The sequence below is a fragment of the Nicotiana tabacum genome, unplaced genomic scaffold (assembly GCF_000715075.1).
Source record: "Nicotiana tabacum cultivar K326 unplaced genomic scaffold, ASM71507v2 Un00006, whole genome shotgun sequence".
Lineage (NCBI taxonomy): Eukaryota > Viridiplantae > Streptophyta > Magnoliopsida > Solanales > Solanaceae > Nicotiana > Nicotiana tabacum.
The window spans coordinates 1,191,001-1,263,089 of record NW_027438244.1 but is presented as its reverse complement, the minus strand read 5'-3'; the positions used below and the strand labels follow the sequence as shown (position 1 = coordinate 1,263,089).

At 39.0% G+C, this 72,089-nt stretch overlaps 1 protein-coding gene and 1 pseudogene across 1 annotated transcript; both read left to right on the top strand.

Annotated features, from left to right (window-relative positions):
• The first annotated feature begins 27,108 nt into the window (after positions 1 to 27,108).
• Positions 27,109 to 29,116, top strand: LOC142178858 (uncharacterized; annotated as a pseudogene).
• A 34,087-nt stretch (positions 29,117 to 63,203) lies between these two features.
• Positions 63,204 to 64,603, top strand: LOC107830133 (uncharacterized). The gene has a single exon (XM_016657614.2). The coding sequence runs from the start codon at positions 63,605 to 63,607 to the stop codon at positions 64,427 to 64,429; it is 825 nt and encodes a 274-aa protein (XP_016513100.1). The 5' UTR covers positions 63,204 to 63,604; the 3' UTR covers positions 64,430 to 64,603.
• The last annotated feature ends 7,486 nt before the right edge of the window (positions 64,604 to 72,089 follow it).

The following is a 72,089-nucleotide window of genomic DNA, read 5'->3' as shown; positions in this document are numbered from 1 at the left end:
TTGCCTTTTCACTCTTCGGCCTCGGCCTTGACCACGTCCATCTCAGCTCGAAGTTGGTCGATCCGGTCAAGCTTATGCTGGACCTACGGGTTTTGACCGTTAGTTGCTATGTCTAACTCATCATCACTAACTTCAAATATCTTTACCTGTTCCACCAGGTCGATATTTTCTTTTTGAGCCGCTTCCAACTCAGCCCGGAGATTCTTGACTTCTCCTTCACGTTGCTCGCTGAGAAGCTTATACATGTCCCTCTTCTCAGCAAGTTCTTTGACCTCGGTCTCAAGTTGACTAAGCTCATCTTGGTATCGGAGAAAGGTTTCATGGTGGAGCACCGAGGCTTGCAAAGTGTGAAAAAGAAAAGGCATTAGAGTCATCAAAAACTGAATACGAAGATAAAAGAGTATGATAACACATTATCCGGTTCAGTGCCTGTTGTGCTTCATTGGACAAGCATGGAGCATCCACCCCGTTCATTTTTGCCTGGTCTTCTTCGGTTACCAGGTACCAAAGGTAGCTAGCTACCCCGACAGGGGCAGAAAAAATCTGAGCATCCTCCGGGACGGTGATAACAACTGATCGCTTCAGGCAAGGATCCTTGTTTGGAGCGGGAAACCGGTTGATCAACCTAGGGCTCAAGTTCGGCCCACCGACCTCTGAGGATGAACTCTTCCTCGGTACCTCTGAGTCACCCAACCTAGAGAAGTCTTCCGGGGTGGTTGAGTCTACACCATCAAAGAAGCCTCGGAGGGGATCGTCAGCTCCATGAACCCTTTCATTGGATCGCCCCTTCATCGCTAGGGCTTTATCGAACATGGACTCTATGAACGAGGGTGATCTCAAAATTTCTATAACACCGGGCGGGGCGGAGCGGGCGTATCGAGTGGCCTTGACCCCCACCCTTGTGCCAGCCTCTTGGACTTGAGGAGGATTGGCCTCCGTCGTTTCTTCCACGGTTGCCACCCTTTCCTCTGGGAGAGATGGCTCACAGGCCACAAAAATTTCGTCCTCCTCGGGATAATCCCTGATCTGGTAAAGCAAGTTTGAATCAGGCACCCAAGAGCTGGAGCTTTCCTTTGGCTTACGAGCCAAATTTCTCGTGGACTTCATTTTTTCCGAGCTCGGGGAACTCGGAGCCCTCTTTCTTTTCTTCTCCCCTGTTGCTCCGGGCTTCCCCGAAGCAGAAGAATCGGCGGGTAAGTCTTCACCCCCTACTAAGGGCCTAAGCTCGATGATTCTAGGCAAACCTGGAAAACTGAGAAGAGAAGGAATGAAAACATGGTGTTGTAGAGGAAAGCTTAGTGCTACTTATATAAGGAAAGGACTCTTATCGTGAGAACGAGCCTTTCAGCGACCCTTCAAAAACTCGCTCCACGAGCGCTCGGCATAAGACATCTGCGAACAAATGCCTCTGATCCACTCCTTGAGCCGAGGGATGGCGTTTGGGACTCGAGCAAGAGCTGCACCATAGCAGACACTGATGAGAAAAAAGAAAATAAAATATAAAATCGACGTTCAAAAGGGAGTTATACTTACGTGATACGTTCCACTTCTCGGGGAACGGCCTCCACTCGGTAGGTATCAGGTCGGCGGTCCTCACCGGACAAAGCGTCATTGCCAACCCCGATTCCTGTCCTCGTCGATACTAGAAAATGGGGCTTTGTTGGCCCAGCGTACAAGCTTTATCAGCCCCCCTCCCCTCCCCGAAAGATTTGGGGACTGTAAAAGCGGAGTAGATGATCGTTGGTGAACGTGCATGAATCAATTTTGTTCACAAAAAATCGGAGGAGGATTACGATCCTCCACAATGATGGGTGGATTTGGCCTAGGAATACGTTGTACCTCCTACAGAAGTCCAAGATGACCGAGTCCACCAGGCCCAATGTAAAAGAATAAGTGTAAACACTCAGATATCCCTCAACATGGGTGGTAATGTCGTCGTCGGGCCCGGGAATCACTACGTTCTTATCCATTCAGCGGCAATCCTTTCGAACCACAGGAAGAACAGCCTCAGTAATGGAACAGATGTACCGTGACACCGCCTCGCATCGGCCTTGAACCGAAGAGGGATTTTTGACTTTGAAGTCTTCATTAACCGAACACCCTGGCCACGCCCGGAGCAGACCTCTCGAGGACAACCATATCGGAAGCGGTCTCCTTGACCTCAGTGGTGGGCTGCGAAGAAGGAGCACTTTTTTGGGAACGGTCTTGGAAGTCTTCGCTATTTTTATCTAAGAAAGGCTTGGAAAAAGATGACGAAAAATGAAGGGTCAAGTGCGGAGATTTGGGTAGAAGATGAGTAAAAGTTTGAAACTCACTTAAATTTCTTAAAAACGAAAGTAAAAATGCTAGAGTATGAAGAAGGATAGAAGACTCGAAGGTAGAAGCTTGAACATAAAGTGAAAAATGAACGAAGGAAAGGGATATATAGAGGCCTTACAACATTTCGCGCCCAAAGGTAGCCAATCGGTAGTTGACACGCATTTGGGGTCATAATGACCTGACTGACTAGACGTTTCAGGTCCTTTGTCGTTTCTGTCACGATGTATTGAAGAAGGAATCGAGGAGCTCATGTTGTTTCTCGTCAACATACTCTCTGAGAAACGAGGGGACTATTTGTATACGGGTGAAATCGGACCCGTAAGACGGTCCAGTCTCCGATAAAATAAATTGAGTAACAGACGTGATGGCACAGAGCCGAAATCGAGGTAAGGGAGTCATCGAGACAGGTTCCGGGGGTACGACGTCCGCCCCCGAGAATATCGGGGCCATGACACCGGATTGGTCCAAATCCCAAAAGCCTTCAGAGAGCGTTATCGAGTAATCGAACACGATTGACAGAAGGCCGTAATATCTGTGACCGACCGGATATCACGGCGTGGATCTCAACACATATCGATAGAAAACTGGTGATTAGTTAAATAGAAGATGTTATATCTGTTATAGAATTGCACTTAGGATAAAACTCCCCTACTATATAAATGGGAGTCTGATTATTCATTTAAAACATGTGACGCACGCATACCAAGGCAATATACTGTTATTTTCTCTGTTATTGAAAGTTCTTATTCTTGCTCATCAATGATGGCCATTGTGAGTCGGGATCGAGGGTGGATATTTCATTGAGGCTGGAATCATCCTCCTCACGTGGTTTGAATTTACTATACCTTTATTTGTTTAATCTAACGCAATTTATCATTTGTATCAAATCAATCCGCGTATTTCTAAAACCATTTACAAATTTAATTGTTATCCGTTTTTAGGGTAAACACCTATAATCACGTAGATGTCTATAACTTGCTTTAGACCACAAATTTCAAAAGTCATTCATTTTTTTATACTCCATATCCAGTTAAATACCTTCACGTAACATGACACGAAGGGAGTAAATAATTAAACATTATATTCAAAAAATAATAGGAAATATATTAATTTTCATGATTTTGTAATACAGTTTGTTTAATAAAATATACTTTAAAAGTTAATAGTCATGCACGACAGCTGATGGGGGTGGTGATCAAGGATGAAGGTTTGTGAAATATTGGCTGTAGAATCACTACCAGTGAAGTTATGATAGATTTTAGGGATATGAAAAGTTGTAGATTTTAAAATGAATTCTATTTTATATAATTTTCTCAAAGTAGTTGTAACTTATTTAATTAAGTTCTAAATAAGTTGTATTACATGTAAAATTTTTTTCAAGAATATATGAATCTTTCAGATCTCACTCCATCGAATGCATGTGCATTTTCTCTTATGATTAACCACTTATTTTCTATGAAAAAGTTAGATTCATTTGATCTAGTATAGGTTTTTAAAATAATTAAGATATTGGTCATTCAAAGGTTTCGTGTTGTAAGTTATAACGTTACTTATTTATTATTTATCCGAAATATTCAACCTAAACTTGCTTTTCCTAAGTTCAATCTATATAACCCTATTCTACCTGTGTTCAAGTTGCTGCACATGTTTCTTGTGATCGGTTATTAATGCTTGCAGCCCAACTTCTTTATTCTAACTTTTTCCTTTCTTCGTTTTCCTGCTTTACCTAACTTTTGCTTCGTTCTTTCTTTTGCAGCTAGCCTAGGATGGCTGTTAATTTCTACATGTGCGGCTTGCTCTTAATTCCATCTGGGCACCTGGCCCTAGTTACGTACTAGGGGTCAGGAGCGGAAGGAGAGTGCTACCTACGGTTAGGATGAATTTGTTAAACTTTGGATTTGTTATAGAAAATTCATTAAATATTGCCATACATCCTTTTAAGGGGGAAATGAGTTTTTCCACTTAAACTAATATTATTGGAAAGAGATTATTTTATTTAATTTTTGAGAGTCATCACTTGAATAATTATTTAAGGTGTCCCAAGTCACTGTTATTTTAAATCCAAAATCAAGAAATTTTTTTACTCTGTTAAAGTCTGTGAAACACAAAAGATCGGGTAAGGAATTTTGTCAACTCGGGAGAATGTGTTAGGCACTTTCGGATTCCGCGGTTTTAGCACAGTCACTTTGCAATTCAAACTCGGCTTAATTAACTGATTATTATAATATTTTAAACCTATATGTATTTTACCTCTTATATCGTTTTTATTCATATATTTAAACCTTTTTTAGTATTTGTGGAGTTACTTTAAACAAGTTACGATGTTGTACATCTGTTGTTTCACACGCATCGCAATTGCGTCACGTGAAACGCACTCGCAATTTATAACATATTCATGTTTATTATTACTTTGAAGTGGAGTCCACTCACAAAAGCGTGCACTCAAATTTGAGATTACGTGTCATGACTATATCACGGGAATCGTACTCATAGCCACAACAATTTATTATTGGTCGCGCCTAAAATAAACTTTCAAATGTTGTTACTCTAGACTAACTTTTGAGATTATGTAAAGTCATAATTTATAGGTAAGCATTGTGAAATTGTGCGAATGATTTCAATTGTCTAGATCCTTAACAAACGTGGTCCCATACTTGCATTGTTTCGAGCCAAAGACAAACAGTTCTTTATTGAGCTTAAAACTTTCGTGAAATTAGTTACTGATGAGCTTTTGAGATTCAACAATTGAGGATGGATTTAAGCTAATTTTAATCATGTTGTTAGTGGACCTTTTCCAGAATAAACTGTACAAAGAAGGCAGACCCATACATATCGTGAACGGCATGCGAATGGAAAAATTGGACGGGAGTCCGTGGGAATCAACCAGATAGCATGACGGGCCAACTCAAAGAACCACATCGCATACTGCGTCACATACATATCACCCTGGCGAAGCCGCTCAAACTGTCTGCGCAGTTCCTCTCTACGGGATCGAGACACGAACTTCTCCAAAAAGACCACGGAGAACTGCTGCCAAGTAAGGAGTGCTACGCCAACAGGCCTATGCCTCTCGTAAGTCTCCCACCATCTGAGTGCAGCCCCAGAAAACTGAAAAGTAGTGAAGGAGACCCCACAAGTCTCCAGAATACCAGCAGTATGGAGTATCCTCTGACACCTGTCCAAAAAGTCCTGAGCATCATCTCTCTTTGTGCCACTGAAAGGTGGTGGCTGGAGTCTCCCAAACCTTTCCAACCTACGCTGATCATCCTCAGGCATAGCAGGAACCACATAAAACTGAGCAACTACAACCGGCTAGGCTGGTGGTGCCCCCGGTGTCTGGAGTCCCTGAACAACCTGCTCGGGTGTGCGAGCGACGGGAGTTTGAGTGCCTGTGCCTCCCCCGGCCTGAGAAGTGGTTGCGGCCATCGAGATAGAGACCGCCTGAGCAAGGCCAGTACACGCTGTCAAAATCTGAGCTATGGCCTCCTAAAGGTCTGGAATCACAATAGACACAGGTGGTGCCTGAGCTAGTGCATCAACAACTGAAATCCGGTCCTGATTTGGGACAACTGGTAGATCTGTAGGGACTGCCCCAACTGTGGTACGGGCTGCACCTCTGCCCCTACCATGGCCTCTACCGCGGCCTCGGCCTCTCGCGGCCCTGGTTGGTGGCTGGTTGGTGGTACTGGTGGCTGGCCCTCCTGACCGGTAATACGAGTCCTTACCATCTGTGAGAGAATGAACAACAAATGTTTAGCTACTAGAATCAACAGATTCGTACGACAAGAATTCAAGAATGTGGAATCTTCCTAAAGGTTCTGCAGCCTCTCGAAGATAAGTACAGACGTCTCTGTACTGATCCACAAGACTCTACTAAACCCGCTCATGACTCGTGAGACCTTTGTAACCTAGGCTTTGATACCAATCTGTCACGACCCAACCTAACCCTATCGTGATGGCGCCTATCGTGGAACAAGGCAAGCCAACTCATTTCCAAAACGAACCGATATTTTAATTTCAAGGATAAATTTCAAGGCCATTTTACATAAAAACCTTCGTAAATGAGTTCAAATCGAAGCAAAAGTGCGGAAAGAAAAAGCCCGACATCGGAGTGTCACTAGTCATGTGCATCTACTATAATCTGTCTAATATTATCAAGGCTAACTCAGCCTGGAAAATAGCTAAATACAACTAGAGGAAGATAAGAGGGAGAAGGGCAGGGGCTGCGATCACCAAACAATTACCTTGCTATCTCCGGAAAAATCTGCAACCAGAATAATCAACAACCGCTACCGTGTCCAGCTACACCTGGATCTGCATATAAGGTGCAGGGAGTAACGTGAGTATGTCAACTCAGTAAGTAACAACAATAAATAAAGACTGAGCAGTTGTGATGAGCAATAAAGCACATAACGTTCATATCATGAAATCTCAATAAAATACCCATGCTTTTAAAATAAGGATTTGAATCAAAATATCTCGTTTAAACCCAGTTCTAGTTAAAAAAATTATTTAAGGATATTTTTTAACAGTTTTCAAACAGAGAAAAAATGCAAAATAGAATAAAAACAGGGCATTCGGCCCAAAACAACATTTATATGCATCAAAATAGAGTAATAAAACTGAGTTATGCAGTAAACAAGTATAACCATGACTGAGTATAGATTTTCAATAAAAAAAACAATGATAGGATAGTAAGAAAAGGCCCATAAGGATCCAAACAGCACTGGCACAAGGCCCAAACATGACATTCAGCCCAATTTACAGAAACTCTTTCTAAAACATATAAGTATCATATAGTTTCAACAAAATATGCAATTTTATAGTTGCGGGACGGACCAAGTCACAAATTTCCAACGGTGCACGCCCACACGCCCGTCACCTAGCATGTGCGTCATCTCAAAATAGTATAATGATACGAAATACAGGGTTTCATACCCTTAGGACTAGATTTACAATCGTTACTTACCTCAACCCGGTCAAATCTCTACCCCGCAATGTTCTTGCCTCTGGACTCGGCCTGCAAATGCTCCAAATCTATTAATGCAAGATGGAAGGGTGATTGCATATGCATCGCAGAAGTTGAAAGTTCACGAGAAGAATTATCATGTTCATGACTTAGAATTGGCAGCCATTGTTCATGCGCTGAAGATTTGGAGGCATTGACTCTACGGTGTCTCGTGTGAGGTATTTACTAATCATCGAAGCCTTCAGTATCTGTTCAAACAAAAAGATCTTAATTTGAGGCAGAGAAGATGGTTGGAATTGTTGAAAGACTATGATATCACCATTTTGTATCACCCGAAAAAATCCAATGTGGTGGTCGATGCTTTGAGTAGAAAGGTTGTGAGTATGGGTAGTCTTGCGTATATTCCGGTTGGTGAGAGGTCGTTAGTTGCAGATGTTCAGACTTTGGCTAATCAATTCGTGAGGTTAGATGTTTCATAAACTAGTCGGGTTCTAGCTGGCACAACTGCTCGGTCTTCTTTATATGAGCGTATCAGAGAGCGGAAGTACGATGATCCTCATTTACTTGTCCTTAAGGATACAGTGCAGCACAGTGATGCCAAACAGGTTTCTGTGGGGGAAGATGGAGTTCTACCAATGCAAGGTCGTATTTGTGTGTCTAACGTGGATGGGCTTCATGAATTAATTCTTGAAGAGGCACACAGTTCCAGGTATTCTATTCATCCAGGTGCCGCCAAAATGTATCAAGATTTGCGGCAACATTATTGGTGGAGGAGAATGAAGAAGGATATAGTTGCATATGTAGTTCGGTGTCTGAATTGTCAGCAAGTTAAGTACGAGCATCGGAGACCTGGTGGTTTGCTTCAGAAGTTAGAAATTCCCGAGTGGAAGTGGGAGCGTATCACTATGGATTTTGTAGTTGGACTCCCCCAGAATCAGAGAAAATTTGACGCAGTATGGGTCATTCTGGACAGGTTGACCAAGTCAGCACATTTCATTCCAGTGGCAGTTACTTATACTGCAGAGAGGTTAGCTGAAATTTATATTCGTGAGATCGTCCGCCTTCACGGTGTGCCCGTGTCTATTATTTCAGATCGAGGTACGCAGTTTACCTCACACTTCTGGAGGGTTGTACAGCGTTTGTTAGGCACGTGGGTTGAGTTGAGTACAACATTTCATCCACAGACAGACGGACAGTCAAAGCGCACCATTCAAATATTGGAAGATATGCTTTGCGCTTGTGTTATAGACTTTGGAGGTTCTTGGGATCAGTTCTTGCCACTTACGGAGTTTACTTATAATAATATCTACCAGTCGAGTATTCAAATGGCTCCATATGAGGCATTGTACGGAAGGTGAAGTCGTTTGCCAGTTGGCTGGTTTGAACCGAGAGAGGCTCGGTTGTTGGGTACCGATTTAGTACAGGATACCTTGGATAAGGTCAAGCTTATTCAAGATCGACTTCGCACAGCTCAGTCTAGGCAAAAGAGTTATGCCGCCCGTAAAGTTCGTGATATTGCATTCATGGTTGGAGAAAGAATATTGCTCCAGGTTTTACCTATGAAAGGTGTAATGACGTTCGGAAAGAAGGGCAAGTTGAGCCTTAGGTATATCAGACCCTTTGAAATTCTTAAAAGGGTGGTTGAAGTAGCCTACAGGCTTGCATTACCACCTAGTTTATCATCGGTTCATCCGGTGTTCCATGTGTCTATGTTGCGTAAATATCATGGTGATCCGTCCCATGTGTTAGATTTCAGCTCAGTCTAATTGGACAAAGATTTGACTTACGAGGAGGAGCCAGTGGCTCTTCTAGCCCGGCAGGTCCGACAGTTGAGGTCTAAGAGTTATCCTTCAGTTCGAGTGCAATGGAGAAGTCAGCCGGTAGAGGCATCTACCTGGGAGTCCGAGTCGGACATGCGGAGTAAATATCCACACTTATTCACCAGCTCAAGTACTTTTTCTAACTTCATTCGTGGACGAACGTTTATTTTAGAGGTGGAGAATGTGATGCCCCAAAATGTCATCTTTAAATTTAAAAATTAATTCTGTGTTCTAAGACCTCAAAAAGCACTATTTATCACTCCTCGACTTGCGTGCGCAATCCGTAAATTTTTTCGGAAAGTTTTTATGTGAAAAATAGATTAAAATATAAAGAAATAGAGCCTTAAAACTCAACTGAGTTGACTTTGGTCAACATATTAAGCAATAGACCCGGATCAGTGTGTTGACAGTTCCGGTAGGTCCGTATCATGATTTGGGACTTGGGCGTATGCCATGCCCGAAATTTAATTCTGAGGTCCCTAGCTCAAGTTATGCCCGTTTAACATAAACTAGTAATTTAAAGGCTAAAGATTTCCAAGTTTGACCACGAGGTTGACTTTTTGATATCTGAGCCGGAATCCGATTTTGAAATTTTGAATAGCTATGTTATGTTATTTAGGACTTGTGTGCCATATTCGAAGTCATTCCGGATTTATTTAATATGTTTTGGCACGAGATTTTCAAATTGAAAAGTTTAAAACTCAAAGTTCGAATCGAGGTGTGAATTATAATTCCAGCGTTGTTTGACGTGATATGAGACCCCGAGTAAGTCTGTATTATGTTACAAGACTTGTTGGTATATTCGTACGGGGTCCCGAGTACCCCGAGAGTGATACAGATTAAAATCGGATTAAGAATTGGACTTAAGGAAAAATTTGAAGTTTGGCCTTCTAGTGTAATCGCACCTGTGGATATATGACCGCTGGTGCGAGCTCGCAGAAGCGAGCAATCCATCGCAGAAGCGGCCTGGGCAAGCTGAGCAAAGGTCCGCAGGTGCGGAAACTTGCACGCACCCGCGCGTCCGCAAAAGTGGACTCAACGATCGCAGAACCGGAAGTTAGCGCAGGTGCGCAGTTTTCCTCCGCAGATGCTAGGCCTCGCCTGGCAGCCCCATTTCGCAGATGCGAGATTTTTCTCGCAAGTGCGAGCCCAGGCACCGTAGGTGCAAAAATGCCTGGGCAATGTATAAATCGAAGAGCCCAAGATATTTACTCATTTTTGGTCATTTTGAGCTCGGTAAGGCGAATATTTGGGAGATTTTTACGGAGAAAAAATTGGGGTAAGTGTTCATTATCCTATATTGATTAAAGGATAAGATTCCATACTCATTTACATCATGAATCCGTGAATTTATGGAAGAAAAATCAGATTTTTATAAAATCTTCCAAAAAAGTAAAATGAGGATTTGAAAGCCAATCCAACATCGGAATTTAATAATTTTGGTATGGTTAGACTCGTCTCGGAATGGGTGTTCGGATTTCGTGAGTTTTTCCGGGATGTGAGACCTGGGTCCCACTGACAAATATTTAAATGAATTTTGGATTATTATTCGAAAAATTAGTAAATTCATATGGAATTAATTCCTATAATTCGTATTTAGTATATCAAATTATTTGTGAATAGATATGACGCTTTGGGAGACAAATTCAAAAGGAAAAGTTGTGGTCGAATAATTTATGTGAATTTGGAAAGTGAGGTAAGTGTCGTGGTTAATCTTGACTTGAGGGAATAGAACCCTTAAATTATTTGTTATGTGAAATGCATGTGAACGACGTATAGACGAGGTGACGAGTGTCTCTATGTCGTCAAATTAATTATTTGTATAATTATTTGAAAATTCTAAATTTATTTTAATACACGAATTAATTGTTATAATAATTATTTCTCTCATATTATTTATCAAATATTAATTCTTGAATTACTGCAATAATTGCTACATGCTTATTTAATTTATGTTCATTAATTGCTACTTGACATTTAGCATATTAAATATTAAACTTCCTATTTTCTCCCTGATTTATAAAATAAATTGCTATTTGTCATTGTTTGTTTTATAATGAAATCATAATTATTGTATGCTTGTTGTATTATAATTTTATATTAATTATTGCATTTATTGGGCAATTTCTTCTATAAGAATTGGTAAATAAAAATATTGGAGGAGCGGGTTGCACGCCACAATAAAATTGATTGAAATAAATATATTGGGGATCGGGTTGTATGTCGCAACAGACTTATTAAAAGTCTATATTGGTGGATTGGGTTGCACGCCACAACAAACTTGTTTAAAAGTCTATATTGGGGGATCGGATTGCACGCCACAACAGACTTATTTAAAAGTCTATATATACTTGACTAAAATAAATATATTGGAGGATTGAACATGAATATATTGTGGGAGCGTTTGCACGCTACAACGAAAATTGATGGAAATAAAAATGGAATATGACTGCTGAGTTGGTTTCAACTGTTAAAATAAATCACCTGAATTATTTCTATTATTGTTGTTGTTATTATTATTATTATTATTATTATTATTATTATTATTATTATTATTATTATTATTATTAAGTGACATGCCTTAGCCTCGTCACTACTTCGTCGAGGTTAGGCTTAGCACTTATCAGTACATGGGGTCGGTTGTACTAATACTACACTCTGCACTTCTTGTGCAGATTTCAAAGTTGGTCCCACCGGCGTACCATAGACTTGCTCGGATTTCAACTACCAGAGGAGACTTGAGGTATAACTGCACGGCGTCCGCAGTTCTGAAGTACTCGTCTACTTTATTTTAGTTGTGTGTTTGTTTTCAGACAGCTTTATTTTATTCAGACCTTTATTTGTATTATTCTAGAATCTCGTGCACTTGTGACACCAATTCTGGGATGGTATTTAAACATCGTTATTTTATGGATTATTCACTAAATTTCAGACTTTACTTTCGCACTTGTTCTTTGTTATTAATAAATTTAAAAATTATTTTAAAATGGATAATATTATTCTAACATTGTCTTGCCTAGCAAGTGAAATGTTAAGCGTCATCACGATCCCGAAGATGGGAATTTCGGGTTGTGACAGCAGTTAAGACACGTAGACATGTTGTATTAGACTAAACAGGATAGCTACACATATTGGAATAACTCAATTAAGAATGAAAATAGATTAATACTCATTAAAATGGTATAACTCAAAATAAAAGGAAAACAGGTTGCTGCTCAGTAAGAAAATCGGGTTTTGTTTTTCCATAACTAGCCCGTGTACGTACTCGTCACCTCACGTACACAGCACTCACATATCACAATAGTTCCAAATCTTAATGAGATTTCCCCCACACAAAGTTAGGCAAGCCACTTACCTCGAACCAAACTCAATTAATCGGTCACAATGCCTTTCCCACGAATATCCGACTCTGAATGGCCCAAATCTAGCCAAAAGCAATTACATATCATAAATACAACCATAATAGACTCATCTAATTAATGAAATCAATGCTCTAACAAAAATTCCGAAATTCGTCCTAAAAAGTTGACCCGGGCCCATATCTCGGAATCGGGTAAAAGTCACAAAATCCAAAAGCTCATTCACTAACGAGTCTAACTATATCAAATTTACTAAAATCCGACACCAAATGGTCCTTCAAATCCACAAATCAAACTTTCCAAATCCCTAGCCTCAAACTCCCAAATTCCACATTAAATACACACTAACTAGGTGAAAAAATAAATGGGGAAGCAAGATTATTGATAAAAAATAAGCACAAGGGACTTACCTCAAGAAATGCCTCAAAAATGCTCTAAAAAATCGCCTTAAACCGAGTTTGCAAAGTCAAAAATGACAAAAATCACGAAGCCCTTCGGTGTTAAACACTGCCCAGGCATTTCCGCACATGCGGAGCCTCGGCTCGCACCTGCACGCCCGCTGTTGCGAAAATGTGGGCGCACTTGCGAAAACGACTAACCTTAGCTGCCTCCGCTTGTGCGATCACTGGTCCACATCTGCGCTATCGCAGGTGCGGAGAAACCATCGCACATGCGACCTTTGTTGATCTCCATCCCTTCCTCATCTGCGCTCAAGCTTCCGCACATGCGGCCTCGCACCCGCGGCTAATACCCTCGTAGGTGCGATCATACCAGCAAAAGATCAAACTTCAGAAATTTCTCAACTTCCATTCCAAGTCCATTAACCACCCGAAACTCACCTGAGGCCCCCGGGACCTTAACCAAACATACTAACCAATCCTAAAACACCATACGAACTTAGTCGAACCCTCAAACCACATCAAACAACGCTAAAATCACAAATCATCCTCCGATTCAAACTTAAAGAACTTGTTCTAAATTCGAAAATCGATGCCGAAACCAACCAAATCATGTCCGATTGACCCCAAATTTTGCACACAAGTCATATTCAATATTACGGACCTACTCCAACTTCCGGAATCGGAATCCGACCCAGATATCAAAAAGTCCACTACCGGTCAAAATCTCCAAAAATTTGACTTTCGTCATTTCAAGCCTAAATAAGCTACGGACCTCCAAAACACAATCCGGACACGCCCCTAAGTCCAAAATCACCTAACAAAGCTAACGAAGCCGACGGAATTTTATTCCGGGGTCGTCTTCACACAGTTTTAACTACGGTCTAAATCCTAAGGCTTAAACCTCCGTTTAGGGACTAAGTGTTCCAAAACACTCCAAAAACCAAAACGAAATCTCCCGGCAAGTCACAATAGCAGAAATAGATATGGGAGAAGCAGTAAATAGGAGATCGGGGTTATTACTCTCAAAATAACCGGCCAGGTCGTTCAATATAGTATACGGGATATATAATAATCTATATCATATATACAGTATAAACATTAATTAACACATTGCAAAAATCCAGCGTAGAACAAATTTCATTATAGTCTACCTTTACCATATACTGTATATACATACTAGAAAGAAAGAAACACCATTAACAAATATATTGTACTCAATATAATATATACAAATAATGTATATTTTGTATCAATTACAAAAATAAAAGAAAAAGTATAGTATAATGTATAATCAACTCTCTTGTCCTTTCCATTGTTTTTGTTCTCAGCAACAGTTGACTGCATTTTATACCCATTTTTTCCTCGTTTGTAGTTATCAAATTCACACAAATAAAAAAACCTACAATCTATTGGAATCAAAATATGAAGAAGTTTTGGGATGATAAAGGGAATTAATAATGTCAGAAAATGGGAAGAAAAAAAAAGTTAGTCAATTTTCATGAAGAAAACGATTTAGTGGAAAGGGAAAACAATTTTACGCCTTCAAGTGGAAGAGTGATAGTAATGGTTTCTGAATTTGGGCATTGCAAGATCATCGAATATTGAAAAGAGGGAACATTGATAAGTTTGAAGTAGGTTGAATAGAAAACTGATTTAGTTTCCCTATTTTAACGCGCTAACTTGAGGAAAGAGAGATCTTTTAAGTGAGAAAAATCTCAAAGAATAGATTTTAGGATATAAAAAGTTTTACATAATTTAATTAAAAATATAAGATTTTAAAATAAGTTGTACTAAAAGTAATTGTGTAAAAGCGGTTGTATGGAATATAAATAAGTTTTTAAAGGGTTGTATTCTATGTAAATTCCTCAATTTTTTTTAAACTTTAAACCTGATAAGTCTGAAGTTGATCGTAAAGTGGGTAGACTTACAAACGTTTTTGCAAAATAAGTATAAGTTCAATTGTGATCCCAATACCGGGTATAGATGCAAAAGCCCCCATGCGAATTTGTGAATTGGGTTCCGACATGAGCCTCATTCGCGACGGGCCTTGTTAGGTTGGCCGAAGACAATTTCAAACAAACTCTTAATAATGGGCATGTTTGGTGTTTGGCCCTATGTAGTTCAAATTATACAGACGAATGTAAATACCTACAAATTTCAAAGTTAGACATATAATTACACAAATTTAATCATAATAACAAATGAGAAATTTAAATCTGTTTTAATTTGAACTCAATACATTACAATGACTATTCCTAACAAATACAACCTCGAATGCTAGGAATTTTGAGAATCCATGCGTTTTGGTTTCCAGATTCATCCGTCACTGCTTGCAGAGATGCATGGTTATCATTCTACTTACTTAAACACTGCCTGAACTTTTCAGTTAATGAATTTGACCAACTAGTGATCAAATTCATGGACTAAACACTTTAAACTTCAGCAAATGCCTCGTAGGCCATGATTAGGTCATTGTTCAACTAAACAACACTACCAGGAATCCCAGATCAGGTGATACTAGTTTCAGTTCTAGTGTAAGAGATTCCACACAATCATTTATCAATTTGAATAAGCAGAATTTTAATTCTCCTTTCACTTTTTCACTACCGACAAGAATAATATCTTAAGTACAACCTAATTTTGTATTAGAAAAAGTTTATGTTATTCCAAGCATGTATTCTGTACTTTAACCGGTATATATTTGAACTTCACTATCCATTTTCAGAATATTTATATGACATGTTCCACTTGGTAATCAAGGTTTATCATAAAACACAATATCTCAATTTTGTGGGTTAACCAAGAAAATGAGGGATTTTTAGCCCTGATTGTTACTCTTTTTCTTTAAAAACTACAGCTTAATTTGTTCCAAATACTAAATGTTATTTTTCCGCTTTCATTTTTTTCACCTTGCATTTATTAGCAAGTCTAGAGACAAAAGGAGTTCAAATTTAAAATAAAAAGAATTTATTTCAAAGTATTGATGGTTGTTTACCCGAAAATCGGATAACGTTGAATTTGTATATGGTTCTAAGGATAGGTAGATTCCTTTGACCTGAACATAACAATACACGTATTTGTTATGCGAAATAGAAATGATGAAAGAAGATACTTAGTGAGCTTAGAAAGATAAACACAATGAATTCTTAATATGCCAGAGCCTGTTTTTCTATTACAATCTATCTTCCTTTTATAGCCAAAGATCACTACTTTATCTATAACAACATAATAGAATAATATTACTAGTGGAGGACCCATGATGGTGTGTCTCCTCCTTAATTCCTGCCAAGATTCTCTCCCTTGGTGCGGTTGTAACAGTTTTCTGTCTGTGAGCTCGATACTGACTAGAGCTCGGTGTCGGATCGGAAACTCGGCCTTGGTTTCGAGCTTGGTGATCACTTTCGGGCATCGATGTTCGGGACCTGTGTTGGTCGATGTTTGCCCCGACGCTCGACGCCCCCATCTCGGAATTCGTTCGAGCCCTCCATGTAGATACCCTTTGACTGAGATGCCATCGTCGATCGATCTTCATGATCGAGGACTGGTTCTAACCGTATACAGATAGCCCTCTCGTTTCTTGAAAAGGTGATGACGAGAAACGATATGATTTTCCTAAGGATCGACTGAATCAATGCTGACGTTTCTATCGACTTCGACTATGATGTATGTGATAGCTGTCCCATCAGTTTGGTTTTATCGAGGCATTTAATGTGTGTCAGTCGGTGGTCGGCCACCGCTAAAAACGAATCGCCATGCCTTATAAATAGTTTTCCCATATAATGTTTTCCATTTTTGCGCTTCCTCTTTTCCCAAATTCTCTTTGATTATATTCTCTATTTCGTTGCTTTAGTGCTGCTTATACCAGAGTTTTGGTGTTGTCCCCTCTTTCACCTTCCTTTGTGACTTTTTCTTCTTATATCGATGACGAAAACTTCAAAAATCATACCTCAGAAGGAGAAAGCTTCCTCCTCACGGCCGTTTGACGATAAGGCGCCGATGGAGTCGTCCGTTCATGATTATGTTCCCGGCCCGTGTATTTTAAAAACTGATTTTAGGGTGGAGAACCCTTCTTCCGTTCCGGGTCGGTGTGAGCACATATCGATGTATACATGCTCTATAATGGAGGGTCACCTCGATGCCGTCAGAAAAAACTGTAGCTGGGGTTCTGAGGTTGTGTTACAAATTCCATCCTCCGATGAGAGCGTCACTACCTACGTGGAGGGATTTTTGAGCGTTTACACCTATCCCTTCACGTTGGGAGCTGTCGATCCCGTGATTTTTGATTTCTGCAAAAGATATCAGGTCACCCTCGGCCAAATTCAACCTTCCTTATGACGTATAGTCATCTTATTGCATTTCTTCTCTATCAAAGCCAGTGGGTTGGATTTTTCTCTGAACCACCTTATATGACTGTATCGGCCTCAGATTTTTCGTGGGCTAATTAGGCTACAACGTCGAGCATCGAAGGCTTTGATGTCGAGCATCAATGAAGATAAGAATCGAGGTTGGATGAGTCGATATATTCGAGTGAGGACTCGTGATCTTATCCCGGAGGAGAAGATGTCATTCCCTGAAAAATGGAATTTTGACCGTAAGTGATTCATGTTTGCTTTTCGTGTCCTTTTCCGCTTTTTTCTGATATTATTTTCTGATGTCTAGCTGCCCCTTGGATGCCACATGCGGTACCCGACCTCGAGGATTGGGTCCGAAAGTTAGCCTCGACTTCATCATATGCGGAGTGCGCTTGGCGTGATTTGGCAAAAGGTAGATGGGAGGCCAAGAATCGTGGTGAGGTTTGGTTCCTGTTTCCCTCGAGGTATATTCTGCGCTCTTTTCGTTATCGATTTTTCCTTTGTATATAGGTGTAACTAGGGATGCCGTTTTGAGGCCTTCGAGCGATGATGAAGGAAACAAGTCCCTGGTCCTAGAACAGGGAAAAGAAAAGAAGCGGAGGGCTTCTTCTCGGCCGGAGGACCCCAAGCCCAAAACTCGAAAGATGAGGAGAAAAATCATTGCCCTTTCGATCAACTCAGTCCAACGCCTGAGGGAGGAAGAAGAAGAAGATAGCTCCTCGGCTTTGGTAGTCCGACCTACGGAAGCAGTCGAGGTTGCTAGGGCTGGTGAGCCGATGGCGGTCGTGCCCGTCGGGGTTGGTTCCGAAGACCTAAGTCTCGATCGAAATACTCCGAGTGATTTGCTCGGGGTAATGGCAATGGTTCATTCGCCTTCTCTCCGTCTTTTTCTGAGGAGGCGTTGAAGGAAGATCGAGAGCAGAAAACTCCCGATATTGGTGCTGGTTCAGGTGCAACGGATCCTTTTAAGGATTGTTTTACTGGTGTTGATGACAGTTCTGATATCGGTGATGCTTCTCTTTTGTTAGAGGAGGCTCAGCGTTTTATTACTCGGGTAATGATTCTTCCATACTTGGTTTCTTTGTTCTTTTCCAAACATGACTCATGTTTCTAACTGTGCAGGCCATCGGTAGGTTTCGAGTTGATCTTAGCCAGTGTGAGGCCGAACTCCGGAAGGTCCTAGGTGAAAGAGATGCCCTTCGGCTTCTTTGCAGCAAAAAGGACGAGGCTATAAAGGATGTTCAAGCGAATTTGGCTAAGGTCCGTGAAGAAGAGGTCGAGCTCGATCAGCAGGTGAGCCTCGTTCTGTTAAAGTATGGATTCGACTCGACCGTGGAAGTTAACCCTTCGTTGTCTCAGTTGCAGCAAAAAATCGAGAAGATCGGGTTACTTCGAGAGGAGGTCGATCAAATCCGAGCCGAATGCAACCAGTGGAAGGAGACCATTGACCGCCTGGCCGCGGAGAAAGAAACCATCTTAACAAAGCTATTATCAGCCGACGTTCAACTTCAAAACGTCAAGCAAAAGGTGTCGGTTCAGGCTAAAAAAATCGATGAGCTTGAGACACGACTTGCTGAGGCTAAGGCGGAGGTCGAGTCATCGAAAGTTTTGGCAGATAAGTCTATTACTATATATCGAACTGATGCTGAGGCCGCTCAGGTGGAGGCCCGGGAAGCGGCAAAGACTGTCGATGCTCGAGCTCATTGGGTTGCCGAACTTGCTAAGTGTAGATCTCGGAGGGAGACCCTCGAAGAGATACACGCTCGAGGTTTCGACCTTACCGAGGAGGTAAGAAAGGCAAAAGAGCTTGAAGCGAAAGCTGAAGCTTTGGCTTCTGATGATGATGACGATGATAATGATGATAACGATGATGGTAGCAAAAGCGGGTCCGAGGATGGGGAAGACCCCAACCCAGAAGCTTAGAATTTAATTCTTCATATCTGTAAATTAATTACGTAGGCAATTTTTGTATATATATAACAAGGTCGATTTTGATCGATCAGATTTGGAGTGACGTTTTGCTTGTTGAGTTGATGATAATGTGATGGTTAACGTAAACTCTGAGTAAACGTAGCTTTTTCAACGTTTCAAACTCGATTGGGTCCTTGTTCGAACTCGGCAGCCCGTAGGCTTAATATTCGAGTGTTTATTTCGAACTCGAGATAATGTGGCCCGTAGGCTCAATGGTCGAGTGAGTGTTTCGAACTCGGCATAGAGGTAGCCCATAGGCTAAATATTCGAGTGTTTATTTTGAACTCGAGATGATGTGGCCCGTAGGCTCAATGGTCGAGTGAGTGTTTCGAACTCGGCATAGAGGTATCCCGTAGGCTTAATATTCGAGTGGTTATTTCGAACTCGAGATAATGTGGCCCGTAGGCTCAATGGTCGAGTGAGTGTTTCGAACTCGGCATAGAGGTAGCCCGTAGGCTTAATATTCGAGTGATTATTTCGAACTCAAGATAATGTGGCCCGTAGGCTCAATGGTCGAGTGAGTGTTTCGAACTCGACATAGAGGTAGCCCGTAGGCTTAATATTCGAGTGTTTATTTCGAACTCGAGATGATGTGGCCCGTAGGCTCAATGGTCGAGTGAGTGTTTCGAACTCAGCATAGAGGTAGCCCGTAGGCTTAATATTCGAGTGATTATTTCGAACTCGAGATAATGTGGCCCGTAGGCTCAATGGTCGAATGAGTGTTTCGAACTCGGCATAGAGGTAGCCCGTAGGCTTAATATTCGAGTGATTATTTCGAACTCGAGATAATGTGGCCCGTAGGCTCAATGGTCGAATGAGTGTTTCGAACTCGGCATAGAGGTATCCCGTAGGCTTAATATTCGAGTGGTTATTTCGAACTCGAGATAATGTGGCCCGTAGGCTCAATGGTCGAGTGAGTGTTTCGAACTCGACATAGAGGTAGCCCGTAGGCTTAATATTCAAGTGATTATTTCGAACTCAAGATAATGTGGCCCGTAGGCTCAATGGTCGAGTGACTGTTAATCCTGGTTGCATAATAAATCTCAAGTCATTGTACATATGTTTTGGGCCAATCTATATGAGCGTGGTTCATTTTGACCATTTTGGCTCTTACAATTTTTCCTCTATTGTTGTGAGAAGATTTTCATGCATCTGAACTCGATGTATTTCCCCCCCCCCCCGATATTCGAGGCCGATTGGGCTAAGGGTCGAAAGCCTCGGATACTGTTTAAAAGCGCAGCACGATCGATGGTTTCCTCATTAAAAACCTTGCCACAAACACCCATTTGGGAAAAAACCGGTCTAAGGAAAAAAGAGTGCAACACGTGCTTAAAAAGATCTACTTCTGTTCTTTGTTCGAACTTCTGTACGGGACAGTTGAATAAATATGGGAAGGTCTGACCTTAGCAGTAGTACCGTTTTAGATGTGATACATTCCAACTGCTTGATAGTTGTTTGCCGTTTATGATGCCGAGCCTGTACGATCCTTTCCCAAAGTTCTCGAGCACCTAGTACGGTCCTTCCCAATTTGGTCCTAGTTTTCCTTCGTTTGGATTCCGAGTATTGATGGTGGCTTTCCTTAACACCAAGTCCCCTGGCTTGAAGCGGCGAAGTTTAGTTCTTCGATTATAATACCTTTCGATTCGTTGCTTTTGTGCAGCCAACCGGATGAGGGCGGCTTCTCGTCCTTCGTCCGATAATTCAAGGCGGGTGTTCATAGCCTCGTTATTTGATTCTTCCATCATGAATAGAAATTTAGGACTAGGCTCTCCGACTTCGACTGGTATCAATGCCTCGGAACCATACACTAAGGAGAATGGGGTCGCCCTTGTACTGGATTTTGATGTTGTTCGGTATGCCCAAAGGACTTCGGGCAAGATTTCTCTCCATTTTCCCTTAGCGTCGTCCAATCTCTTCTTCGGGTTTTGAAGAATAGTTTTGTTTGTCGATTCGGCTTGTCCGTTTTCGCTGGGGTGGTACGGGGTTGATAGTATCCTTCTTATTTTGTGGTCTTCGAAGAATTTTGTGATTTTGTTGCCAATGAATTGCTTCCCATTATCACATACTATTTCGGATGGTATCCCGAATCGGCATATGATATGATCCCACACAAAGTCAATAACCTCTTTTTCTCTTACTTTCTCGAACGCCTGCGCTTCAACCCATTTAGAAAAATAGTTAGTCATAAACAAAATAAATCTGGCTTTACCTGGGGTCGATGGTAGGGGGCCGACGATGTCCATTCCCCATTTCATGAATGGCCATGGGGATAGGACCGAGTGAAGTTGCTCTTCGAGTTGATGGATCATTGGCGCAAACCTTTGACATTTATCACATTTACGAACAAATTCTTTTGCGTCTTTGCCCATATCGATCCAATAATACCCTGCTCTGATCACTTTTCGAACTAACATGTCGGCACCGGAGTGATTGCCACAAGTGCCCTCGTGTACTTTCCGGAGGATGTAATTGGTATCTCCTGGACCTATGCATACCGCCATCGGTCCATCGAATGTTCTTTGATATAACGTTCCGTCCGCAGTCAAAGTAAATCGAGCAGCTTTAGTCCGAAGGGTCCTGGACTCTTTGTGGTCTGAAGAGAGCTTTCCGTTTTTTAAGTATTCAATATACTTGTTTCTCTAATCCCAGGTTAAGCTAGTAGAATTTATTTCAGCGTGCCCTTCTTCGATTACAGATCTTGAAAGTTGAACCACAGTCTCCGAGTTCAAATCATTCACCTCGACTGATGATCCCAAATTAGCAAGCGCATCGGCCTCATTATTCTATTCTCGTGGAACATGTCGTAGACTCCATTGTTTGAAATGGTGAAAAGTGATAAGCAGTTTGTCCAAATACCTTTGCATTCTGCCTTCTCGGACTTCGAAGGTTTTGTTTACTTGACTCACCACCAGCAAAGAGTCGCAATTGGCCTCAACGACCTCCGCTCCCAAATTTCTAGCTAGCTCGAGACCTGCAATTATGGCTTCATACTCGGCCTCGTTGTTAGTTAACCTGATAGTTTTAATAGCTTGCCTAATAATGTTACCCGTGAGAGATTTCAAAACTATGCCTAGCCCGGACCCCTTTATGTTCGAAGCTCCATCCGTAAAGAGGATCCATGCCCTCGTCGATATATTTGATTTTAACAGTAGTTCTTTTTCGACTTCGGGTACGAGGGTAGGCGTGAAATCGGCCACGAAGTCTGCTAAAATTTGAGACTTGATGGTCGTTCGAGTTCGATATTCGATATCATACCCACTGAGTTCGATGGCCCATTTGGCCAATCAGCCTGATAGTTCGGGCATATGTAAAATATTACGAAGTGGGCAGGTGGTTAATACGCTTATGAGGTGGCATTGAAAGTATGGTCGTAACTTTCTGGAGGCGCTAATCAGCGCAAGTGCCAATTTTTCCAAGTGCGGATATCTAGTTTCCGCTTCCCTTAAGGTCCGACTTACGTAGTAAACAAGAAATTGCGTACCTTCCTCTTCTCGAACCAGGACACTGCTTATGGCGACTTCTGATACTGCCAAGTACAGGTAAAGTTTTTCGTCGGTTTTTGGAGTGTGCAGCAGTGGTGGGTTCGATAGATATCATTTGAGTTCTTGTAACGCTAGTTGGCATTCTGGTGTCCAAGCAAAGTCATTCTTCTTTTTGAGTAGAGAGAAAAATTTGTGGCTTCGATCTGATGATCTTGAAATGAATTAGCCTAAGGCTGCTATTCTTCCTGTTAACCTTTGTACAGCTTTCACGCTGTCCACGATGGTGATGTCTTCAATGGCCTTGATTTTGTCAGGGTTAATCTCGATTCCCCGATTTGATACCATGAAGCCGAGGAACTTACCTGAGCTGACTCTGAAAGCACATTTTTCGGGGTTGAGCCTCATGTTGTATTTCCTCAGAATATCGAATGTTTCCTGCAAATGGGTCAAATGGTCCTCTGCGTGCAGGGACTTAACTAGCATGTCATCAATATAGACTTCCATTAATTTACATATTTGTTCTTCGAACATTCCATTTACTAGGCGTTGATAAGTAGAGCTCCTGCATTTTTTAGCCCGAAGGGCATTACATTATAACAATATGTTCCATATTTGGTCACAAACGAAGTCTTTTCCCGGTCTTCCGGGTTCATCTGGATTTGATTATACCCGGAATAGGCATCGAGAAAAGTAAGGATCTCGTGGCCGGTCATGGCATCGATCAAGTGATTGATGTTGGGCCGTGGATAAGAATCTTTGGGGCATGCTTTGTTCAAGTCCTTGTAGTCTATACACATTCTAAGTTTGTTTCCCTTTTTAGGCACTACGACCACATTGGACAACCATTCTGGGTATTTCACCTCTCGAATGGATCCTATTTTGAGCAGTTTAGTTACCTCATCCTTTATGAATGCGTGCTTCACCTCCGATTGGGGTCTTCTTTTTTGCTTCACCGGTCTGAATCTAGGGGACACACTTAGTCGATGTGTTGTTATATCCGGCGGGATTCCTGTTATATCTAAATGGGACCAGGCAAAGCAGTCGATGTTATCGATAAGAAATTAAATGAGTTTCTTCCTGAGTTCGGGGCTCAAACTCCTTCCCAGGTATACCTTTCGTTCGGGCCAGTGTTCGATCAAAATGATTTGCTCCAATTCCTCAATCGTTCACTTGGTGGCATCGGAGGCATCGGGGGTCACGAAGGATCGAGGGATCCGCTGATCATTGTCTTCTTCGATGTTCTGCTTACCTGGCTGGGTCGAGGCTGATGTCTTTGATTGCTATTTGGCGTTCCGATCTTCGACTGTGCCTCCTTTTGAACCCGATCCTTTCACCGGTGAAGACGAAGATGTTGGTTTTGCTTCCTCGACGGAGAACATTTCCTTTGCGACTGGTTGTTCTCCGTACACTACTTTGACACCTGTTGGTGTTGGGAATTTGAGGACCTGGTGTAGGGTCGAAGGTACAGCTCTTATGTTGTGTATCCACGGCCTTCCGAAGAGAGCGTTATATCTCATATCACCTTCGATCACGTGAAACTTTGTTTCCTGAATTGTTCCGGCAACGTTTATCGGTAGGGTTATCTCGCCTTTGGTGGTTTCGCATGCCATATTGAATCCGTTTAAAACTAAAGTTGCGGGTACGATCCGGTTTTGTAGGCCGAGCTATTTTATGACCTTCGATCTGATGATATTGGCCGAGCTACCTGGATCAATTAACAGACACTTAATTTTAATTTTATTCATGAGTACGGATATTACCAGTGCATCATTATAGGGTTGGATGATTCCCTCTACATCTTCATCATTGAACGATAAAGTCTCTGAGGGAGTGTAATCTTGAATTCGAGATCGCTTTTCCCTCACAATCGACGTTTTAGTGCGTTTAAGCATAGGTCCGTGAGGGGTATCGACACCGCCGATGATCATGTGAATGATGTGCTGTGGTTCTTCTACTTCGTTTTACTTGCCGAAGTCCTTGTTTTTAAAATAGTTCTTCGCCCTATCACCCAAAAATTCCCTAAGGTGTCCTTTGTTAAACAAGCGGGCCACTTCCTTTCTTAATTGTTTGCATTCTTCCATTTTGTGACCATGGGTGCCATGATATTCGCATATTTGATTGGGATTCCTTTGGGCCGGATCGGTCTGCATGGGTCGAGGCCATCTGGTATCTTTGATGCATCCGATAGCCGATACGATGGCAGATGCATCGATGTTGAAGTTATATTCCGATAATCGAGAAACTTCTATAGGATCGGCATATTTATCAAAGCCTCTCTTGCTCATAAGTCCCCGAGAATTTTGCCCCCGATCATACCTTCGGTTATTCCGAACTGTCTCATGTGCCGAACCGCGGTTCATCCGATCTGTGACGTACGGCTAGTGTCGGTCTCTGTTTGGCCTTTGTTCTCTATTGGTTTCCTTCAGAATTTTAGTGGTTGCGCGGTTCTGACGCGTGGGTTCATACGGAGATCCCAATTGATCATCTTCGACCATGATTTTCGATTGATACCGATTGTGTACATCCACCCAAGTTATTGCAGGGTATTCAATCAAGCTTTGTTTCAGCCGACGTGATGCTGTCGAACTCAGTCCGTCCAACCCTTAGGTAAAAGCTTGTACGGCCTAGTCGTCTGTGACTGGTGGCAAATCCATGCGTTCCATTTGAAAACGGGATACGAATTCCCTCAGTATTTCGTCACCCCTTTGTTTTACTTTGAATAGATCTGATTTCCTCGTTGCGACCTTTATGGCACCAGCATGTGCTTTTACGAACGAATCTGCTAACATGGCAAAAGAATCGATAGAATTTGGTGGCAAGTTGTGATACCAGATCATCGCTCCTTTTGCGAGGGTCTCTCCGAACTTTTTAAACAATACGGACTCGATCTCATCGTCTTCCAAATCGTTGCCTTTGATGGCACATGTATAGGAGGTGAGATGTTCGTTAGGATCGGTCGTACCATTATATTTGGGAAATATGGGCATACGGAATTTTTTGGGATTGGTTTCGGGGCCGCGCTCGATGGAAAAGGCTTTTGTATGAATTTCTTCGAATCCAGCCCTTTCATCATTGGCGGAGCCCCCGGGATCTGATCGATCCTAGCATCATATGTTTTGAATTTTTTGTCGTTGGCTTCGACTCGTTTTGTTAGTTCCTCGAGCAGTTTAGCAATTTCAGGAGCGGTTCCTGATTCTTCGCTCGTTCGATTTCACTGTGTCGGGCTCCGTTCTGGGGGTTACTTCTCGAAGAAGTGGATTGGAGTTTGGCTTACTTTGCATGTGAGTTTGGCTCTGCAACTGAGCTATCGTTACTTGTTGGGCTTGTAGCATTTCGAAAATCATACGCAAGCTGACCCCGATTTTCCCCGTGCTGTGGGTGTCTCGGGCTATGGGTCGAGCGCCGCCCTGAACGCTTCTCTCCTGCTCAGAACGCTGATTCGCTTCTAGAGCTATTCGTGAATTGATATCTACTGGTACTTTGGCTCGAATTTCGGGTTCCTCGATTCGAGCCTCGTTGCCGTTGTTGGGTAGCCTTTCGGCCCCGGACACCAAGTTGTTGGTTTCATCCTGAAGGCCGGCTTCGAGGTCGATTGGCTGAGCCATTGCTGGTATGAAGTTGTAAGCTGGAGTGTACTGTATATTTGTATCAAATAATCACTTGTTATCCTTAGCCCCACGGTGGGCGCCAAACTGTTTACCCGAAAATCGGATAACGTTGAATTTGTGTATGGTTATAAGGATAGGTAGATTCCTTTGACCTGAAGATAACAATACACGTATTTGTTATGCAAAATAGAAATGATGAACGAAGATACTTAGTGAGCTTAGAAAGATAAACACAATGAATTCTTAATATGCCAGAGCCTGTTTTTCTATTACAATCTATCTTCCTTTTATAGCCAAAGATCAACACTTTATCTATAACAACATAATAGAATAATATTACTAGTGGAGGACCCATGATGGTGTGTCTCCTCCTTAATTCCTGCCAAGATTCTCTCCCTTGGTGCGGTTGTAACAGTTTTCTGTCTGTGAGCTCGATACTGACTCGAGCTCGGTGTCGGATCGGAAACTCGGCCTTGGTTTCGAGCTTGGTGATCACTTTCGGGCATCAATGTTTGGGACCTGTGTTGGTCGATGTTCGCCCTGACGCTCGACGCCCCCATCTCGGAATTCGTTCGAGCCCTCCATGTAGATACCCTTTGACTGAGATGCCATCGTCGATCGATCTTCATGATCGAGGACCGGTTCTAACCGTATACAATGGTGTAAAAGAGCTTACTCTATCAAGTTATCTAAAAATAACTACAAATAATTATTAATAATAAATAGAATTGGTAATGTAAAAATTAGACAGGTAACTATTAGACAAGTTAAATTACACCGATATACAAATATTTTTCAGACTATTATGTGAAATTAAATTCATTTCAAAAATCTATTCACATCACAAACACAAAGAATCGCATGTAAAATAAAAATCCATTTATGCAAAAATTACATAAAAATACTACAGGATGCAATACTTACTTTGATAACCATAAGGTAAGAAATGGTAACATTGTTGATCAATTTGGCGAACTGGTATTCAACGCCAAAATAAGGCAATCAGATGTCTACTACTTCACCTCTCCCCCGTCTCCTCGCCGGAAACCACAATGCACCCTCCAAAATTATAGATATCACAACAACAAAAGTCACCATAACTTCTTCAAGACCCACCTGCCGCACATCCCAAGCAATTGTAGATGATTTTAAAAGATCATCGGAATCCCCCAAATTCCGATGCCAACGCTTCCATTATGAAATCACAGTTCGCCAACTTGCCCACGCCAACCATTTCTCCGGCATTGAAGATATTATCGAGCATAAAAAACAAAACCCAGATATTCGTAATGAGTACTTTGTCGCCCATCTTATTCTTCTTAATAGCAAAGCCAAAATGTATAATAATGCCCGTAAGCTCTTTGACGAAATGCCTCAACTAAATTGTCCGCGCACTGTCTTTTCCTTCAATGCCCTTTTGGAAGCATGTCTTAAGTCAGAGAGATATGATAAAATTGGCGGGTTATTTCGCGAATTGCCCCAGAAATTGTCAATTGAGCCTGATCTAGTGTCGTATAACATTGCCATTAAGGCATTATGTAAGGCTGGTTCATTGGATTCTGCCGTGTATTTTATGGATGAGATGGAAAAGCATGAGATCAAGCCAAATATTGTGACTTGTAATACGTTACTAAACGCATTTCATAAAAGTAAAAGGTTTTCTGCAGCTGCAAATTTGTGGGCTGTGATGGAAAAGAGACATATAGTCCCTGACCTTTACATACAGTTATAATATTAAATTAATTGGTTTGGTTAAAGCTAATGAGGTTTCAGAAGCGATTCAGTTCTTCGAGGAGATTGTTAACAAGGGTTTCAAACCGGACACATTCAGTTACAATGCTATGATAAAAATGTGTTGCTGAGAGGAATCTAGAGGAAGCTAAAATGTGGTATGAGAAGATGATGCAAAATGGATGCCTTCCAGATTATGCAACATTTACGATGCTTATTGCTTTGGCTTGTGATGCCAAAAATTTTGACGTTGCACAGCACTTGTGCAAGAAAGCAATCAAATCATTCAAAGCTATTTATAATAGTTTAATGCAGAGGGTTGTCGATGGCTTGGTTGAGCATTCTAAGATTGAAAATGCAAAAGAGCTGGTTAAGTTGGCCAAATCTTGTAAGAGCTTCTAGTATGAGCTTTCCTTGCCTTTGCATAACTAGTTGTTTCAACTATGTTTTAAATAGCTTGGATATTTTATTGGTTCCAGTGTGTGAAAGGAAACTATACTTACAACACGGAAAGAAGCATGTTTGCTATGTTCTGCTTGTTATTGATGATGCTCTTTCAGTCAGGTGCGAAGCTGTCTACGTATCCAATAACTGAGGACTTCATACATGCTGATTCGTTTTTGACTCTCTACCAGAACATGTAATTAACCGTTGGAAGGTTCGTATTCCTCGAGTTGTCATCTTTCTCGAAGGTGACTCGTAGATTTACGTTTATGTATGCATATGTGAAATAGAAGATTTATTATTGGAAAAAGGACAGAATTTTATGGCCACAAGGCAGTGTGATTTTCCCAGACAATGTAGATGTAATGGTAAATGTGAAGAGCACAATAGATGGACTTCAATGGGATAGCAGGATGGTTGATCACGAAGGTGGTCTTCATGTTAGGGAAAAGTTTCTAATTGCAACTAAGCAGTATTGGACAGCACCAGCCCCTGGCCAAGATAAACAACCTTTATAGCTTGTTCATGTGGCAAATGAATCTTCTATAATTTTGCAATCTGGCCAATTCTTTGCTTCCTTTGTTGATCTTATGATTTTTCATTGACCTCTCTATTTTTTGGCTTCAAAATAAACAAGAGGATATTGTGGTTTTTCCCTGAGATCATTCTTTTACCATTTGGCGTTCTAACCCGCATGTAAAAAAATTGAGTAATTTATACAAAATACAACTTATTTAATACTTATTTAAATATGTTACAACTGTTTTAGAAAATTGCATGAATATATCTTTTTTTAAATTTACAACATTTCATATCCCTAATATATCTCTCTTAATTGAATTAATAATATTGAATCCTTAATTTTCTCCTTCATTAACTAGATCGTGCAATATTAATCCTATTTCAAACCTATCACAACACACTCGTTCTCTTTAATATCTTATTATCTCATCTCAACATACCATATTGAGAAATCAACAGACATTCTCTTCTACAATTTCATGGGAGTAAAATTGTCTTTTTCAATATTTTTTTTTTAAAGAAGTTTTCTTCAATCTATTCGAACCTAAAATTTTGCTAACATTTCTAATATACGATGATGAGTAAGTAAGTACAAAATTATAAAGGTATAAATTTTTACAAGACAATATGTCAATATTACGTAAAACTTCATAATATTCAAGAAAATCGACTTTATTTGCAAATAGAAGGGGTTTAGTTGTTTATAAAACTTTAAAATTGTCAGTTAAATTCCAAGAAATTACCAATCAATAATCAAAATAAATGAAAAGACACTTCACTAATAGGAGCCCTAACCCAAACAACGGATAGATGCAAATCAACATATACTTACACAATACTCAAATACATATAGAATATAGTTAACATGAAAAAAAATAAACTGAAGGGCAATAAACCAACACGAACCGAATTCTTCTATTTGGTTGTAATTAACCGTTGGAAGGTTCGTATTCCTCGAGTTGTCATCGAATAAGGCATCTTTCTCGAAGGTGACTCGTAGATTTACGTTTATGCATGCATACGTGAAATAGAAGATTTATTATTGGAAAAGGACAGAATGTTATGACCACAAGGCAGTGTGATTTTCCCATAAAACCTATATATATAGGGTAAAATATGATATGACACGTGACTGACTAAAAATAGGACACGTATAATTCAAGATGAGATGGTTGAGGAACGAACACAGTCACTACGCTTGTCACCGGAACGGATAACGTTCATAAAAGTATATTAAAAGCTCTGCGCCCGGTAGCATTTGCTAAGGAATATTCTACAGCATTAACAATTGAAGTTGACACATGTTGTATTCGTTGTGTGTTTGAATAGAAGTGATATTAAGGCTTTGGGCAGTGAGGCCATTGCCTTAGGCCCCCAAATTTTGAAGGCCCCCAAATTTATTTTAAATTCTTATTATTATTGTTACTATTATATATTATATAATTTATATAAATAATTAGAATAAAAAAAGTGTTACAGTATATTTTTTGTTACTTAATTGAGGTTATTTTATACAATAAATTTATAAATTATGATAATTTTCTTCCCTCATTAATTAGTATATTTGACAAGAGTGGGTTGCTCTAGTGGTGAACACCCTCCACTTCCAATCAAGAGGTTGTGAGTGCTCATGCTTCACCTTCTGACAATTTAGGCACCGAGCTACATACTCCACTATGTCCGTTTTTATTCTCCTTCACCAACAGTGTTACCTCAAGTCCTGATATATCTTGGCGGCACCCGGATGAATGGAGTACAACGAACTTTCGAGTCACCCCAAGAGCAAGGTGGGGAGTTCTTGGAGGGAGAGTACCGAGGGTCTATCGGAAACAACCTCTCTACTCCAGGGTAGGGGTAAGGTCTGCGTATAAACTACCCTCCCCAGATCCCACTAGTGGGATTATACTGGGATTAAGGGCCTCTGAATATTGTTTCGCCTTAGGCCCCGAGATCTGTTGAGCCGCCCCTGCGTTACATCTCAATCAATGACCCTCATAATTGGCATTAAAGTAGGGCATGATCCTAGGACCTTTTTTCCTAGGCATAGCTATAAATAGTAAGCTCAGTTACCATTGTAAGGGACACGAATTTTCTGGCTAACTCACATGACTACATTCTATACATAATTTTAATACAACTTTGCTTTCTCGCTCTTTGATCTCAATCTTATTGCGTCCGGAAACCATGTTCCCGGACTCGTCAGTTCTGTCATTTACATTCTAAGGCTAAGTATTTTATATTTCATCAGTTATTTCGTTACTTTTTGGATCAAATTAATTCACTTGTCTAGAAATCACGAACAAATTCAACTGTATCGTTTTACGGGTAAACAATATATGTTTTGGTAAATGTGAAAGAGCACAATAGATGGACTCACGAAGGTGGTCTTCATGTTAGGGAAAAGCTTCTAATTGCAACTAAGCAGTATTGGACATCAATACAAACAACCTTCCTAACTTGTTCATGTGTCAAACGAATCTTCTATAATTTTGTAATCTGGCGAATTCTTTGCTTCCTTTGTTGATATTTTGTCTGTTTAATGGGTGTTTATGATTTTTCATTGACCTCTCTATTTTTTGGCTTCAAAATAAACAAGAGGATATTGTGATTTTTCCTTGAGATTATTCTTTTACCATTTGGCGTTCTAACCCGCATGTGAAAAAATGAGAAATTTACACAAAATACAACTTATTTAATACTTATTTAAATAAGTTATCACTGCTTTTAGAAAATTACATGAATACTTTTTTTTTCTTCAAATTTACAACATTGCATATCTCTAATATATATCTCTTAATCGAATTAATATTATTGAATCCTTAATTTTAAAAGTATGTTATTATAATATGTTCCCTTGAAATAGGACTTGAGAATTCATACATATAGTTTGTCAACAAGTAATGGAGGAAAACGGCCGTTTGCAATTTTGCATCAGCTCCGCCACTTTCGAAGGGCCTCAAAATAGCCATCCTAACCCATCCCTTTATCCTTTTCAATATTTCTTTTCAAAGAAGTTTTCTACAATCTAAATTAGAACCTAAAATTTGCTAAAAGTTTTATACGATGATGTGTAAGTAAGTAAAAATTATAGGGGTATTATCACTTTTAGCCCGCGTCAGAAACTATTTACATTTGGTAACCGAAAAAGTATATAAAATTTGTATAATTTTTGTATATAACATACCGAATGTGTGTGTATATATATATATATATATATATATATATATATATATATATATATATATATATATATATATATATATATATATATATATTCGGCTATTATTTTTACAGCGGCCATAAAGTGTCATTTTTCTAAAATTATAAAGGTATAAATTTTTACTAGACAATATATCAATATTACATAAAACTTCATAATATTCAAGAAAGTCGACTTTATTTGCAAATAGAAGGGGTTAGTTGTTAATAAAATTTTAAAATTGTCAGTTAAATTCAAAGAAATTATTAATCAATAATCAAAATAAATGAAAAGACACTTCACAAAAAGAAGCCGTAACCCAAACAATGGACAGATGCAAACCAAAATATACTTACACAACACTCACATACATATAGAATATAGTTAACATGAAAAAAAAAAAAAAAAACTGAAGGGCAATAAACCAACACGAACTGAATTCTCCTATTTGGTTGAAATAAATTATGTTATGTTAAGACTTGACTCTTTTTAATTTTTATAGTTGAAATTTAAATTATTTTATTATATTATAATACAATGAAGAATTAACCCTATAATATAATTGCAAACATTTTGTTGTCATACCAAGGTAGTTTTTGGCCATTTAGAAGGGGAGTTGTGACTAGTGAAAAAGTAAGGGATAAGACTGGATCAAATTTAGGAGAAATTTACACCGTGTGACAACATATAATAGGAATTGATAAATTTTTAGCCTTAGATTACATTTGACAAATTTCAAGATCCCTTAATTTTAGTGCGTCAGTTACACGACACCCACCCCCATTTTCAATAACCCCCCTATATTTAAGATTGTGTTTCTCTTCCAAAGGATGTCAAAAATATTTTCTCTCTTTCTTAATAAACACCTAAAATCTCTCTTTTATTTTTATATCCCCCCCCCCCCGAGTTTCCACCATTGACAGCCATTAAAAAGTTTTGAAGCTTTGAAATTGAATTCGGGTTTTCAAAAATCATTATTTGTTTGGATTGGGTATTGTTGCAAACAATTGAGAATATTGTTTGGAGTTTATATCTCAATTTTGAGGGTGTTTTGGTGAAGATTAGACTTGATTTTGGTTTAATTCAAGATTGAAACTCGAAAAAGAAGAAGAATAAGAAGAAGAAGACATGACATACAATATACTTACGAAATTGTAGTAAAGTTGTAGTAAATTTGTAGGTAAGTTGTATTATGTTGTAGTTATATATATATTTTTTTATTTGAATATTGTATGAAAGTTGAAAAATAGTTGCATTATGTATGAATCATTGTATAAAATTTGTATTTAAGTTATCAATACTATCTTTTTACATAAAGTTGTTGATATGTATCAAAATTGTATTAAGAGAGTAAGTTTTGATTGAAATTTTAGAGAGGAAGAAGCACACACCACACACAAAATATATACAAATCAGATACAAAATATACAAAAGACATATTGTATAAAATTTGTATAATAATTATATTTAAGTTGTGTGATGTTGTAGTTATATTTAACTGGGTAGAATTAATGTATGAAAGTTGTAGATAAATTGTAGATTAGTTGTAAATAAGTGTATACTGTATAGTTAGTGTAATTCAATATTACAAAATCAAATGCAATGTAACTAATTCAATATTACATTCTAAGTCGTAATTGACTATAATTTCATTGAGGGTAAAATTTGATTATATAATTTGACCAAATAACTTGTGACTATAATTGTTAAAAATGTCGATAAGTTCAAAATGTCTCTGTGCCAATTCTCAATACTTGTACTGAGTATTGCCATTTGTCTAAGTAATAAGGAGCCATATTTTCAAGTTGGTTACGTGATAGACCTGCAGGCTTTCGGTGCTTATGATGTAGTTTTGATTTCCTCCGCGTTACGAAAAGTAATGCATGTTTAAGGAAATCAATTGTGTTAAGCTGATAGCATAATCAGATAAATATTATTCGTTGAAAGACATTTGCTAAAGAAGAATTTCGTGATGCTTAATTGTGTGAATATTAGAGTTAAATGCCAAGAGGTGTTGTTATGTCAAATATCACCAGTTTCTCAAATTATACATGGGGAGGCAACTAGATTTTATCATCATACAATTATTTTTCAACTTTTATATAACATTCAAATAAAAAATATATATAACTACAACACAATATAATTTACCTACAATTTTACTACAACTTTACTACAATTTCGTAAGTATATTGTATGTCATGTCTTCTTCTTCTTCTTCTTCTTCTTCTTCTTCTTCTTCTTCTTCTTCTTCTTCTTCTTCTTCGAGTTTCAATCTGAAATTCAGCCATAACCAATTCTAATCTTCACCAAGCACCCTCAAAATTGAGATAAAAACTCCAAATAATATTCCCAATTGTTTGCAACAACACCCAATCCAAACAAATAATGATTAAAACTTAAATTCGAATTCAAAGCTTTATGATAGATTAGTGTTCAAATCTTCAATTCTTCCGACCTGGAGGTTACTTCAATAGGTTGATTGGCAGAACACAATTTTTAGGCTTACCTTATTGAGAGAGAAAGATGAAGAAAGAAAGAAAAATTAATGAGATATGCTACAGTGAGGAAAGAGGAGAGGAGAGAAAAAAAAGGAAAAGAATATAACTAAATTCCCTAATTCAAGGTACTAATAATGGATTGTATATAATTTCTCGTATCTGTTTCTGCTTATATGACTTACCGGGAGGTCTTGTTTTTGATTTCGAAGTGTTTTGGGACACTTAGTCCCTAAAACGGAAGCTTAAGTCTTAGGATTTTGACCGTAGTCGGAAGTGTGTGAAGACGGAACTCCAGGTTATTTTGGACTTAGGAGCGTGTTCAAACTGTGAATTTGAGGTCTGTAGCTAATTTAGGCTTGAAATGGCGAAAGTTGAATTTTGGGAAGTTTGATTGGGGGTTGACTTTTTGATATCGGGGTTGGATTTTGATTTCAGAAGTTGGAATAGGTCTGTAATGTTGAATATGACTTGTGTGCAAAATTTGAGGTCAATCGGACGTGGTTTGGTAGGTTTCAGCGCCGTTTGTGGAATTTGAAAGTTTAGAAGTTCTTTAGGCTTGAATCCGGGTGTAATTGGTGTTTTGATGTTGTTTTGAGTGATTCGAAGGCTCGACTAAGTTCGTATGGTATTTTAGGATTGGTTCATATGTTTTGTTGAGATCCCGAGGACCTCGGGAGAGTTTCGAATGCTTAACGAATTATTTTTGGACTTGGCTTGATAGCTGAAGTTCTAGTTTTAGCAAGTTCTAGTTTCCTTGTACGCGATCGCAGGTATTCATTCGCGATCGCGTAAACCTATTTGGGGAAAAGGCGAGTTTGTTCTATGCAATCGCAGAGTTAGGAACGCGATCGCATAACTTTTGTTGAATTTCGAGACGTGGGCCCGGGAGCCGGGTTTGGGACCATTTCGGATTTTTGGCTATAATTTAGTACTTTTCTTATGGAATTGATCCCTTTAGCCTATATTGATTGTATCGTTCTACTTATGACTAGATTTGAGACGTTTGGAGACTGATTTTAGAGGTAAAGGAATTTTAGAGTAGAGATTTGCTAGGTTTAAAGTAAGTAATAGTCTTAAATCAGGTTTTGAGGGTATGAAACCCCGAGAATTGGTATGATGTGAGTGTTTGGAGGTGACGCACATGTTAGGTGACGGGCGTGTGAGCGTGCACCGTGAGAGATTGTGACTTGGTCCGTCCCGCGAGACTGTAAAGTCGAATAGCCATTGTTATTACGTGTTTTTCCTTGTCTTTGAGCAATTGACTGCCTTTCATGTTAGAAACCATGCTTAGGCCATATGATATCACTGTTGGGACCCGTAACGGCTGTATACTTGTTGAATTGACTGCTAATTGTTGTCTTGTACTCAGTAACAGTCTTACTTGTGTGTTACATCTCTGCTCCCTCTCAGTTCTTGTTGATACTTGTTGTATTCTCTGTTTGGGCTGATTATTATGATATTCTATGAGCCCAAGGGGCTGGAGAGGTTAGTGACTGAGATAGGGCCTGAGTGCCGAACTGTGAGCTATGTTAGGGTATATTTATTGGGTTACACGCCGCAACGAGCCTTATGGCTATTTATGGATTGTGGATCGGGTTGCACGCCGCAATGAGCCTTATGGCTACTTATATGATTGGGTCGGGTTGCACGCCGCAGCGATATAACGCTTGGGCTGAAAGGAGCCTCTACGGAGTCTGCACACCCCAATGAGCGCATGTACCTATTGAGAGTATGTATTGAGGGCTGAGAGCCGAGAGTATGAGCTGTTGAGATGAGTTGAGTGACTGCTGCCTTGAGAGGCTGTACTTGATTTTATTTATTGTTGCACTTAGTTGTTATCTGTTGTTGTGGTGATATTTCTAGAAGATTCATATCTATTTTACTTGAGCTCGAACTGATTTGACTTACACCACCGGATTTGAAAGCATGTTCACTCTTTGCTGAAAACTTTTGAAATGAACTGTATTTTTATAGCTCGTCAGTGCTTCTCAGTTCCTTATTTATTTCTGTTACTTGCTGAGTTGGTTGTACTCATGCTAAACCCTGCACTTCATGTGCATATGCAGGTGTGTATGGTTCTGGCAGTTTCTGAGTTCGTGCGCGAGCTGACTATCGGAGACTTACGAGCTAGCTGCCGGCGTCCGCAGTCCTTGTTTCTCCTTTCTTATTATCTTTTCTCTCTTGTATTGGCATTTGGCACAGACTGTAGTAGACTCTGTTTTCTAGATTGGTTGTTATATGCTCATGACTTAGTGATACCCTGATGTCGGGCTATTTTTCCGCACTTATATTTTAATTGTGTTTTACCCCCGTTTTATGAAAAACAAAACTCCAGTTTTTTTAATGTCTTAATTAATTTCTGTTAAATTTTGAAAGTGTTTTGGAAAGGTCGGCTTGCCTAGTACCACGATAGGTGCCATCACGACGGGTTAGGTTTTGGGTCGTGACAGTAATATACAAAACTAGGACAATTTTGGTAAATAAGTTTCAAATATTGTATAGAAAGGAAAAAATCTCTTTTTTTAATGAACTTGAGATTTATTAGATAGACAAATAAGATTACAGATGCAAACAAACAAAATACAGATATATACCTACACGTATACACACATGTAGGGGTGTCAATTGTTCGGTTCGGCCGGTTATTTTATAAATTGTGTACCATACCAATTTTTCGGTTATTCTATTATCTATAACCAAAATTAGATTTTTCGAAACCGTCCCAATCGTTTTAGTTTCTCTTCGGTATCAGTACGGTTCGGTTAATTTTTGGTATTTTTTTAAAATATCATATAAAAGTTACTATTAAAAGTAGAATGCAATAAAACACGTACTTTTATAGGACTTAGCAAAACTTTCTAAATATTTTTACTGTTTAAAATATGATAAATTAAGAAAACATGAAAGATGACTAGAGTATAGATCCATCAACTATTCTACAATATCGTAAAAGAAATTAGGCAAATACTAAAAAGAATATATAAATTACATGGGTAAAAAGATATTAACCAAAAAGATACATGGGTAAAAAGATATTAACTAAGTTAAGACTCAAGAATAATTCATAAAGTTTATAGAATATTAATATTCAAAAAGATAAATCTAAATCATATGAAAGGAAACATATTCAATATATTGTAATTTGCTACTCATAATCGCTAGGATACCCTGTATCTTACTAGTGAATATGCTAGAAATAATTAAGCTTTAATAGGAGTAGCATTATAGGATTGGGAACTAGGATTTTGAGTTTAATTACTTGTGGCTTGTAACTGTTTTCATAATTTCAACGCCCAAGGAAAAATTTGATATTCTATTATTTTTAAACTTAATATATAAATATATTTTTCACATGTAAATTATTCAGTATGGTTCGGTAATTTTTCGGTTTATTTTTGTAAAATAAAAAAACTACCTTAATTATCGATACGGTTATATATTTATATAAAAACCTACGGTTTTATTAATAGAAACCTGGTACGGTAAGGTAAGGTACGGTTCAGTCGGTTTAGTCACTTTTTAAATATCCATTGACACCCCTACACACATATATCATACATTTTTTATCAATCCTATTTTATGGGTGGATTCGTTCTCATTTTTTCTTCTTCCCTTTTTTTTGGTTTAATTAAAAAATGATTCTAACATATCCACAAGAAATTATGTGTTATACACTAATATATACATTGTTGTATATCGTGATATACATTGTTAGATTTGACAATATAAAGTTAAATCGGAATCAAATCGTCCAATTGATTTTTAAGAGGGCAAAATTCATTTTGAATAAACTTACTTCAATTATGTATTGATCAAAAAAGAAAAATAAATTTTTGATATAACATGCTTAAGCAAGTTCTAAAATATAAAATAATAAATATAATTATGGGAGTAAATAAAATTTTGGTATACAAAGAAAATAAATTTTTGATATACACACAGAAGAAAAATAAACTTATGAAATCTATTTTGGTATACACATATTCTATGTGTTATACACTGCGATATACAAATAATATAATATTTTTATTGTTAGATACATTGATATAAAGGAAGCAATAACTATATATATAATTTCATATTTCTGATATACAAAGAATGAAAATAAATTTTTAAAATACCTGTTGATATACACAAATAAAGTTATGATATACATTTTATTATTGTGATATATATTTAGTGGCTACTTGGTGTCAATATCTATAACTAGGGCTATATCTGCTAATTATATGAGGATTTTTACCTAGTTATACTATAATAGAAACCTATTTACCACATTTATTTAGGTTCCTTATTAATTACTTTGTATATCTATAATTACAAGTTATATACAAAACCATAAAAAAGAAAAAAATTCAAGATCCCTTAATTTTAGTGTGTCAGTTACACGACACCCACTCCCATTTTCAATAACCCCCCTATATTTAAGATTGTGTTTCTCTTCCAAAGGATGTCAAAAATATTTTCTCTCTTTCTTAATAAACACCTAAAATCTCTCTTTTATTTTTATATTCCCCCCCCCCCCCCGAATTTCCAATTCTTTTCTTTTTCCAAAGGTTTTCAAACCCAAATTCTCTCTTTCTTACTAATCACCCAAAATCTCTATTTCTTATTGATACAATGCAAACGAAATTCAGAATATTGCTGTAGAATGACGTTGTGGGTAAGTTTTGAATCTTGTTTTCTTTCTTTCTAAAATCTTTATTGTATGTGACTTGTATATGATACATCAATACCCAAAACAATACTTGATACAATACTAATACAATTACAATACGATTATATTAGATTTTTAATGTAGAGTTGTGATTGAAACTTGAAGAAGATGAAGATCATAGTTGTATCGCAATTTTTCAGAAATGTATCGCGATTGTATTATATATATCATAATTGTTGAAGGAATTGTATTATAAATGTATGATAATTATATATTTATTGTATATTGTTACGAGCAGTTGCGAGTTCATGACGTATTTAACAGTTTGTATCACAAATATATGATAATTGTATATTAATTTATTAGTATTGTATCAGGTATTATTTTGGATATTAATGTACCATATTCAAGTTAGATGCAATTGTGATACAAGTATGATACAATTATGTATTAGGCATTGATGTATTTGATACAATTCAAATACAATTATGATACGGTTATCATACAATTTCTGAATATTTTCTCATTTTCAGTGTTGTCCAGTCTCCCAACAAAAGAACAATGCAATTGACGATTTTTTAATAATATAAAGCTGTCGGCAATGGTGGGAAGAGAGAAGATCGAGATTCTGGGCGTAGATTAAGGGATTTTAATGTAAAAAAAAGGAGAGATAATAGGAAAGGGAAAAAAAAGAGGAAAGGATGTAATTAAATCTCTTAATTGAAGGCACTAATAAAGGGGTGAGAGCCTTTTAAAGAGCAATATATACAATTTGTAAGAAAAACCTAGATACTTATTAAAAACTATATGTCATGACCCAAAATCCATTAAAGGTCGTGATGACGCCGGACACTGCTGTCAGGCAAGTCAAAAATAAATACTTAATTTGGTTCTCATTTTAATATTTTTGAAATTATATTTTCTTCAATTAAATAGTAAAAGATGGAATTTACAGAGTAAATAATAATATTTTCAACAATTTCAATACAGGACAACCCATAATAACCCCAAAACCCGATGTCACAAGTGCATGAGTATCAACTAGGAATATAAAATAAAATACAACATCTGTCCGGAATACAAATTTGGACAGGAGAAATATAAATACTCTGAAGGAGACTCTGCTGGCTATGGATCGTAGTATAGAATGCAGCTCACATAAGTCCCCGCAATAACCGCGGCTCTGCGCCCACAAGGCCACTAGACATATATGTACATGCACAAAAATATGCAGCAAGTGTAGTATGAGTACGTAAATCAACGCGTACCCAGTAAGTATCCCGCCTAACCTCGAAGAAGTAGTGACGAGGGGTCGACTCCAACACTTACTAAGGGCTAACAATAAAATACCGATATTATAATTAAGCGTGGATTGTATAGAACGGCTGTAAACTCAATAACATGAAATAAGTAAATAATTCTTTTGTTAATAGGAACTTTCCAAATTTATTTTCGTCATTTAACATTTTTGTATCTCGGGTCAATGAAAGCAATATCAATTATTATCAATTCCAAAGATATATCATGCGCAAATCATGGCGAGGTCGTACGGCCCGATCCAACATAAATATTTAAATTGTGCATTGCCGAGGGTCGAAGGATGCGAACCATAGATGCATCTATCTGCTACCGAGGCGTTCGGCCCACTCCACAAAAGAGAAAACACATTAAACAACCAATTCAAGATTTATTATGGGGCAAATATTCCAAGAATTTCAAATTCTCATTTAACGGTCAAGTAAATAAAGTTTAACCTTTTTACAATTCCTTTATCGAGTTTCTTAATGTTTTAAATAATTAAATTAACAAGTAGGGCACACTGACTCTCATCACCTCGTGCATACGTAGCCCCCACAAATAGAAACACATAATAATTTGATTCACCTATGGAGTTAATTCCCTCTTACAAGGTTAGAAAGGAGACTTACCTCGCTCTGAAATTCCATAACTGGCTCCAAACACTTTCCAATAACTGAAATCAATGCCCATCGCTCCAAAACTAGTCAATAAAGGTGCAAATCCATAAATATATGCTCTAATACTCATTATTATTCAATTTTCAACAATTTTCAACTCCGCTAAAAAAGTCGATAAAAATCGCTCTCGGGCCCACGTGCCCGGATTCCGAAATTTTTCGAAGATAAACATTACCCATGGCATCACGAACTCAAATATATAATTTACTCTCAAATCCATGCCCAAATTCGTGGTCAAAATCCAAAAATATAAATTTCTAGATTTTCTAAAAAATCCCAAATTTTCACTAATTTTTCATGAATTTCCATGTTAATATCTATATATAATCCAAGTATTTAACTTGCAATAGGTGAGAATCACTTACCTTGACATAGATGATGAACATCTCCTCTTCAAAAGCTCAAAACATCGCCCAACCAAGAGAGAAATGAGTGAAATGGGCTAAATCCCGCTTTAAAAACATTCTGCCCAGCACAGTCGCCCCTTCTTCGCGTTCGCGACCAAAGCCTCGCGTTCGCGATGCCTTCAGGCCCTACTGCTTTGCGTTCGCGGTTGAAGCTTCGCGTTTGCGAAGGCTAAATGACTCTAGGCCCCTGCTCCCTCTCTCTTATTCGTGTTAGCGTAGCCTTGGCCGCGTTCGCAGAGGCCTTCCCAGCTATTGCCTCACGTTCGCGTCCACTGCCTCGCGTTCGCGAAGGCCAAATCCCAGCAGCCTCAAAATTCCTCTTCGCGAACACGGGACTCCCTTCGCGTTCGCGAAGAAGGAAACCAGATACTAACAACAGCAGTTCCAAAACAGCTCAAATTGGTCCGAAACCACCCCGAAACACACCCAAGGTCCGCGGGACCCCGTCCAATCACACCAACCAGTTCCATAACATAACACGGACCCGATCAAGGCTTCAAATCACATAAAATATCATGAATCGCACCCAATTCATGCTTAATGAACTTTAGGACTTCAAACTTCTACATTCGATGCCGAAACCTATCAAATCTCGTCCGATTGACCTCAAATTTTGCACACAAGACATAATTGATATTACGCACCTACTCCAACTTTCGGAATCAGAATCCAACCCCGATATCAAAAAGTCCACTCCCGTTCAAACTTTTCAAAAACTTCAAATTTCCATTTTTCGCCAAATGACCCCGAAACGACCTACGGACCTCCAAATCCACTTCCGGGCTCGCTCCTAAGTCCAGAATCACCATACGGAGCTATTCCCAGGCTCGAAATCCCAATCGAACATCGATAACATTGAAATTCACTTCAACCCAAATTTATGAAATCCTTCCAAAATGCCAACTTTCCACAATAGGCGCTGAAATGCTCCCGGGTCATCCAAAACCCGATCCGGACATATGCCCAACTCCAAAATCATCATACGAACCTGTTGGAACCTTCAAATCCCGATTTCGAGGTCGTTTACTCAAAATCACACCTTAGTAAATTCTTCCAACTTAAAGCTTCCAAAATGAGAATTTTCTTTCAAAATCAACTCCGGATTTCCCGAAATTCAATTCTGACCACACGTACAAGTCATAATACTTGAAGTGAAACTACTCAAGGCCTCAAACCATCGAACGATATGCTAAAGCTCAAAATGACCGGTCGGGTCATTACATTCTCTCCCACTTAAACATACGTTCGTCCTCAAACGTGCTAAGAACTGCTCTGAAGTTGTCTGAAATCACCGTTTAACACCTTATGCACCTACCCGTGCTACCACAACTTTGTTGAGCATATTAGCTCGAGCCAGTCTGAAGATCTTCCCCTTTATTTAGTCGAGCAAGTCTTAGAGTCAAATTCCAACATCCGGAATTCTCCACCAGGCCTGTTTCCAACATACGAATACCCTATCAATTACTACACACTGAACCAAACACGATTGTATACCCTTACTAAATTCTTACCATGCACCGCATAATTCACATGACCATAATAACATCCTCTGATAACAATAGCCAAAATTCAACAAATCTGATGCCTACGACACACTTCATAACACATATAAGTCCTGTTCTAACTCTTGCAATACTGCCATGACGGAAGAGATGTGTAGAAATTCATAACCAACTTCCGGGTCAACGAATCATTGAGTCTCTCCTCCTGACAAGAACCATTACCTCATCATGAACCAAATAACGATATTTGCTCTTAAATATGCCTCATATAAATCCGATCGCACTGATCTCAGGTCCAAAAATCTCGCCTCACCCAGTACAAGTCGTTCCGGCAATAAGCCACCACAAACACTACCAAAGGTCTCATATGATGTCACCATGTGCCAACAATCCACAAACTCGAATGTGGTAAATAAGGAAAACAAACTCTGGAAAGAACTACTCAACCTACGTAACTAATTAAACAACCGAAAAGGTGTCATGAATTTTTCTTAGAAAATGCGGGATAAAACACACAGGAATAGATATAGGGAACTGTACTCAACATCACACTGTTACGGCGTACAACCCGATCTACACATGATACCGTTGCGGTGTGCAACCTGATCCAACCATGATACCCGTTGCGGCATGCAACCCGATCCAAACAACATCTCCATGGCGGCGTGCCACCCGATCCAACCATATACCCGTGGCGGCGTGCCACCCGATCCACACATAATATTCTAAGGAAAACACACATCGAGCCGTAATGCTCATACTCACGAAATACCCGAATATCAACCATAAGCATGCCAAGTGCATAATACAAATCCTGGGGAGATGGGTAGTGTCATACCTATAAAACTCAAGCACAACTAAGGTGCGATATATGATCTACATCTCGAGAGCCATCCTGCTCACATAACACCACCGCTACATGGGACCTCAACACATTGTACAAATAATCAAGCCGTCTTACAACCTACATGGCACAATAGAGTATTACCTGAAGTAGCAGACGACGAAAATAACATCCAACGCCTGAATACTCCTCCATAAGGAATGATATGCTGAATGAACACACCCAGGCTGGTGTAGAGTACACATCTACATTTGGACACATCAACGGACCCCAAACCGATTCTGATCATACCATGCTTGGGCAAATACCCTCTCAAGGATCCACAATGACCTTTTTCCCATGACACACAAGAACAACCATCAAATTCGAAACAAACTTCCACAATTCACAACCAACTGAATAGAGCGCATTTCAGGCCTAAACTCTCACATTAGCGATAGTACCAAATCTCCATACTTGGTTTCAATCTTTAATCGATCAAGTGACTACATGACACACTTATGCAATCTTCTCGTGGGATACGCTCCCACGACCTTCCGCACCAGGTAACAAGTCTGCACATCCATACCACCGGCCACACTAATGTTGTAAAGCAAATCAAGAAGCCGCAAATCACTACACAAAGCCTCTTACACAAGACACCGATCTCAGATGATGCTAAAGATAATACCAGCTTACTCTAAACATCTGAATTCTTCCCTGGTCATCCGAGCTCGTGACATTCTTGTTAACACCGAACCGCAACCTTGATCCTTAGCTTCCAATTTCCCATGCCGCTCACTGCACCTAACATGCCAATACGTGAGAGTACCAGAATTCTATAATAATCCCTGATCCACTAATAGAATAAACACTTCATCATATAGAAACCTTTTACTTAGCTCATTTCAGAAGAACCAATGCAACACACAACTAAATTCCCAAACCGTAGAAAATACAACCTCATGTCGTAATCTAAACTTCCATAACTCTTCCGAAAATCCCTTTACACAACAAAGCCATACGAATCGAATACCTCCCAAATCAACCAAGTTGTGGTGGAGCTCAAGCCCAAGCGTACAACCACAAACTACATGTATAACTTCACATGGAGAAACTAGTCACTGCCATAACCGTGCCGATTCAACCATTACCAACCGAGCCACTTCTTCTAATTTACTCGGGACTTGCCCTAGAAATAATAATAGCTCCATTCAAAACATCATGAACCCAAATCCTCACTCATCCTGAGTGACTTTATTTCACGAGACCACATTGTCTCCAAAACCCACAAACCATCTCATACCCCCCCTTATGCGCATATTCGCATCTTCAACCGGTACAACCATTCTGAAAAATCCCTCTATGAATCCGAAGTCATTTTCTCCCATTTCTCCAATGCCACACTGCAGACCGAAGATAATGTAGAACACTCCAAGCCACTTTTCATAATCCACTGCAAAAGCTCAATACTTAACCATACTACTGGCTCGAAATCCTCAGGCACCACACTTAAATTTTTGAACCTACTAGGACTATTGTTGAGAGTCACCCACTCTGACTTGTTCCCGAATATAATCACACTCCAAGGCCCTACTGGCACATGAACACCCTCTCAAAGAAGCAACCGGCTAAATTCCTTTCCTTGTACATCACATCTACATGAAGCATAAACTCCGAGTCTTCCCAAAGCCTGAACATGAATCGATAAGGCCAATTGTAGCACACATTCCTCAAATCCTTGGCTTAAATCACCATTGATGTTCTCTTTCCTTAGTCGTAACAACCCAACCAATATGCCGATAACCAGAAACCTCACAAGTAGACAACCATGCAATCCAATCGTAGGCGGTGGGGCTCTCCCACTTAGCTTGAAGCTACCATTACATGACCCTGGAACCTACCAAGATTCCTCCTTCCTTACTGACATGACCTCGCACAATCGAGATGCCAAATTCCTCGAAATCTTCCTGCTAACTATTTCATGAACGCTCCGAATCACTAGCCACATTTACATACTCGACCTCTTACCGGATAGCCAGTAAAATTCTTCATAGAAGCTTTATCAACAACACGCAACCGCTAACCTGCTCACAGGAGATATCCCACCTGTGGAAAATCCGCCGACCTCTTTCAACAACGCTACACCGGGTACAATTACTATGAAACCACTAAACCATCCTGAGCCCGTGCTCATTCACTAGCTGTACAAGTCCGTTCACTCCCCATTGACATCAACTAAAGGTGCAACGATGCATTCCAATCCAAGTCATGTTGCCTCCCTCTTTATATTAAGCAACTCCCTCCTGTCGTATCCAACCTTCCTCAGTAGTAGCCAATATTCCAAATTAGTCTGTTGTCCTAGTCGCTGTCCACCATGAATCCCAAATCACTCTTAACTTTCCCCAAGGCATGTAGCTATCCTACCACAGAACCCATATACTACTCTGCCACTCTCCCACTTTGGTCAAACCCTCTCCTTTAAGCAATTACTCGACTTCCGCTTCTCACGCTTGGCTTTCTAGAAATTTAACCACCACAAGACACCTTCCACATGTCCTTCATAATCCTTCGCTGCCCAATTGTTGCTTAAATCAGAATCTATCTCGGTAGCACTTGAACTAATCGATTGCTACCAACTTCAAACTTTTCCGTAGATCATCTTTCTCGAGCCATCAACACTAGAAACACCAATTCAATTCTGAAATTGCTACACCCCATTATTTCTGACAACCGCTTCTCCGGCACCATTTCACAACACCCCGCCCCGAAGGCGAATTGAAGAAGACCACAACACCGACGAATTTAATGCATTCAATCCAAGACGACGACACCACATCACAAATGAAAATTCCATCGCTCTCGAAATACCCAGTCTCGTTACTCCATCAACCCAAACCTGAATGTTCGTAGTCCGATTGCCTCTCCTCCGCCAGAACTAAATGCTGAACCACTAAGCCGTGAAATGAGAAGTCCTTATATAAAGTCATTTACTGCCGCGATCCATAGATAAACACCCTACCATTACACCAACACTATGCGATAGCAACGCACGAATTATCATAACAATCAGTGCCAAATCTAAAACCGTAGGCAATACTAATACTGAGCTGAAATGACAGAACAACCTTCCGCAAGGCGGCGACAATAGCCCAATCAAATACGCAGGGAGAAACATCTTGCACCACATCTGCAGTACCACTAAAATTCCTCGATTTCCAAATTTATAACAAGCGCTTCACGTCACATAAGTGTCACGACCAAAACCGATGGGCCGTGACGGGCACCCGGTACCTTACTCAACCGAGAACTAACGTAACGTATCTTTCGTATCATACTATCATAGGTAATTGAGCCGGAGAGGTTGTCTTGAGATAAGTAGAATAAAACATGAGGAAATACTCAATATAGTGTGACCCAACTTGATATACCGACTTATACATATGATGTGCTGGCCTATAAGGACATACCAGTATCCGTATACATGACATTTGTCTACAAGCCTCTAAGAGTACATAAATATCATAAAGGTCGGGAAAGATCCCCGACATACCAAACAATACATATTCAAATCATACTGACCAAGTAGGCAACTCCGAAGCAAGTGGAGTACACAAACACCTTCTGCTGAGCTGATAGCCTACTAGGAGAACTCTCAACCTGTCTATCGGGATCTGTAGGCATGAAACGCAGCGTCCCCAGGAAAAAGGGACGTCAGTACAAATAAAGTACCGAGTATGTAAGGAATGAACATTAGTAAATAAAAGTCATGAGAGAAACATGGAGTAAAAGACTCGACATGTAAGCCTGAATAGCTCTGTGAATTATTTAATATTTAAAATACCATGCATATGCATATAAATGTCATACCATGCATAGGTATATGCGTTCATAACATCATCAAGCCTCTGAGGGTATCCCATCATATCATCTCGGCCACTGTGGGCAAAATCATCAACGTATACCAGCTGATCAGGTGATGGTGCGAATATAACGCCATAACCTCTTCTTATATCCCATATACATATAATATACGAGTATATAACGTCTTCTGGTCATGGGTCAATGTACATGTATAAATGCATGAAATGCATAAGAAATACGTTAATAAGATTTCTCGAATATCATAAAATCAATATGCCTTTCGGACAAACTTTATCAAATACGTATTTTTCTGAGACCCATGAACAGAGGATATAATAATAATTCACATGGAGAATCAAGAATATAGACACCCCTAGTATTTCTATGAATAGAGTCATTTATGAAAGTTGTGTATTTTGCTCATTTCATTTGTATCATTTGGATCATGCCAAAAAGAAAGAAGGGATAGCCTTAATATACCTTAAATCCGTTGAGTACTTAATACCTTCCAAGAAATTCTTCAAAAAACTCAATTCAATCTACCACATCATAAGGAGATTCAAAATTAGTGCTGAGTAAAGGCTAAGTCCTCAACATAAACTAGTAACTCGTTTAAGTAAATTTGGGCAGTATCTCCCCTGTAACTAGGCCCTCCTCCAATACCATATACCAACAAAAATAACAATATGTAAGAATCATTTTATCTTTATCTCCATCACAATATACCACAAAATAGCCCACACACCCTAATCACTTCATATATAAAACGACAACCAAAGTAGTAACAAACAACTTTAAAAAATGTAACGACGATCGACCAGCCTACCATTTCATCATTATGTGGTGTTTCTCCGCACCATTTGTCCTCCAAAACTCCATTAAACAGTAGAAAAATATACAGCCCAAAGGCAACACGAAACAGCCCACAAAACAGTCCACTACAAGTCAAATAACTCGAACTCACGACTTCCGATCACCGTCCAGTGAGTTCTAACTATTAGGAAACGAATTTATCAATATCCCTTGATTTTTAAACACTTAAATACAGAAAGTACACATTTTCTTAACTATGAAGTACCTTCCAAAACTCAAACTATAAAGATTAAGAGAGGCGATATAGCGATACTTTCGTCGTAGGGATCGTTTTAATGTTATCGCTTCTTGATTCCGTGCTCGGGATGATAATATTGTTTGAAGCTCTTGTAGAGAGCTTAAGAGTAAAGTTAGGGGTGTTATTTAGGCGAGCTCTCTGGAAAAATGGAGAAAGAGACGAGATGGGATGTAAATATCCCATTTTTTTAAAAGTAAAAAAGGTGCTACTTGGCACCCTATGATTGGCCCTTCTTCCAACGCTTACAACATTTTATCCGGATGTTGTATGAACGAACGGTTAAGTGCATTGGAAACTAAATTACAAGACCTTCAATTTGGTATATAATATGTCCCAAAAATACCTCATATAGCACACGAAATATATTTTTCAAAAAACTCTGTTACATAGCAAATCCTTAGTCGGTTTTTCCGCAACTTTAATACGATTTTCCCCAAACTTCATATTTTCTATACAAACATCATATATAGCCATATTATGACTTTAAAATTATTTAAATCATTATTAACAAGTCTCATATTCATTTCGTCACCTTGGGACGCACAAGGGTAACAATCTTCCACCCTAGAAACATTCGTACTCGAATGTTAAACTCCCAGAAATCTATAGAAATTTTTGCAAAGTATCCTCTGTAACGGTACTACTACCAACTTTTCACACAGCAAACCCAACAATACAAAGCCACACAGGACCACAATCATCAATAACAACAATGGCCTCACACGACCAATAAAAATAACTAACATAAGAATCAAGTACCATATACGTACCTAAAGGCTGTGATGTCTCAGTCTGATCCTCCTCCGGAAGTGGAAACAAGTGAGGATACCTAGTCTTCATTTCTTCTTCAGCTTCCCATGTCATCTCCTCCACATTATTATTAATCCAAAGTACTTTAACCGAAGCTACATCCTTAGTTCTTAACCTCTAAATTTGTCTATCTAGTATAGCAATGGGAGCTTCCTCATATAATAGCTACTTTGTAACCTGAACATCGTCAACTCGAATGACTTTAGAGGGATCTCCAATACACCTACGGAGCATAGACACATGAAATACTGGATGTACAGACTCTAATTTGGAAGGCAAGTCTAATTCATATGCTACTTGGCCTACTCTGCGTATAATCTTATAATGTCCAATGTACCGAGGGCTAAGCTTTCCTTTCTTACCGAATCTCATAACGCCTTTCATCGGTGATACCTTTAGGAATACCCAGTCATCTACCTGAAACTCCAAGTCTTGTTGTCGATTATCTACATAGGACTTCTGACGACGTTGTGCTGCTAATAGCCTTTACCTTATAAGCTTAATCTTCTCAACTGCCTGTTGTACCAACTCTGGTCCTACTAACTTAGTTTCCCCAATCTCGAACCATCCGATAGGTGACCTACACTTTCATCAGTAAAGATCTTCGTATGGAGCCATCTGAATGCTGGAATGATAACTATTATTAAAAGCGAACTAAATAAATGGAAGATGATCATCCCAGCTACCCCTAAAGTCCATCACACAATCCCGTAGCATATCCTCCATTGTCTGAATAGTACGTTTAGCCTAACCGTCTATCTGGGGATGAAATGATATACTAAAACTTATCTGAGTCCCCAATCCTTTTTGGAAGGACCTCCAGAAATTAGCTGTAAACTGAGCACCTATATCTGAGATAATAGATATAGAGACACCATGAAGTCGTACTATCTCCCTAATGTAAAGACTTGCATAATCCTCTGCTGAATAAGTAGTCATGACAGGCAGAAAATGGGTTGATTTTGTAAGTCTATCGACAATAACCCATATAGAATCACACTTACGTTGGGTACGAGGTAAGTCTATGATGAAATCCATATTAATCACTTCCCATTTCCAAGTCAGAATCTCTATAGCCTATAATAATCCACCGGGTTTCTGATGCTCAATCTTAACCTGCTGACACTTTGGGCACTGAGCAAAAAAAACTCTGTTATATCCTTCTTCATTTTGTCCCACCAGTATATTTCCCTGATATTATGATACATCTTCGTAGCTCCTGGATAAATAGAATAACGAGAATAGTGAGCTTCTCCCATAACCTGCTGGCGCAGCAACCCTGCCACATTAGAATACATAATTGATCTCGATATCTGAGGACTCCATCTCCTGTAATTTAAAATGGTGTATTCTCCTTTTGAGGGGATGCATCTCTGTAATGATCTAGCATAGGATCCTCATACTAGCATTCCTTCACTTCAATTACTAAAGAGGATATTGTCGTGTCCTGAATAGTAACTTTGGTATCACCTGATTCTAGTAATCGAACTCCAAGACTAGCTAGATGATGAATCTCATAGGCTATCCCACACTTCTCTGGTTGTAAATATGACAGGATACCCATATATCTACGGTTGAGGGCGTCGGCTACTACATTCGCCTTTCCTGGATGGTATAAAATATCAACATCATAGTCTTTTAGTAGCTCCAACTTTCGCCTCTGACGTAAATTCAATTCCTTTTGCTTGAATATATACTGAAGGCTCTTATGATCCGTATATATATCAACATGAATACCATACAAATAGTGCCTCCACATCTTTAGTGCATGAATCACAACGGCTAACTCTAAATCGTGGGTTGGATAATTTTTCTCGTGCTTCCTTAGTTGTCTTTAAACATAAGCAATTACTTTTCTTGGTCGTTCTGCCACTTGTTGCATGAATACACGGCTTATCTCATTGCCCACAAATACTAGAATTTCCTGTAACTCATATGATCTTAAATATCATCTTTTGATTTTTTTTCTTCCCGTTCATTAGCCACAAGAGGTGCCATTTTTTTGTGGAGTGCATACAATGTTGTTGTGAGACTGTTGTTACAAGACTATTTATTCCTTATGTCACTATGTTTAAGTTGAAGCCTTCTTCCTTATTCTCTCAGCTAGTCTTTCTTTGTTACTTAAGAGAGACCCTTTGACTCATGTAAAGCTGCAAGCTTATTACATCATATACTTGAAGGAATTTTTGATGTTCTTACTCACCCATAATTATCCTTAATTACTTACCTCCATGCCCTTGTGCTCATAAGGTTGATTCTGAACTAAAATTTTGATTGTACAACCCCAACTCCTATCTGAACATTTCTCAAGGATTACGATGTCATCATATTTGCGAGACTGAATTCCTTATGTTGGGTTTCACTGTGTTTATCTTGCACAACCTGCTGATTTGTCTGTATCCTCTTGTTTAGACATGGCTAGGCTCCTCCTGAATCAACTACTAACTACACGTTAGTCCATTATCATATCTATATTATGTGTAATCTCTCTTGGGTTATATCCTTTGTCTTAACTTATCCCGCGCACTGGCTCCTTATGTATCCAGTGTTCATTTGCACTTATTTATCAATAACATATAGTGATGGAACCCTTACTGCCTCTCCCCATCGTCATGCTTACATAATATTCTGGAATCGTATCATATCCGTAGGATCTGAATAAATGCAATCTCATTCCTTTCGCCTTTCTACCACATTCTTCCTTTACTATTCCATAGTTACCTTAACCACACAACTCCGACTTAATACCATATCACACCATCTTCCCCCTTTAGTGGAGTACTAAAATTTACTACTATGAAGATTTACCTATAAATGTTTTACCTCTTCATCTTTGGCGTCTTTTCACAATTCCACGGACTTTTACTTGCCTTGTGGTAACCTTTCTGTACCATGGATAACTGAATTTCTTACGCACGAAGGTGACACCTAGTGTAACTGGCACACTTAGTCCCTTAAGCTTAACTCTGCTCACAGTTCTTGCTTTAGGGAAGCGTCTTCCTGAATGACCTTTAAAAGTTATTCTTCTTTTGTCCATTCAATTATCGCCAGAACGCGATCTCTGAAATTCTCACGATATCAACTATTATCAAATCCTTTGGTCCCAAATTCATGTTCAGTTTATCTTATTCACTAGCCCATACTAATTTCTATCACTCCGGGGGTCTAACTTTTCCTTCTGGTAATCACGTATGAGTCACTAACTCATTTCTCGAAATAGGAACATGGCTTTATGGCTTATACTCTTTTATTATCTCAAGGCCTGTAACCTCTTATATTTTCCTTCACTTGACTATAGAATCTGTAGTCTTGTCATGTTTTGATGTACCGTTATCATCCATTTATCACATCTTACTCATAATGCTTCATTTACTTTCTTCTTATTCTCCTGATAATATTTCTGTCTATCACCTTATTATGAAAATTTCAACAAAACATTCTTTCACTTTTAGCCCCCCTTGATTCACCTCACTGGCTCTTCGGGTTGCCTAACACTCTCTCTTTGGATGGGAGCCATACAAAGGTAAATATTCATCCCTTCTAGGATTCCAATGCCAATCTTCTAAAAATTTTGAACATTCTAGTATTCATATCTGATTGTACTATTCTAGAGTGCACCATCTGGGTATCTCACAAGGAGAACTATTACCATGTTTGCAATATCCTTCGTAAATGTGAGATAATGATAACAACCCATCCACAATTTTGGGTTACTCTAACCCCAGCTGGATGTTGATATCCTATTCTTCTCTTAAATTATATTTGTGTGATGATCCAAAATGTCATCTTTAAATTTAATAATTAATTCTGTGTTCTAAGACCTCAAAAAGCACTATTTATCATTACTCGACTTGCATGTGCAGTCCGTAAAACTTTTTCGAAAAATTTAAGGTGAAAAATGAATTAAAATATGAATTAGAGCTTTAAAACTCAACTGAGTTGGTTTTGGTCAACATTTTGAGCAAACGGACTCGGATCAGTGTTTTGACAATTTTGGTAGGTCTGTATCGTGATTTGGGACTTAGGCGTATGCCCGGAATCAAATTCCGAGGTCTCTAGCCCGAGATATGGAATTTTGATGAAAAATTAAAAGTTTAAGTTCAAATAGTGACCGGATGTCAAATTATGTGCAAACGACCCCGGAATAGAATTTTGATAATTCCAACAGCTCCGTATAGTGATTTTGGACTTAGCAGCGTGATCGAAATTTTATTTGGAAGTCCGTAGTAGAACTAGGGTTGAAATGCCGAAAGTTGAATTTTTGGGAAGTTTGACCGAGAGGTTGACTTTTTGATATCGGGGTCGAAATACGATTCTGAAAATTTTTATAGCTCAGTTATGTCATTTATGACTTGTGTGCAAAATTTGAAGTCATTCCGAATTGATTTGATGTGTTTCGACACAAGATATAGAATTTGAAAGTTCAAAGTTCATTGATTTTGATTTGAGGTGCGATTCGTCGTTTTGATGTTGTTTGATGTAGTTTGAAGCCTCGACTAAGTTCGTATGGTATTTTTGGACATGTTGGAATAATTGGTTAAGGTCCCGAGGGTCTCGGATGGATTTCGGAAGGTAAACGGAATGGATTTCGGACAAAGTGCTGGAAATTTCTGTTTGCAGAATTTTCTGTTGCAGAAATTCCGTGCGTGGAGCCAAGTTTGGAAGCTTATATCTTGCAATACATAAGGAATCAGAAAATGTGCAAAACATAAAAGTTGTATTCGTTGGATTATAGGTTCCAGAAAGTTAAACTATGCATTATTTGGACATTTGTACAGAAAGTTATGATGGATTGAATGAAGGCTGGTAGAGCAGTTTCGCTAGAAATTCTGATGCATGTAGCCGACTTTGGGAGCTTATATATCACAATGCATAAGGAATCAGAATAATTTCAAAACTTGAAAGTTGTAGTCGGTGGATTTTAGTTTCCAGAAAGTTTAACCATTTATCATTTGGATATTTGTACATAAAGTTATGATCAATTGAAGTAAGACTGGTAGAGCTGTTTCTGTGGACTTTTAGTGACGAAAAATGGACTTTTAGTGACGGATTGGCAGAAACTTAAGGACTAAAAATGGTCATTTCATTCATTTCGTTTTGGATTTTTGGAGCACGGTTCTTGGGCGATTTTTGGGCGATTTTCAAGGGAAAACATTGGGGTAAGTGTTCCTTATCCTATATTGATTATATTTCATGATTCCATACTCAATTACATCATGAATCCGTGAATTTATGGAAGAAAAATCAAGATTTTTGCAAAATCTTCCAAAAACGAAAATTTAAGATTTGGAGGTCGAGTTGTTATCGGATTTTGGTAAAATTGGTATGGGTGGACTCGTAATTGAATGGGTTGTCGGATTTTATAAGTTTTGCCGGATTCCGAGATGTGGGCCCCACGAGCAAATTTTGAGCTAATTTCGAATTTTAATGAAAATGTAATATTTTCTTATGAAAGTGATTACTATAATTTTTGTTGACTGTATCGAATTAATTATGACTAGATACGAGTCGATCGGAGTCGAAAAATCGAGAAAAAAGCATAATACTTGGTTAAATTGGAGCAAGTCGAGGTAAGTGACTTGTCTAACCTTGTGTGGGGGAAATTTCCCCTAGGATTGGTATTGATGTGATTAATGAAATGTGTTGAAAGTCGTGTGCACGAGGTGACGAGTGTGTACATGGGTTAAATTGTGAAAGATTATATTTTTAAATTGTGTAGATCACTGTTGCACATTTATTAAATTATTTTATCTTGTTATATTCTTCATCATTGATGTGAGATATATACTTCAAATTTGTTTGATCTTTTCTTACTAATTATTTTACCTGTTTAGTTGAAACTTGGTTTCTTTTATTCTGTGCATTATTTGAAGGTTGATTTTATTTAAATTAAATATTATTAATATGAAGTATTTGACATTTTTAAACTTGATATTGAAGGAACATAGTAAAGATTTTGAAATATTATTTTCCTATATTATTTACTCCTGAATATTTTTATACTCATTGTGAGGGAGCCGTGAGCTCTTTATTGTGGAAGAATATTATTGATGTATTATTTTGACATGAGATGTGAGCTCTTTATTGTGGAAGAATATTATTGATGAATTATTTTGACATGAGCCGTGAGCTCTTTATTGTAGAAACATATTATTGATGAATTATTTTGACATGAGCTGTAAGCTCTTTATTGTGGAAAACTATTATTGATGATTTATTTTGGCATGAGCCGTGAGCTCTTTATTGTGGAAAAATATTGTTGTTGAATTATTTTGGCAAGTTAAATTATTTGAGCACTTGAGGTGCAAATTGTGATATATTGTGATATTGATGCGCATGCGGTGGTATAAGGTCTGGGTGTTGAAACGCATGCGGTGAGATAAGGGTGGCTTGATACGCGTGGCTAGTAGGGAAACTACTAGAAGTCATGCGGTGTGATAAGGGTGGCTAAAACGCGGGATGCTATTTCGGGAAAAATATTTTCTTTAAATAAATTGTGAAGGCTCCCGCGGTGATATAAGAAAATGAGATATTGTGAATTTATTTATGATTTGGGACTACGAGGCGGTACCTCGGGAGTGCCCTTGTTGATATTGATTTATGGCCGTAGTTGCCTTTGATTATTATTGTGATTTTCATAAAGTTGAAGGAAATTCTGTTTTGATTTCCACGAGATATTATTTGCAATTATTTGGTGTCATTAAATGTGACATACTATTTGATTCATTTTCAATGTCATTTTATTTTACTACATTGATAAATATTTTACCATGCCATTATTATATTCCAGTAGGGCCTCACCTGACCTCGTCACTACTCTACCGAGGTTAAGCTTGGCACTTACTGGGTACCGTTGTGGTGTACTCATACTACGCTTCTGCACATCTTTTTGTGCAGATCCAGGTACATTTTACCAGCCTAGACGTCATTGAGTTACCTGCGCACGGAGACTTCGAGGTATATCTGCCAGCGTCCGCAGACTCCGGAGTCCCCTTCTATCATTTTATGTTGCTTCCTTATATTTTATCTAGACCTTGACATATAGAGACATTAAGAATAAATTCTTAGAAGCTTGTGACTTATTTCTACCGGGTTTTGGGAGTTGAAATTGTTTGAATTGTAGTTTATTTATTTCAGATAGTTATTATTATTCCGCATTGATAGGCTTACCTAGTCTTAGAGACTAGGTGCCATCACGACATCCTACGGAGGGAATTTGGGGTCGTGACAATTTGCCTACTGATTTTTAGCATAATGAGATTAAACCTACTAGCATGATGTCTAGATGTTTTGTGAAAGTATCTCATAATGCTTATATTTCTCTGCCTGAATTGTAAATACAAATAATCTTCACTAACTGGGTATCTCGTATCCTTCTTCACCTAGCTTCTTTTACTTGTTGAAACCTATATCTACCTTCTGATTCTCTCGTTACGTTTTACCATAGGGGTAGATAGATATTCATGCCTCAGGGCTCCTTATCAAGAGGCTCACACGTCGTAGTACACATATAATCTACTGAAGGCCTTACATTTACTCATCATAAGCATGATGCAAAATCGAGTTCCTCTGACTTAACTCTTCCACAACCACATTCAATCCCTTACCAACTGTCTTTCTGGATGTAGATGTCGTTGTATAACGAATAAAATAGAATTTAAGAAATAGAATTTCTTACAACTGAGCTCTACCACATGATCTAGAGTAAGATGAAAGAGTGACCGTCCTAAATGCCATGTAGCCTCATGCTTATAAGTGTGGTGCACAACACACCCATAAATAAGACTCTACTAGACACGGCTTGTAGACTCTTTAGGACAGAACTGCTCTGATACCACTTTTGTCACGACCCAAACCGATGAGCCGCGACGGGCACCCGGTACCTTACTCAATCGAGTACTAACGTAACATATCTTTCGTATCATACTATCATAGGTAATTAAGCCGGAGAGGTTGTCGTGAGATAAATAGAATAAAACATGAGAAAATACTCAATATAGTGTGACCCAACTTGATATACCGACTTATACATATGATGTACTGGCCTATAAGGCCATACCAGTATCCGTATACATGACATTTGTCTACAAGCCTCTAAGAGTACATAAATATCATAAAGGTCGGAACAGAGCCCCGCTATACCAAACAATACATATTCAAATCATACTGACCAAATAGGCAACTCCAGAGCAAGTGGAGTGCACAAATACCTTCTGCTGAGCTGATAGCCTACAAGGAGAACTCTCAACCTATCTATCGGGATCTATGGGCATGAAACGCAGCATCCCCAGGCAAAAGGGACGTCAGTACAAATAAAGTACCGAGTATGTAAGGAATGAACATTAATAAATAAAAGTCATGAGAGAAACATGGAGTAAAATACTCGACATGTAAGCCTGAATAGCTCTGTGAATTATTTAATATTTACAATGCCATGCATATGCGTATAAATGTTATACCATGCATAGGTATATGCGTTCATAATATCATCAAGCCCCTGAGGGCATCCCATCATATCATCTCGGCCACTATGGGAAAAATCGTCAACGTATACTAGCTGATCAGGTGGCGGGGCGTATATAACGCCATAACCTCTTCCCATATCCCATATACATATAATATACGCGTATATAATGCCTTCTGGTCATTGGTCAATGTACATGTATAAATGCATGAAATGCATAAGAAATACGTTAATATGATTTCTTGAATATCATAAAATCAATATGCCTTTCGGACAAACTTTATCAAATACGTATTTTTCTGAGACCCATGAACAGAGGATATAATAATAATTTACATGGGGAATCAATAATATAGACACCCCTAGTATTTCTATGAATAGATTCATTTATGAAAGTTGTGTATTTTGCTCATTTCGTTTGTATCATTTGGATCATGCCAAAAAGAAAGAAGGGATAGCCTTAACATACCTTAAATCTGTTGAGTCCTTAATGCCTTCCAAGAAATTCTTCAAACAACTCAATTCAATCTACCACATCATAAGGAGATTCAAAATCAGTGCTGAGTAAAGGCTAAGTCCTCAACTTAAATTAGTAGCTCGTTTACATAAATTTGGGCAGCATCTCCCCTGTAACTAGGCCCTCCTCCAATACCATATACCAACAACAACAATAACACAACAATAACAATATGTAAGCATCATTTTTCAACCTTATCTCCATCACAATATACCACAAAATAGCCCACACATCCTAATCACTTCATATATAAAACGACAACCAAAGTAGTGTCAAGCAACTTAAAAGAATGTAACGACGAACGACCAGCCCACTATTCCATCATTATGTGGTGTTTCTCCACACCATTTGTCCTCCAAAACTCCATTAAATAGTAGAAAAATATAAAGCCTAAAGGCAACATGAAACAGCCCATAAAACAGTCCACTACAAGTCAAATAACTTGAACTCACGGCTTCCGACCATCGTCCCGTAAGTTCTAACTATTAGGAAACGAATTTATCAACATCCCTTGATATTTAAATACTTAAATACAGAAAGTACACATTTTATTAACTATGAAGTACCTTCCAAAACTCAAACTACAAAGAAAAGGAGAGGCGATATAGCGATACTTACGTCGTAGGGATCGTTTTAATGTTATCGCTTCTTGATTCCGTACCCGGGATGATAATATTGTTTGAAGCTCTTGTAGAGAGCTTAAGAGTAAAGTTAGAGGTGTTATTTGGGCGAGCTCTCTGGAAAAATGGAGAAAAAGACGAGATGGGATGTAAATATCCCATTTTTTTTAAAAGTTAAAAAGGTGTTACTTGGCACCCTATGATTGGCCCTTTTCCAACGCTTATAACTTTTTTTTCCGGATGTCGTATGAATGAACGGTTAAGTGCGTTGGAAACTAAATTCCAAGACCTTCAATTTGGTATATAATATGTCTCCAAAAAACCTCATATAGCACACAAAATATATTTCTCAAAAAGCTCTGTTACATAGCAAATCCTTAGTCGGTGTTTCCGCAACTTTAATTCGATTTTCCCCAAACTTCATATTTTCTATTCAAATATCATATATAGCCATATTATGACTTTAAAATTATTTAAAGCATGATTAATAAGTCTCATATTCATTACGTTACCTTGGGACGCACAGGGTGTAACAATAAGATTGAATAGGAAGGAAATGAAGGCATAAGCCTCAAAGGAATCAAATTGCACGATGAGGAATCAAGAATGGAAGTGATCCTAACAGTCCGGTAGCCTTTCGAAGATAAGTACAGACGTATCCTTACCGATCCGCGAGACTCTACTAGACTCGCTCATGACTCGTGAGACCTAAGTGAATCTAGTGCTCTGATACCATGTTGTCACAACCCAAAATCCATTAAAGGTCGTGATGGCGCCAGACACCGCTGTCAGGCAAGCCAAGAATAAATACTTAATTTGGTTCTCATTTTAATATTTTTGTAATCATATTTCCTTCAATTAAATAGTAAAAAATAGAATTTACAAAGTAAATAATAATATTTTTAACAATTTCAATACAGGACAACCCATAATCACCCCAAAATCCGGTGTCACAAGTGCATGAGCATCAACTAGGAATGTAAAATAAAATACAGCATCTGTCCGGAATACAAATTTGGACATGAGAAATATAAATACTCTGAAGGAGACTCTGCTGGCTGCGGATCGTAGTATAGAATGCAGCTCATCTAAGTCCCCGCAATAAGCGCGCCTCTGCGCCCATAAGGCCACTAGACATATATGTACCTGCAAAAAAATATGCAGCAAGTGTAGTATGAGTACGTATATCAATGTGTACCCAGTAAGTATCCCGCCTAACCTCAAAGAAGTAGTGATGAGGGGTCGACTCCGACACTTACTAAGGGCTAACACTAAAATACCGATATTATAATTAAGGGTGGATTGTATAGAACGGCTGTAAACTCAATAACATGAAATAAGTAAACAATTCTTTTGTTAATAGGAACCTTCCAAATTTATTTTCGTCATTTAACATTTTTGTATCTCGGGCCAATGAAAGAAATATCAATTATTATCAATTCCAAAGATATACCATGCACAAATTATGCTGAGGTCGTACGGCCCGATCCAACATAAATATTTAAACTGTGCACTACCGAGGGTCGAACGGCGCGAACCATAGATGCATTTATCTGCTACCGAGGCATTCAGCCCGCTCCACAAAAGAGAAAATACATTAAATAATCAATTCAAGATTTATTAAGGGGCAAATATTCCAAGAATTTCAAATTCTCATTTAACGGTCAAGTAAATGAAGATTAACCTTTTTACAATTCCTTTATCGAGTTTCTAAATATTTTAAACAATTAAATTAACAAGTAGGGTGCAAACATCACAAGTACAATATGATATGGGTCCTAGACTGCCCGGACATAAGTATAATAGTAGCTACGCACGGACTCTCGTCACCTCGTGCATACGTAGCCCCCACAAATAGAAACAGATAATGATTTGATTCACCTATGGGGTTAATTATCTCTTACAAGGTTAGAAAGGAGACTTACTTCGCTCCGAAATTTCATAACCGGCTCCAAAGACTTTCCAACAACTGAAACCAATGCCCATCGCTCCAAAACTAGTCAATAAAGGTGCAAATCCATAAATATATACTCTAATACTCATTATAATTCAATTTTCAACAATTTTCAACTCCGCTCGAAAAGTCGATAAAATCGCCATCGGGCCCACGTGCCCGGATTCTGAAATTTTTCAAAGATAAACATTACTCATGGAATCACAAACTCAAATATATAATTTACTCTCAAATTCATGCCCAAATTCGTGGTCAAAATCCAAAAACATAAATTTTTAGGTTTTCTACAAAATCCCAAATTTTCACTAATTTTTCATGAATTTCCATGTTAATATCTATATATAATCCAAGTATTTAACTTGCAATAGGTGAGAATCACTTACCTTGATATAGATGATGAACATCTCCTCTTCAAAAGCTCAAAACATCGCCCAACCAAGAGAGAAATGAGTGAAATGGGCTAAATCCCGCTTTAAAAAAATTCTGCCCAGCACAGTCGCCCCTTCTTCGCGTTCGCGACCAAAGCCTCGCGTTCGCGATGCCTTCAGGCCCTACTGCTTCGCGTTCGCGGTTGAAGCTTCGCATTCACGGTTGAAGCTTCGCGTTCGCGAAGGCTAAATGACTCCAGGCCCCCGCTCCCTCTCTTTTCTTCGCGTTCGCGTAGCCTTGGCCGCTTTCACGAAAGCCTTCCCAGCTACTGCCTTGCGTTCCCGTCCACTGCCTCACGTTCGCGAAGGCCAAATCCCAGCAGCCTCAAAGTTCCTCTTCGCGAACGCGGGACTCCCTTCGCGTTCACGAAGAAGGAAACCAGATACCAGCAACAGCAGTTCCAAAACAGCTCAAATTGATCCGAAACCACCCCGAAATACACCCGAGGTCACCGAGACCCCGTCCAATCACACCAACCAATCCCATAACATAACACAGACCTGCTCGAGGCCTCAAACCACATTAAACATCACCAAAATCATGAATCACACCCCAATTCAAGCTTAATGAACTTTAGGACTTCAAACTTCTACATTCGATGCCGAAATATATCAAATCACATCCAATTGACCTCAAATTTTTCACACAAGTCATAATTGACATTACGGACCTACTCCAACTTCTGGAATCGGAATCCGACCTCGATATCAAAAAGTTCACTCCCGGTCAAACTTTTCAAAAACCTTCAAATTTTCTTTTTTCGCCAAATGACCCGAAACGACCTACGGACCTCCAAATCCACTTCCGGACGCATCTCTAAGTCCAGAATCACCATACAGAGCTATTCCCAGGCTCGGAATCCCAATCGGACATCGATAACATTGAAATTCACTTCAACTCAAATTTATGAAATCCTTCCAAAATGCCAACTTTCCACAATAGGCGCTGAAACGCTCCCGGCTGTCCAAAACCCGATCCGTACATACGCCCAAGTCCAAAATCATCATACGAACCTGTTGGAACCTTCAAATTCCGATTCTGAGGTCGTTTACTCAAAATCACACCTTAGTAAATTCTTTAAACTTAAAACTTCCGAAATTAGAATTTTCTTTCTAAATCAACTCCGAATTTTCCGAAATTCAATTCCGACCACACGTACAAGTCATAATACCTTAAGTGAAACTACTCAAGGCCTCAAACCGCCGAACGGCGTGCTAAAGCTCAAAAAGACCGATCGGATCGTTACACTACAAAACATAGTGAACATAGGTAAATAAGTTTCTAATATAGTATAACTAGGTAAAAATCCCAATTATACGGGTACGTTGTTATACCATGCAACCAATCATTTAGACCATATTTTGGACCGGGCTTCATATAGAGCAAGCCCAGTTTCCTAAATGGTTTAAACCTCAACTACGAAATTCTAATCTAACGACATTTCACGTCTTCTTCTTCCCTTTATCGCCGGCTTTACGGCATCTTTGCCGAGAATCAAAAAATAACCGTCAAGCTTAAAACTGACAAGCCCAAAACAAACTCCTTAAAATCCACCAATCTCACACCTAAACTTACCGAAAAACAAGAACTCCAAACTATAATTAACAACTTCAAAAAATTATCGGAATCCCCTCAATTCCGACGCCACTACTCCAACTATCAAACCGCCATTCGCCGCCTTGACAATAATTCTTCCGCTATCAAAGACATTCTTGAGCACCAAAAACAATACCCGGAAATTAGCAATGAGTTATTTGTCTCCCGCCTCATACTCTTATACTGTACAGCAAAAATGTATGAACATGCCCATAAATTGTTCGACGAAATGCCAAACTTAAAATGTCAGCGAACTGTTTATGCTTTCAATGCCCTTCTAGAAGCCTGCGTAAGGGCAGAAAAGTACGATACTATGAGAGAGTTGTTTCAGGAATTACCTGAGGAGTTATCGATTGAGCATGATGTAGTGTCCTATAATACTTTGATTAAGGCATTATGTAAATCTGGTTCTTTGGATTTTGCTATCAGTGTAATGGATGAGATGGAAAATCAGGGGATTAAACCTGATAAAGTGACTTTCAATACGCTTTTGAAAGCTTATCATGAATGTAAAAAGTTTTCTGAAGCAGAGGATTTGTGGGTATTGATGCAAAAGAAAAACATTGTTGCTGACCTGTGGAGTTACAACATTAGATTACGAGGTTTAGTTGCGAATAACCAGGTTAACGAGGCGATTGGGTTGTTTGAGGAGATGGGGAAGAAAGACATCATCCCCAATGCTTTGAGTTATAACACGATAATCAAAATGTTTGTGGGTGATAGGAACTTGGAGGAGGCGAAAAGATGGAATGAGAAAATGGCGGAAAATGAGCGTTATCCGGATAATGCAACATTTGGGATGCTCATTCATTTTGCTTGTGACAAGGATGATCTTGATTTTGTACTTGACTTGTGTAAGAAATCTATGGATTCAAAAGTTACAGTTCATAATGCAACAATGCAGAGGATAGTTGATGACCTGGTTCAGCATTCGAAGCTTGAAGTCGCAAAGGAGCTGGTGAACTTGGCCAAATCATATAAGCGATTCCGGTATAAGCTTTCGTTTCCTTTGCTTCAATAGTTATGCGCTTTTATTTGTACTACTGTTCTTGCTGAACTATGCTTTTAGGATTTATTAATATGTTTATGAATAGCCCTCATGATTTAAGAGTATAAGTTCTGAGGAATGCTTCAATTGAATGTATAAAAATTTTGCTTATAGCAATTGAGGTCCATTGGTATTTAACTGTCAAAATATATCAAAACGGATTTACTAGTCTTAATTAATTTTGCTATTTAAAGAATCTTATCCTGGGCATGAGGTATATCATTGACATGAAGGCCTCTAGATCAGCTGATAATGTTAGCACTCCTAGTAGTAGCATTATAACTAAAGAAAAGAAAATTAGTTGGTTAGCACCATAGGCACCTATTTTAGAGGCAAAAGATTGTAAGAAAACCCAGGCTCCCCGGTTTTGGTTCAGTAGCAAGAACACAACATATGATGTTTGTGTTTAGGCGCACGTCGCAAGTTCGAACTTTGCCACGGCAAAAATAGCAAAGGGGGATGCTAATTAGTTATCGAAATTTAAATGGTGTACCAACTGACTCTCTGAAGATTTTCAATTGTCAAAAATAAAGAAGATTGTAATACATCCAGTACAATAGGACTGATTAAAAAACAATGCACCCAGTACAATAGGTCAACCATGGTAGGTTGACGGGTTGGCCATAAAACTTTCAGCAATATAAACTCAAATCTCATTGTAGATCTAAGACATTATTAACTCCAATACAACAATAATAATACCTTTTAGCCATGAAAGAAGATTTGAATTTCTGAGGATTTCTATCAATTCACACTTTCATCATCAACATATATGAGAAGTCTATTGACTTAATACATTCAAAACTTTAGCATTCAACTTTATTTTTAAACAATCACCAATAAGGTTGCCGAAAATAATAGGCAAAAGGGAAATAGACAAAGTGGAAGGGGATAATACCTCTACACATCAAACTAGAATGGATAAGGCATATCCCTAAGCATTATGGATTTGAGTAAAACTAACTTAAGTAAAAACCAAATGCATTATCTTAATTTCGTGCTATACTTAAGGTAAAAGAAACCCTAACGCCTGACCATCAGTTTATCCTCGAATTATGGATAAGATTTTTCATGGAGTCATAGAACTCATGATTATGTGCATAATCGTGAGTTTCCACATTTTTGTCACAAAATATTGACTTGATATGATCTTCGAGAACAGGAAGGCAATGATTCTCATCATAAGTGTACATCATAGAAACCATTCTGGCCATGTTGAGACATGTCTTTTGAAAGGAGAATGGAATTGGAGTTGGTGGGAGGCACTGTTTGTTGAGATCTTTTCATATGTCTGAAATCATGTCCATAACATGTTGCCTTTGTATCTTCAGTAGTTAAGCCATGTTGTTCTTTCATCAAGTACTCTAACATACGATCCATCACTCCCTTCTTGATGCTCATCCTATAGTACAATTAAAACTAGGAATTAGAAGATAAATTGGAGAACATTATTGGATGGTTAATCTTTCACTGGCTCGGTGACACGCCTCTACTTAATCATCAGTGATAAAGACACCCTTTAGAAAGGGTGCCACATGACACCGCATGGCAAAAAGATTTCCTTACATATGGGTGTGCGAGTAACATTTTTCTAGAAATAATATATACATATACAACAGGCCAACACCAGTTAAAAATTAATATAAATTAAGTATCAACACAGGAAGTAAAGTTTCAAAACTAATACTATAATTCTAGACTTCACTTATAAGCCAATTTTGACAATAGATCGTATGCAACTGAACTTGATAATCAGTGTAGGTAATCAGTAGGTCCAAGGCTCAAGTTACAGTGGAGGTAAGTGAAGAACTACTGTTGATCCATTAGGGGTATGGTAGGTAAGAAAAAAAACAATCTTTTGAAATTGAATACCATTATCTTTTTACCTGAACATTCCCGAGGTCATCTAGAAGGCGAAGAATTTGGGCAACCCACGGAATATATCATGCCTTGTACATTAGCAAGGAATAAATCCCTTTAAATCTTGCCTTAATTTCTCTAGAAAACATCCTTTCTCTCCCTTAAAGTTGTTAAACACGTCTGCACAAGGTAGATTACATGTTCTTTAAATAAAGGATTTATCTTATAATTTATAACTAACAGTGTAAACTTTTTCACAAATACTACATGTTACGTATAATCTAATTACAAGTAATTGTCTATAATAAGTAGAATTTAATTAAGTTCGATGCATGATGTTGTAGAAATATTTACACATTTATGTGTTGATTTAAACGTTTATTACATGTAACTTTTTACAATAAGCATTAATGAAAACCCGAAAGACTAGTAACACGTTTAAATTATATTGATAGTGCATACAAATTTATACTATGAATGCAAATAACTTAAATTAAAGGCAAAATACATAAACTTACGGTGTCGATCTTAGCCTCGAACGAGCTCGAGGATAACTAACAGAAGACCGAAATATCCGCGATCTGACGGATATTACGGCGAGAATCTCGTCACGTATCAGCAGGGAACTGGTAATCAGCAAATCAAGAGATTTTTACCTTTTATACAAATGTACCTAGAATAGGACTGCTCTACTATATAAAGGGGGTCTGATAATTCATTCAACATATTGTAACACACATCCCAAAGCAATATATTATTATTTCTAGTTCTCATTATCTTGTTATTCTGTTCCGGCATCGATAGAAGCATTTCTGACTCGAGCGTGACTAATCTTCAATGCTAAGATTGTTCAACTTGTGTGGTTTGTATTTATTTTTCATTGCTTATTTCAATATTAATCTGATTTCTCATTTTGCATCAAGTTAGATCACGTATCCTTTAAACCGCGTATAAATTCAATTGTTATCCGATCTTGAGGGTAAACAGTTTGGCTCCCACCATGGGGCTGAGGATAATAGTGGTCATTTGATACAAATCTCCATAACACAAACTACTTTACACTTGCTCTTTGAAGTATCTTTGATTTCAGGCTAAAATACAAAAATGTCAAACTCTCAATCAACACCTTTGCATGTTGACAACGAGTCCGGTCACCAAGGTGAAAACAACAACATAGCGCCCAGTAACGAAATACCATATGCTGATCCCGTTGGAATTCCGATCGCAGATCCGATTGACGCTAATTCGCATCTGGCTATCGATGCAAACTTGCCTACCGACCCCGAAAACAGCATTCGTGGTGGAGCCCGATCGGCAACTCGAAACACGCAAAACGTTGAAGGAGAAGGGATCAGTCTACGAGTGATCTTCGAAATATTGCAGGCTCAACAGGCGGCGATAACTCAGTTTCAGAACCAAAGCCGTCCACCGAGCAAGGTTGAGCCCGATCCTCCCCAGGAAGTCACCCACTGGGATGAACTGGTCATAGAAAGGTCGAACAAACACGAATCAGGGGCTAACCCCGAGATCATAAAAATGCCCGAGGAGCTGACAAAATGGATAGAATCAGTGGAGAAGAAGATCGAGGATAACGACAAAAAGGTGGAAACCTACAATTCCAGGGTAGACCAAATCCTAGGAGCACCTCTGGTATTGAAGGGCCTGGATTCCAGGAAGTTCGTGCAAAAATCTTTTCCATCGAGCGTGGCTCCGAAGCCGATCCCCAAGAAGTTCCGTATGCCCGAAATACCCAAGTATAACGGAACGACCGACCCAAACGAGCATGTAACCTCTTATACATGTGCTATCAAAGGGAACTTCCTGGAGGACGATGAGATCGAGTCTGTTCTGTTGAAAAAAATTGGGGAGATCCTGTAGAAGGGAGCTATGATATGATATCACAATTTACCTCCTAATTCTATTGACTCATTTGCTATGCTTGCAGATTCTTTCGTAAAAGTACACGCAGGTGCCATCAAGGTCGAGACTAGGAAATCGGACCTTTTTAAAGACAAACCGAAGGATAACGAGATGCTCAGAGAGTTTGTGTCCCAGTTTCAAATGGAATGAATGAATCTGCCGCCAGTCGCTGATGATTGGGCTGTTCAAGCTTTCACTCAGGGACTTAATATTCGAAGCTCGGTGGCTTCACAGCAGCTGAAGCAGAACTGAATAGAATACCCGGCTCTTACATGGGCCGATGTGCATAACCGATATCAATCGAAAATCAGAGTCGAAGATGATCAACTCGGGGCCCATTCGGGGTCTGTTTATCCCGTCAGAACCCTAGACAGAGTCAAGAGAGATATGAATCGCGAACGAGGCCAAACAGGGATCGGTATCAACCGTATAATGGAGATCAGAGAAGCAGAGGGTCCGGGTGAAACTCCATGAGAAACGAAAGGATAAATGATCGAGGTCAAAGTAGCCGGGAACTTATGACCAAAAATGGCTTCGACAGGTCCAAAGACGCACCGAGGCTATCGGAATATAATTTCAATGTCGATGCCGCCGCCATTGTATCAGCTATCGGGCGCATCAAAGATACCAAATGGCCTCGACCTCTACAGTACGATCCAACCCAAAGGGATCCTAACCAGATGTGCAAATATCAATGCACTCATGGTCACAGAACGGAAGATTGTCGACAGTTGAGAGAAGAAGTGGCCCGTCTATTCAACAATGGGCACCTTCGGGAGTTCTTGAGCGACCGAGCCAAGAATCATTTCAGGAACATGGATTCTAACAAACAGGAAGAACAAGAAGAACCTCAACACGTCATTAACACGTTCCCATAGGGGCCGATGTTGAAACGCACCAAAGTATCCATCACTAGGGAGAAACGAACTCGAGACTACATACCGAAGGCAACTTTATCTTTCGATGACGAGGATGCTGAAGGGATCATGCAACCCCACAATGATGCACTAGTAATATCTGTAATCGTAAATAAAATTCGAGTTAAACGTGTATTAATTGATCCAGGTAGCTCAGCCAACATCATTCGATCAAGGGTCATGGAGCAGCTCGGCCTACAAGACTAAATCGTGTCTGCAGTTCGAGTTCTGAACAGATTCAACATGGCATGTGAGACCACTAAGGGAGAAATAACGCTACCCGTAAACACCACCGGGATCATCTAGGAGACTAAATTTTATGTGATCGAAGGGGACATGAGGTATAATGCTTTATTCGGGAGGCCATGGATCCATAACATAAGGGCAGTGCCCTCGACACTGCACCAGGCATTGAAATTCCCAACATCTGACGGAGTCAAAACAGTCTACGAAGAACAACCGGCTACAAAGGAAATGTTTGCGGTCGAGGAGGTGATACCGGCATCTATATCTTTGGCTGGTTCGGACAAACAAAAGGAAGTCGAGGATGATGAATATGGGGTTCCCAGATCTTTTATAGCCCCCGATGATTCCGACGCCACTAAATCGATGTTCGAGGAGCTGGAACAAGTCATATTGCGAGAAAGCTTGCCCGATCGAAAGGTATATCTAGGCACGGGTCTAAACTTCGTGCTCATGATAAAACTCATTCAATTTCTTATAACTAATGAAGAGTGTTTCGCTTAGTCCCTCCTCGATATGACATGAATTCCGCCGGAGATAACCACTCACAAGCTAAGCCTGGACCCAAAATTTCACCCGGTTAAACAGAAGAGGAGACCCCAGTCCGAAATCAAGCATGCTTTTATCAAGGATGAGGTATCTAAACTTCTTAAAATAGGGTCTATTCGGGAGGTTAAATACCTGGATTGGTTAGCAAACTTAGTGGTAGTCCCTAAAAAAAGAATAAACTAAGAATGTGTGTAGACTACAAAGATTTGAATAAGGCATGACCTAAAGACTCTTTTCTTTTGCCCAACATCGACCGTATGATCGATGCCACGGCCGTCCACGAGATCCTCAGTTTTCTCAACGCCTATTCCGAGTACAACCAAATACAGATGGACACGAATGATTAGGAAAAAACTTCTTTCATCACTAAATACGGCACATACAGTTATAACGTAATGCTGTTTGGATTAAAAAATGCCGGTACTACTTACCAACGCCTAGTAAAGAGGAAAAAATAAAAAATCAATGGAAGTTTACATTGACGACATGTTAGTTAAGTCCCTGCGAGTAGAGGACCATTTAAAATATTTGCAGGAAACCTTCAGCATATTGAAGCAGTACAATATGAAGCTGAACCCAAAAAAATATGTGTTTGGAGTTGGGTCGGGTAAGTTCCTCAAATTCATGGTATCCAATCGGGGAATCGAGATCAATCCCGATAAAATCAAAGCCATCGAAGATATCACGGTCGTGGACAATGTAAAGGTCGTGCAAAGGTTAACCGGGCGAATAGCCTCCCTGGGGCGATTTATTTCGAGGTCGTCCGACAAGAGCCACCGATTCTTCACACTGTTGAAGAAGAAGAACGACTTCTCGTGGACCCCGGAATGCCAACGAGTGTTGGAGGAACTCAAGAGGTATTTATCGAGCCTGCCCTACTTCACACACTGAAGACAGATGAACAATTGTACTTGTACTTGGCGGTCTCGGAGATAGCGGTAAGTGGAGTCCTAGTTCGGGAAGAGCAAGGTACGCAATTTCCAATTTACTATGTTAGCAGGACCTTAGATGAGGCCGAAACTAGGTACCCTTACCTAGAAAAGTTGGCGCTCACTTTACTAAGCGCCTCTAGGAAGCTAAAACCGTACTTCTAATGTCATCTCATATGTGTCGTAATTACTTGCCCATTGAGGAACGTTATGCATAAGCCCAAACTCTCAGGCCGGTTGGCCAAATGGGCCGTAGAAATAAGTGGGTACGATATTGAGTATCGACCTCAGACCGCCATTAAGTCTCAAATTTTGGCAGACTTTGTAGCCGACTTTACACCGGCCCTAATACCCGAGGTCGAAAGAGAGTTATTGGTTAATTCAGGAACTTCCTCGGGAATCTGGACCCTCTTCACGGACGGCGCCTCAAATACAAAAGGGTTCAGACTTGGGATCGTACTAAAGCCGCCAACAGGTAATATAATTAGACAATCTATTAAGACAGTAAAATTGACTAACAACGAGGCCGAATACGAGGCCATGATTGTAGGCCTTGAACTAGCCAAGAGCTTGGGTGCATAGGTAATCGAAGCCAAGTGCGACTCCCTCCTTGTGGTAAACCAAGTCAACGGAACATTCGAGGTCAGAGAGGAATGAATGCAAAGGTACTTGGACAAATTACATGTGACATTACATCGGTTCAAAGAATGGACTTTACAGCATGTACCTCAGGATCAAAACAGCGAGGCCGATGCCCTCGCTAACTTAGGGTCATCGGTCGAAGACGACGAGTTCAACTCGGGAGAAGTCATAAAACTTATGAGATCGGTATTGGAAGAGGGCCACGCCGAGATCAACTCGACGAGCCTAACTTGGGACTGGAGGAATAAGTACGTGAAATATCTCAGATCCGATAAACTGGCCTCGGATCCAAAAGAGTCGAGGACCCTGCGTACAAGGCGACCTGATTTAGCTTGTCCGAAGACGGAACCTTGTTCAGAAGAACTTTTGATGGCCCACTTGCAATATGTCTAGGGCCGGGTGATACTGAGTATGTTTTGAGGGAAATCCACGAAGGTACCTGTGGAAATCATTCGTGTGCTGAATCGCTAGTGTGAAAAATAATCAGAGCCAGTTATTACTGAATCGACATGGAAAAAGACGCAAAGGAGTTCGTTCAAAAATGTTACCAAAGATAAGCTCTGATGATCCATC

Coding starts and splice junctions, on each gene's coding strand:
- LOC107830133 (XM_016657614.2), top strand. CDS start 63,605: ATGTATGAACATGCCCATAAATTGTTCGACGAAATGCCAAACTTAAAA.